This window comes from Loxodonta africana, chromosome 27, assembly GCF_030014295.1.
Source record: "Loxodonta africana isolate mLoxAfr1 chromosome 27, mLoxAfr1.hap2, whole genome shotgun sequence".
Taxonomy (NCBI): domain Eukaryota; kingdom Metazoa; phylum Chordata; class Mammalia; order Proboscidea; family Elephantidae; genus Loxodonta; species Loxodonta africana.
This window is the reverse complement of record NC_087368.1, coordinates 3,536,861-3,608,949: the sequence shown is the minus strand read 5'-3', so window position 1 is coordinate 3,608,949 and position 72,089 is coordinate 3,536,861. Positions and strand designations below refer to the sequence as shown.

Genomic DNA, 72,089 nt, shown 5'->3' with positions numbered 1-72,089 from the left:
GATGCCAGCCATACCTAGAAGCAGAGTCTTTGATGTGGTGAACAACTATGAAAATGTTCACTACAGATGATCTGGTAACCAGTAAGCCCTGTACTTACCTTGCCTATTGAATAATCTGCCCCTGATTAGCTAAATGCAACATCAGCCCATGGGTTCTTATCTCACAAACACTTGCTGATATCCCTAAAAAGAAGATGCTAGAATGATGCCCACTGTGTGGGTGGGGGGACTGGGGAGGCTCTAAGAAGCACAAAGACTTGTCTAGGGTTGCACATTGCTTAAGAGGGATGAGCTGTGTCTGAACCCAGCTCTGTCTGCTGCACCCAGGCCCTCCCCAGGTTCTGTGGGGGAAGGGGAGGGGGCTGTGTTAGTGTCACTGTGTACAGTTATGGAGATGGCCTGGGGAGAGGTGAGCAATCAGCAGCCCAGAGGAGACTTTGGGGAGGTCTCATCTGAGGTTGGGCCCAGGTCAGGGGACCCAGAACATGACCTCACTTCCTTGACACCAGAGTACATAGAACTTGGAACCCTGGTAACCAGGCACCCACATTGTAAACAAAGCCCCCTACCCAACTCACTTGAGTGGAAACGCTTGAACTGAGAACATGTTTTCTTGTTGTTTCTCATCCCCTGTTGAACCGAAGCTTGAGAAATCCAGGAGTTCGACCCTGTCCCGAAGGCTGAGACATGGTCTCATATCCCACCCTCGAAGGCTCTGGCCACTTTCCAAAAGGAACCCGAAGGTAACACAGGGTGGCCCAGAGCTGCCAGTCCAAGCCAGGCCACCACTGTGATCCCACCTGGGCAGCCTCACATCCCTCTCCCAGATCATACCAGCCCCCAGGCCATGCCAGCCCTTGTCCTCATGGGGTCCCTGGTAAACAGGGGCAGGGAGGAAATGTGGACAGAACTGATGAGACAGAAAGTTGTTGGATAAGGCAGGGTCCATTTGGGAGGGAGGAGGATGGGAATCAGAGAAGGAGGGCCATGTGATCTCGGGAGATTTGGGAGGGGAGAAGTGATGATGAGGATGATGAAAATGGTGCTGTTGCTTGAGGGCAACCCCAAGATCCAGCCCCACAGCCCCTCACCATCACTGGGTTCACGGGGCTGGGTCTGACCTGCAGTGGGGTGGTGGCTGGGCCTAGTCCATCAGGTTGGGTGCCTTGGAGACTGGGAGCTGGGGCATCAAGGCAGAGACCTCCTTCAAGTCCCTGCCCCAACCCCACTGATCACATAGAACTCTCTGGAACCTAAGCCTGCCCAGAGGTCCCAGTTCAGACCAGGGCTCTAGGGAGGGACTGTCAGGGTCACAGACTGAGTCAGCACTCTCACCTGGGACTGCTCTGAGATGCAGCTCGCCTGAGTGGGGCAGTCAAATCACAGTCCTAACTACTGGAATTGCCTGGGCCACTGCTGACCCTATGCTAGTCCGGCTTCTCGCAGATCCTGCTGCAAAACTCAAAGGTTGATTTTTCTATCCGTGGGCTTGGCCAGGGCTGGATGGTGCACCCCTAGGCCGACCCACTCATCACATGGTGACAGATGGGAAACTGGGAGCTCCTCCAAGGCTCAGGGGGCACAAGGGTCTGAAGGGGCAGAAAGCGAAGGAGGTGGCTTAGAGGGGCCCTTGATGCCTCCCAGGCCACTGCCACCACTGTCTCTCCAGAACCAGGTGCAGAAGATCCCCAAAGAAAAGGAGAATGGCATCACCCAGCCAGGGTCCAGGAAGGGCTGGTGTAGGCTCAGGGTAAGTGCAGGGGAGGGGTCTGGGTCCCTGGGTGGGACCCTAGATGACCAGAGGGTGCCTGGGGCCCAGACAGTGCCCTGGAGACCCCCAGTTCTCTCCCAGGAGTTTCCCGCTTGAGGGCCCCCAGTCCCCTCTCAATGAAATTGACCACCACCCTTTCCTGTCCTCCTACCCCCCTGCCACTGCCCTCCCTGCTCTGGCCAGCTACAAAGCCTCTTTTCCCATATTTGTAAGAATATCAGAAAGGAGTTTTTTATACTATCGTCCCTTCACATAAGCCCATGGGTCTTTTTGCATGTTGCTGCTGTTTTAGTGTTTAACTTCCAATCCCAGGGCCCTGGGCAGCAGTCGGCTGGGCTGTCCTTCCACACCTTCTCCCAGCCTCGCACATCGTCATGCTTAGCAGGCTTCTTCTACCCTAAAGTGCAGGGCTCAGGCTATGACACATCTTTTTCTGCCACTGCAAGCTCAAGAAACACATCATGTGACCCGTCCAGTTCAGGAGCTGTGTCCTTACCACAGAATGTTCCAGAAGGGAGGCCAGTCCCCACAGTGACATCTAGTGCAAGCTCACGCCTTGCCAGCTGGGGACAGTGCACAGAGCAAACACACCCATGAGACTGGCCCTGGACTGATTCCTTCTGCTGCCCTTTCAGCAGGGCTACAGGAATGCTTACATGTGTCCTCATACACAGACCCACTCAGGACAGACTCCCAGGAGTGGCATGCTGGGGGAAGGATGTGCACATTTCAAGTTAGGATCACTAAAGCCAGACTCCTTCCCAAAACAAAAGTCGCAGTCCCGTGGCCCAAAAGTCTTGACAATGGCTGTGTCCCTACATCGAGCCAGTTTTGGGTATTAGGGTTCTTTTCCGTTTTGCCAATCTGCTGTCAGGGTGCCCAATAGAACTGCAGGGTGGCTTTGAGGTGCTTTTTGGCCCTGAGAAGCCAAGCCCCTTCTCAGTCCTTCACTGGCCATTCAGTTTCACTCTTTCTGAGTCATTTGTTCAGATCCTGGATCCTGTGGGGGTCTTTCTCCCACCCAAGGATCCCCAGGTTCTCACCCTTGGCTGGATCTGGGTATTCCATAGCTTCAGGTTCTCAAAACCCCCTTTGATGTACAGAAAGAAATATCCGTGTCCTGCTTATCTCATGGGTGTGTTCGCTCTGTGCACTGTCCCCAGCCGGGAAGGAGTGAGCTTGCACTAGATGTTCCCCTCTGAGTCAAGAGCAGAGCAGGCCTTATGCAGCACAGAGGGAACATCACAGAGCCCTAGTGTTGGACAGTTCTGGGGGCTGACCAGGTGGCTTTGAGGAAACACTGGACATCGCCATGCCTCTGTTTTCTCATCACTGGAATGGGGTGTTTTGTGAGGACTCACTGGAACACTGCTCTTCCTCCAGGGAGATACCATGGTTACTTAGTTAACAAATTAACTTCAGGTTCCTAATGTTTGTAATCATCTCTCCACCTCCAAATGTGCTTGGAAAGCCCAGCCCTGTTTTCTGCTGAAGGCACTCATGTCCCACCTCCTGCCACAGGTCACTGAGGGAGAGGGAGTGCCTGGTCTGAGCTCTGTGCCCCTGACCCTCCTGGTGGTTCATGAGGCTGCCTCTGACAAAATGTCCCTCCTCTGTCCCACCCCAGTGTGTCTGTGGTTCTGACGAGGACTTGGATGAGGCCTGGGTGATGAAAACCTTCAAGGCAGGCTCACTGGAGAAGCTGGTGGAGCACCTGGTGCTCGCATTCCTAAAGGGTAACTTCTCCTACATCAGAATCTTCCTGGGAACCTATAGAACCTACGCCACCACCCAGCAGGTCCTAGACCAGCTGCTCCAAAGGTGAGCGCCCTGCCCTCCACAGCATAGTGGAGGCTCTGTCCCCTACCAGTTGTGAGTCTGGAGAATGTCACTTCACCACTCAGAGCCTGTTTGTTCCACTGAGAAGTGGGGTGATAAAGGACAAATCAGCTAGAATTACTGTCAGGACCCCGTGGGACAAGCCATGGAAAGTGTGTACCAGAGCCCAGCTCTTTGGTAAAGGGTGTTGGAGGGTCTGGGATGTTCACATTTATTATTTTCTTCTCCCCCATAAAGAAACTGTCTGCCTCAACCCTCACTCACTGTGTGCCCTTGAGCAAACTTATTTCCCATTTGTAAAGGGGAGGTTGAGATTCCATTTAGTGGGTCCTTGTCCTTGGTATTGCCAGAACAGGTATCTTGGAGGCTGGTAGAAGGGTCCCAGGACTCTCAGATACCTGGGAAGGTGCTGCTTGGGTTCACTCATTTACCAGTTGTCTATGAAGCCCCTACTGTTGCAGACACTGTTCTAGGCACTTAGCATTGTTCAGTAGACGAAGCAGGTAGGAAGCCCTGCCCTCCTGCACCTCCATTCTAGTCGGGGAGTCAGACAGGAACATTAGACATCTTAAGCAAGTAGTGTCCACAGTGCATTAGATGTGACACCCTCACACCACCTCTAGGTATGGATGTAACCACCCCTATTCTGCCCAGGATGCTGAACCCCAAGACCAGCTGAAAGGGTGAGTGGACTGTGGGTGGACAAAGAGGGGCTCCTGTCTATTCAGAAGGGTGGAGGCTGTACGGGGCCTGTGTCTGGATTGGGGCTGGGCAGACTGTGGACCCCACATATCTGGATTCCACTACAGGAATGAGTTTAGAACCACCTCCTGCAGGAGATAAGCAGTCATAGAGAGTTGGGGGTGGAACCGGGCATTCTGGGGAGCAGAGGGGAGGCTGGGGGCTCAGAGCGGCCCCTGAGAGAACCCATCCCCGCACAATCCCCTCACATTTCCATTTGCCCCCCCCATACTGGGGGCCCAAAATAGGAGGTGTCGGGTGGGAGGGAGAGAAACCCGCTCCTGAATCTCAATCCCCAGTTGTGGATGCTCAGCTGCTATGCGGGGCCTCTGTCCCAGGGGAAAACTGTCAATGGGAGAAGAGACGATCACATGTGTGCAGAGAATCAGGCAGCATGGTGGTGCACACTCTCCACAGAAGGGTACTGAGGGCCTGGGCATCTGGGGCAGGGGACAGCCTCCATGTGTCGCCCAGCATCAGATAATCCTGGAGCACGACTGTGTGCCAGGCTGTGAGATGAATATGCAGACACACATCTCCGTGCCCTTAGAGGGTTACTGCCCAGTGGGGAGAGGGCCAGGGGAGAGAAAGGGATGTAATTCAGGCTCCTCAAGGAGGGAGAGTTCTTTAGATCATTGATGGGGACCTCTCTGGGACGGAGGCTGTGTGGTAGCCCTCTGCTCAGTGACCAGGTCTGCTACTGCCAGGATAGCCAGGGGGTGTGATGCAGGGTGGTGCTGACCTTTGGAAGGACGGGCAGACACAGGGCCCTTTGCAGGGGTGCCCTGGGAGGGCAGTGCGTCAGGAAAAGCCAGGCCTCTGACCCTGCTCTTCACCACCCACCCCTAGTGCCATCTCTTTCATCCTGGGCACGTGGCTGAAGGAATACTCAGAGGATTTCGATCAGCCCCCAGACTTCCCCTGCCTAAAGCTCGTGGTGAAGTATGTGCAGGTGAACATGCCAGGCTCACATCTAGAGCACCGTGCCCAACTTCTGTTGGCCCAGCTGGATCAAATGGAGGTCACTGAGACAGAGCCAGAGGGTGAGGAGGACTGGGCATGCCTGCATGTGAGCTTGTGAGGGGGACATGGGAAGACCCTGAGAGGCTGGGGTTGACCTATAGTGCAGAGTAACCTCAGACCCTCCTCTGGTGGACCGTGGTCTGGGAAGACTTCCTGGGGTGGAAATCTTGGGAATGGGCTTCTCTTGATGGCAGTGAGATGTTTTTCATCATTGGAAAGGTATGAGGAAAGGCAGTCATATTGGTGAACATTTCTCCTCTTGCAGCTCCAGAGCCAAGGCCAGGGCCAGTTGTAAAAGTAGCTCAAGATCCACCTTTGTCCCGAGAACTGGCTCCTGCACCATGTTCTGGGGTATATTCTGCTCCTGTACTGGCACCGGAGCTCCATAGCACACCACCTATTACATCGCCAGCTCCAGAACCTGCACCAGATGGAGAGCCGGCTGGAGGGGTGGATTCCCATCCAGGGTCACCTCCAGAAGTGGCTCCCGGACCACTGGCTGATGTTAATCCTACTCCTGCTACAACACTGGAGCTCCATACCACCCCAGCTATTTCATCACCAGCACCTACACTGGCATCAGATGAAGAGCCAGCTGGAGGGTCAGAGTCTTATCCTGGGCCACCTTCAGAGCCAACTCCTGGACCACTGGCTACTGTCAGTCCTGCTCCTGCTCCAACACCAGAGCTCGATGTAGCCCAGGCCCTCCTCCAGCTCCATCACCAGCATCCGATGGACAACTGGATGGAGAGGTGGATTCCCACCCTGGACTACTTCCAGAACCGGAACCTGGACCACCAGCTGATGTCGATTCTGCTCCTGCTCCAACACAGAAGCTCCGTGGAGCACCAGCTCTTCCATGATGAGCTTCAGCTGTGGCAGCAGAGGGCTAGCCCCATGGAGGTTCGGATTCTTAACCTGGGACACCTGCAGAGCCAGAGAATGGACAACCTGGTGATGTGGATCCTGGTACTGAACGGACACCGAAGCTCAATAGAGCATCACCAGCTCCAGCACTGCTACCACACGGAGAGCTGGATTTTTACCCTGGGCGACTTCCAGAACACATTCAAGGAAAACTTCATGAGTTACATTCTGTCCTTGCAGGAACATTGGAGCTGGGTACATCAACAGGTCCTCCATCAGCAAGTTGAGCAGACAGAGAGCCTGCTGGAAGATCGGATTCTCTTCCTCGGCCAACACCATAATGGGCTCCTGGACCACCTGGTGAGGTTGATCATGCTCCTGGACTAACACTGGAGCTCCTTAGACCACCATCACGAGCTGATTCACTGACACCAGATGAAGAGCCAGCTGAAGGGTCAGAGTCTTATCCTGGGATACATCCAAAACCTGCTCCTATACCACCTACTGATGTTGAACCCACTCTTGCACCAAAACCAAAGCTTCACTGGCACAGGCCTTCCTTCTCCATTTTCATCATTGACACTAGATGAAGGGCCAGCTGGAGGGGTGGATTTCCATCCTGGGCCACTTGCAACTGGCTCCCAGATATTGATCCAGCTCCTGTTCCAACACTGGAGCCCCATACACCATTACATCCTCCATCTCCAGCACTGTCTGGGGCACCAGAGGCCTAACTAGTTGCCACATCTCCTCTACAGCAGCTCCTTATTGACAGCCAGGGAACATCTGCTCCAGAAGCAGACCCTTATTTCTCCTCACCTGAGTGGGTAGTTCTTGGTTTTGTTGTAGTATTTTCCCAGCTCAATTTATTCTGTATAGTTTATAGTATTTTAACTGGTAGGTTTCTCATTAAATAAAGTTTTGTTGTAATAGCTTGCAAGTGTGTAATATAGCGGTTTTATGTACTTTTTCACAATTTTATTCACCATCGCCAGTGTCTCCTTCAGAACATTTTCATCACCACTGTGATGGTTAATGTTATGTGTCAACTTGGGTAGGCCATGATTCTCAGGGGTCTGGCTGACATTATGTAATCACACTCCATTTTATGATCTGATGTGAGCAGCCAATCAGTTGGAAAAGGCATTTCCTTGGGAACATGGCCTTCAAATCTATACATTTCCTGGGGTATGGAGCCATTAATCTGGCCAATGTATTTTTCTCCATCCCTGTTTTGAAGGATCAACAGAAGCAGTTTGCCTTCAGCTGGCAAGGCCAGCAATACACCTTCACTGTCTTATCTCAAAGGTATATCAACTCCCTAGCCCTGTGTCATAATTTAATCCATAGGGACCTTTATCGCCCTTCCTTTCCACAGTATGTCACACTGGTCCATTAAACTGATGACATTATGCTGATTGGACATAGTAAGAAAAAAGTATCAATGACTCCGCAGTTATTGGTAGAATATTTGCCTGCTAGAAGGTTATTCCCCAAAAATTCAGTTGTCTTCCACCTCAGTGAACTTTCTAGGGCTCCAGTGGTGTGGGCATGTCAAGATGTTCCTTGTAAAGTGAAGGATAAGTTGATGTATCTGGCCCCTCCTACAACTAAAAAGGAGGCACAGCCCCTGCTGGACGTCTTTGTATTTGGAAGCAACATACCCCTCATTTGGGTGTGCTACTCCAGCCTATTTATCAAAGGGCTAGTTTTGAGTGGGCCCAGAACAAGAGAAGACCTTGCAAGAGGTTCAGACTGACGTGCAAGCTGTTCTGCCACTTGAGCCATATGATCCAGCTAATGAAATGATGTTTGAAGAGTCACTTGCAAATAATGATGTTATTTGGGGTCTTTGGCAGGCTCCTATTGGTGAATCACAGTGCAGGTCCTTAGGATTTGGGAGCAAAGCCCTGCCGTCCTACACAGTTAACTACTCTCCTTTTGCGAAACAGCTTTTGTCTTGTTACTGGGTCTTAGTAGAGACGGAACTGTTAACCATGGGCCACCAAATGACCATGTGTCCTGAGTTGCCCATCATGAATTGGGTGTTGTCTGACCCATAGAGCCATAAAGCTGGATGTGCACAACAGCACTCCATCCTTAAATGGAAGAGGTATGTACGATACAGGGCCTGAGCATGACCTGAACACTCAAGTAGTTTGTATAAGGAAATGGCCCAAATGCTCAGGGTCCCCACTCCTGTCATATTACCTGCCCTCTCCCAGGCTGCACCTATGGCCTCATTGGGAGAGCCTCATGATGAGTTGCCTGAGGAAGAGAAAACTCGTGCCTGGTGTATTGACGGTTCTGTGTGATATGCAGGCACCATTTGAATGTGCACAGTGGAACCAATGCAGCCCATTTCTGGGACTTCCCTGAAGGACAGTGGTGAAGGGATATCTTCCCAATGGCAGAACTTCAGGCAGTGTGCCTGGTTGTTCACTCTGCTTGGAAGGATAAATGACCAGATATGCAATTTTACACTGATTCATGGGCTGTGGTCAATGGTTTGGCTGGATCGGCAGGGACTTGGAAGGAACATGATTGAGGAATAGGAGTCAAGGAGGTACGGGAAAGTGGTTTGTGACAGACTTCTCCGAAGGAACCAAAGAACTCACATTAATGAGTGGGGGCTCCTTGTTCTTTGCCAGGGACCTCTGTTTCTACATTGGGCCTTTAGGGCAGACAAAAACCATTATTGCTTTAAGCACCATTGTGGATTGAAGTTATCATTGTTGGGTGTTTCATCCTGTGATCTGCTGAATTGGAATAATGAGGAGAGGCACAGTAATATGTGTAAGGCCTTTCCCACTTATTAGCTGTGAAATCTTCAGCAAAGTACTGCCCCTCTCTGACCCTTGGTTTCTTCAACTTTACAATGGGACTAATACTGTCTTCCTCACAGCACTATTGTTGAGGATTACATTGAAATATTGGTGAAGCACTCAGAATGATGCCTGGCACATAGTAGGCAATCAATAAATGGGAGTTAAAGCAAGAGATACAGGAAAGGTGGCCTGTGTGCAGGTTTAATCTGGGAGTGCAGGGTAAAGTTGATGGAAGGATTTCTTGTCACCCAGGGCATCAAACTCCTTACTATATAGTTGTCAGTTAGGTCCTTCCTGCCCAGGCCCCCTATCTTCAATGCCTGAAGAGGTCCATTTACTAGAGTCTTTCCTGGGACAAGTACAGGTTTGACAAGGAATGTCTGTACCCATACAATGAAATGGGAATTATATACAGCTTATTGTGGTTAGCAAAATTGTGTAGTGGGTAGACCACCAGTAGTTTTTCCTTCTTCTTCAAGAAATGAAGCTGCCAAGTCATATTTGAGCAGATCTTGAGATCCACTTTTGCTATGCAGATGTAGGCCAAGGGCTTTTATGCCATGAATAAGACATTTGTATTTTACTAGGAAAGCAGCTCCTCTTGTAGCATGCAGAAGTCTAAGGAAGATTTGCACAAGTTACACAAGAAACTGGGGGGTCTCCTGGGAGAGAAGGAATTGATTGTATCTTATCACAACCAACCATGGCCAACATCAGCACCAACCATCACTATTACCACCACCACTACCTCCACCACCATAACCATCACCATCTCCACCATACAACCCACCACCACCACTTCTACTACCACTGTCACCACCATCACCAACACCAATGCTACCATTTCCACCACCATCACACCACCAACCATAATCATCACCATCATCACCATCACCACTTCCATCATACAACCCACCACCATCATCACACCACTTACTGTCACCACCATCATCATGCTACCCACCACTGCCATCACCACCTCCCTTACACAAGTCATCACCACCATCCTTACCAGTACCACCATCACCATCACTCTTACCATCAATTTTACCGCCACCAGCAATGATGCCCCCTGTCACCAGAACCACCCCTGTTACTCTCAATATCAACATCATCAGCATCACCACCTCCATTACAAAACTTGTCACCGCTACCATTACCACCCTTACGTTCACCATTGTTCCTTCCCCCGTAATTCAGATCTCTAAGTCTGGAGAAATGAATTTTGGTCTAGGTCCATTGGCCCAAGACCCTAATATAAAGTTCTAAGAGAGAGAGAACACATGGACTTTCCTTGGCCCTAAAAGGGGAGAGACGAAGGGGAGTGATAGTTTTCTTTTTCTTTTTGAGGCTATGGATCTTGAGATCTACTTGCACCCTGATGTATATGAGGGAAAAATAACACACAACTGGTTTGGGGGAATTCGGACCCTCTAAGTCTGAGAAAACAGAGTGTTATCCTTTCTTAAAGAAAAGTTGGGTCCATTAATCTTAATTCAGCGAGATCATTAAGCAAAAAGACTCCCAAAACTACCCCAATCTCACCGCAATGGGACAGTCTATCACCTAAGGAAACAGAGGGATGAGATAATCGTGGTGAAGGTGAGCCTTGAAGGTGATTAGACACAAATGTTGGACTTTCAGATATTCCCAGAAAGTGGACAAGTCTTGAGGGTTTCTCTTTAGGGCCTGACTGAGACATATTAATCCTACCTCAAATAATAAAACGAGAGCAAGAGTGAGTCCAAAAAAAAAGAGTAAGTCAGAAAGTGAAAAATACAAGTCAGAGACAATTTCCATACTATGTGGTTCTGGCATTAATCTCCAAAGGGACTCCTCATCTGGGTGTGGCAAGGACTTCTCTGTCCTGGTCCAATCTTTTCTTCTATCATCAAGTTCTGCAGTCCTCACTGGTCCTCCTTTGTGTGCCACGGTGATCCCATCAAGCTTTCAGGGATTAGGAAAGGTGCTTTCTTAAATAAAAGTTCTTTGTCTGTTTTGGCTTTTACACTGAGATTGCAGAGGATTCAAATTCTTTTCCAGCCTAAAGGTACAGAGCTTTATCAGCTGTGTTCACATAGCTTTAAGGTCCCTGGGTGGCTGCAGAAGCAGCACGGGGATGGCGAGTGACCTCCTCTAACCTCACAAGGGGCAAAGAGAACCAAGATCAACGGCCCCAGCCTGGCCCCATGAGGTGGAGGCCAAGCACGCCTCCTCTCTCCAACATCTTCACCAATTCTGACACCAACTGTCCCTCGCACAGCACTTTCTACTTCTCTGTAGGGTTCGATAATTCATTGCAGTGGCCACACCGAACTCACAGGCCATATACATGATTATGGTTTTTTTTTTACGGAAATAACAGGTTACGATTCAGCCCCGGGACACTCAAGGATACAGTTCTTCCATTGGGCAGCCTCTTCCTAGCCATGCTCGCAGGTACAGTTCTCCCTGGCCCTAGGCCTCTGCCCAAAGGCACTCCCTGTCCATCAGCTGGAAAGCCCAATGCGCGGTCTCCCTGCTGCCAGGTCTCTGCTGCAGCTTCTCACTGCCTTTAGTGTTACAGTTCTCTCTCTCTCTGTCTCCTGGTTCCAGGAGCTTCTCGGCATAGGGATCCCAGGTCCAAAGACATGTTCTCCGCTCCTGGCTATTCTTCTTTGGTGGTGGTGGGATCCTCTCCTTCCTGCCTCTGGGGTGGCTCATTTCAAGCCCAACAGAATGGCAAACCTGACCAATCCCTTTGGTAGGCCACAATTACCATATCTGCACAGTCCCACCCAATCACTTGGGTGGGAGTTGCAAGACCATGGCTAGAAAGGCCACACAAAAGTCATCTATCACACTACAGTGGCGCAAACAGTTTACACTGGACTACGAACCAAAAGGTTGGGGATTTGAAACCATGCAGCAGTGCCACAGAAGAAAGGCCTGGCAATCTTCTTCCATAAAGATTACAGCCAAGTAAACCCTATGGAGCTTGATCCTACTCTGTAACAATTGGGATCGCCATGAGTAGAAATTGATTCAACTGCAACAGGTTTTGTTTTGGTTTTCATATAGCTTTAACTTTACCTTTTGCTATTAGGACATTAAGGGAATCATGCCTCCTTTTCCAAGTGGGTTGTGAAATACTGCTGCTGCCGGGTTCACTGGGAATGGCCGTGTACTGCCTGCACTGTTTGGCGTTCTGCCTCACTCTGGCTTCTGCACCCTCTGATCTGTGGCACCCTCTGATCTGTGCCGCCGGAGTATGAAGGGGTCTTAAAGCCTGTGCTGTTAATTGGGTGGGAAGGGATTTAAACAGCCTACAAAGCCCTCCCCTGTGTCATCATCAGCTCTGGGAGGACTTGGATGTTGCACTGGGAACCATTCCCCCCCCTACCCCCGACAGCTACAGCTGTCTGAGGTTTTTATTTTTATGTTTTGTTGTTTAACTATTTCCTGCCCACTTCTATGCAGGCTGCCTAGGCAGTTCTCCAGCCCACACACTGTCCAGCTCAGGTGGGACCCTGAATTCACCCTGGAACCAAGATAGAGCCAGAGAAACTGCCACCATGAGCACAGATTAGTGACACAAAGGTCCCCAGACAGACTTGTGTCCCTAAGGCCCCCAGCTGTCTGGGCCTGTTAGCTGAGCATGAGGAGTTTTTAAATTTTAAAACACTTCAGTCGCTAATATCAAAAGAGGCACTTTCTAAAACATATAAGGTATACACATGGCAAGGGAATCAAATTCTGAACATTGGGACTGAGGGTAGTAGTTTTTTTTTAATGTTATGAAGTTTAGCAAGAAACACTTTTGTGTTTATATAAATTTTGTATGCAGTAATACGGAAATTTGTATTTTGGGACAAAAACCTGAGATTCTTTGAAGGAAAAACACAAATAAGGACAGAAGAAATAATGCAGCAATGACAACACCCCTTAGCAGTTACTCAGCCCATGTGGTAAAATTAAGGGGGAAAATGTTCTAATTGTCCCAGTCTGGTTCCAGCTGAGTCCTTCTCAAAGGACTGAGATAAAGTGTATGTGTGGGTGGGTTAGAAAGAGAGACCAAAACCCTGTTGCCGTTGAGTCGATTCCGACTCATAGCGACCCTACAGGCAGAGTAGAACTGCCCCACAGGGTTTCCAAGGAGCGGCTGGTGGATTTGAACTGCCAACTCTTTGGTTAGCATCCGAGCTCTTAACCACTACATCACCAGGGCTTTAAGACAGAGAAAGAGAGAGAATGTAAATGTGAGTGTGCCAGCGTAAGTTGTGTTTGTAATCACGAGTGTAAATGTGAATGTGTGTGTGACTACGAATGTAAGTGTGTAATGTGTGTATTTGAATGTGAGTGTAAGCTGTGTGAGTGAACATGCATGTACAAGTTTGTGAATATGTGAATATAAGTACATGAATGTGTGTGTCTGAGTCCCGTAAGTATGAGAGTAGCTCTGTGTGAGTGTAAGTTGCTGAGTCAGAATCGACTCGACAGCACTGGGTTTGGTTTTGGTTTGGTGTGAATGTGAGTGTACAAGTCTGTGTGCAAGTGGGTGTGAGTGTGAATGTGTGTATGAGTGTAAGTTATGTGAGTGTGTGCATTTACTATGCATCCAAAGATGTAACTTTTAGGGATCTCAACTTTGAAATCTCCATTATTTCTGAGCACGAACACCCCCTTGTCCCCAGCGAGGTTAGCTTGGGACTTGGTAATGGCTCTAAGGAGCCCTGGTGGTGCAGTGGTTAAGTGCTCGGCTGCTAACTGAAAGGTTGGTGGTTTGAACCCACCAGCCGCTCCACAGGAGAAGGATGTGGCAGTCTGCTTCTGTAAAGACTGCAGCCTCGGAGGTACTACGGGGCAGTTCTACTCTGTCCTACGGGGTCACTGCGAATTGGAATCCACTCAACGGCAACAGGTTATAACGTCCATTCAGCCCTATTTGCCCAGGACAGAACTCATTTATGCCTGTTGTCCTGGCATAACTTTCATTTCTTTGCAGCCGTATTGATTTTTGGTTGAGGTATAACTCACATCAGTAAAGGACACAACTCTTAAGAATACAGCCTGATGATCACTCTGGGGAAGTCTCCCAGGGTTTCTCGTCAGCCCACCTGAAAGAGGGTGGATTTCATTGTCCACAAGCATTTTACTTCCCCTGTGGTCTTTGAGGAATACTTTATACATGCTGGAGAATCAAAGGAAATGTACTGCAGGTATTTGGAAACCAGGGAGGGTTTAAATTCCATTGCCTTGACTCGATGGGCTTTAAGGATGTGTCGATTCTAGAAGGTGGAAACGATTAGGAACCTTCATAGAAGTTACCATAATTCAAAGCATCTGAACTTCCCTTTACCCTGTCACCACCAGTTCAGCCTTACCCTGACAAACTTGACTTTGGTTAAAGGAATGAATCATCCCACTGGAAATCATATAGGAACTGTGGGAGAGAGTATGGGATTTGGAATCGGCCAGGCTTAGCTTTGCAGCTTGACTCTACCATTTGCTACCTCTGTGTCCTTGGGTAAGTTGCTTTAACTTCTCTGGGCCTCACTTTCCTAAACTATAAAAGGGGCAACAGGATTTACTTTGCACAGTTGGGGTCAGGATGACATTTAATGAATATATGGGGCCTGGCGCATGGGCACCAAGTAGATGATAGCTAATATTTAAGTCAGATGTAAGGATCAGAATAAAAGCAAAGTGTGGCAGATGATATTTTCCAAAATTGGCCACAGCACTATCTCCAGTCTCACTCATTCTTCCAGAATTTTGCTGATCCGTGTCAAGAGGCAGGGTCTATTTCCCCTCCGTGCGAACCTGGGCAAGACTTTGTGACTGCTTCAATAAACAAACAATGTGGCAGAAGCAATGTTACATGACTTCAGAGGCTACATCAAAAAGGACAATACAGCTTTTGCCTAGTCCTCTCTCTCTCTATCAAGATGCTTACCCTTGGAGCTCAGCCACCATGCTGTGAGGAAGCCCGTACTAGCCTACATAGAAAGACTACATGGAGAGGTCCACATGAAGAGGAACTGAGGCCCCCAGCCAATAGCCATTATCAACCATCAGACTTATGAAGGAACAAGCCTTCGGATGATCTCAGCTCTCACATACAAGACATCCCTGCTGTGCGCTGCTCAAATTCCTGACCCACAGGATCCGTGAGCATAATAAATGGTTGTATTAGCTATGAAGATTTGAGGTAATTTTTTAACGGGCATAGTAATTGGAATTCAGTGTAATCATGGTGTTTCAGATGGGGTTGACATTTCTCTCATACATCTGCATCAGGCTGTTTGCTTTCATTCATTCCAAAATCAAAGGTTAAGAGCCTGTTATACATATTTGTACTGTTGCTTATGTTTGTAACCCAGTATGGAGGTTCCTCTTCACAAAATTAATTGGTCATGTACTCAAACCTAATGTGGTCTTCTATATCCAAGCTCCTACAGCCCTGTGTATTATTTAACACTGCCCATTTACTAGCCCGTGGGAGGTGGAACTACAAAATAATGTAACCATTTGATAACCAAAGATGTGTGAAGTTGTATATCCACATTGCTGCTATCCCATCCAGACAGCAGCTGTGGAAGACTGAATCCTGTTCCTTTGTTTTCCATGCCACAAAGATGGAAACTTTCTCCAGTACTATGAATTCATTTGAGGAAGGAGAGAATTACAGTAAACTAGCAAGGCCTCAAGGAGCCCTGGCAGGTCAGTGGTTAAAGCACTCGGCTGCTAACCAAAATGTCGGTGGTTTGAACCCACCAGCCACTCCACGGGAGAAAGATGTGGCAGTCTAATTCCATAAAGACTTACAGTCTTGGAAACCCTATGGGAGACTTCTAGTCCATCCTACAGGGTTGCCATGAATCAAAGTCGACTCAGTCGCAGTGGGTTGGTTTGGTTAGCGAGACCTCAGGTCACAGCCAAGGAAAATTAGGCCAGAAAGCTAAGGCAGCAGCAACACCAATTTTGCAGACGGGTCCAAACCAGAGAATGGGATCCACAGGCAGATCATGTGCATGAGAACCACACTGTGGTCTAGAGCAGTGGTCACAGCAGAGCGTGTAATAGAGCAGCTAGAGCATGAGCTTTGGATCAAACGAAGCTGGGTTCACATCTGGTGTCTCCACATACTGGCTGTGTGACTTTGGGTAGGTTCCTCAATTTTGCCATCTGTAACATAGTACCTGCCTCTGGCAGAGGTGACTAACTGTTTTCCAAAGATACGCATTCCTCCTGTATAGTGTAGTTGTGGCTGGGAAGCAGCTGGCCCGCATCTAAAATTGCTGTGTGACTAGACCTGGTTAATGAAATACAAGCAGAGGTCACGTCTATCACTTCTATGCTGAGGTGGCTAAGTGCCCAGTGCACATTGCCCACACTAACTTCCCTTTTCCTGCTGAACCTGGAGGCCACGAGTTGAAGACGATGACATCACAAGGTAGAGTGACCCTGGATCCCTGCATCACTACTTGGAAGGAACCACTCAACCTAGAACAGGCACACTGCACTTTGTGCGAGTTACTATGTTAACACACTGAAAATTGAGGGTTGCTTGTTATAGCTGCTAGCCTACCCACACTCATACACTGTTAGATAATTGTTAACTGCGTAATTGTAGGTAATTATAAACAATTTTTTACCATCTGTCTTTCCCACTTGACTGGATGCTCCTTGAAAGCAAGGACTGGACCCTATTCACCCAGTGCCTTACACTGTGTCTGGTGCATGTGTTATGGACTGAATTGTGTCCCTCCAAAAAATGTGTCAACTTGGCTAGGCGGTGCTTCCCAGTATTGTGTGATTGTTCAGGGTTTTGTCATTTGATGTGATTTTCCTCTGTGTTGTAAATCCTAACTCTATGATGTTAATGAAGTGGGATTAGCAGAAGTTATTATGTTAATGAGGCAGGACTCAATCTAAAATATTAGAGAAACCAGATAACTGGGAGCTCCTAAAAATCAAACACCTATGCTCATCCAAAGACTTCACCAAAAGAGTAAAAAGACCACCTACACACTGAGAAAAAATTTTCAGCTATGACATCTCCGACCAGCCCCTGATCTCTAAAATCTATATGATTCTGTCAAAACTCAACCACAAAAAGACAAACAACCCAATCAAGAAGTGCGCAAAGGATATGAACACACACTTCACTAAAGAAGACATTCAGGTGGCTAACAGATACATGAGAAAATGCTCTCGATCATTAGCCATTAGAGAAATGCAAATTCAAACCACGATAAGATTCCATCTCACTCCAACAAGGCTGGCATTAATCCAAAAAACACAAAATAATAAACGTTGGAGAAGCTGTGGAGAGACTGGAACACTTACACACTGCTGGTGGGAATGTAATATGGTACAACCACTTTGGAAATCGATCTGGAATTTCCTTAAAAAGCTAGAAATACAACTACCATACGACCCAGAAATCCCACTCCTTGGAATATATCCTAGAGAAATAAGAGCCTTTACACGAACAGATATATGCACACCCATGTTTACTACAGCACTATTTATTACAATAGCAAAAAGCTGGAAGCAACCAAGGTGTCCATCAAAGGATGAATGGATAAATTGTGGTACATTCACACAATGGAATACTACGCATTGATAAAACAATGATGAATCTGTGAAACATTTCATAACATGGAGGAACCTGGAAGGCATTATGCTGAGTGAAATTAGTCAGTTGCAAAAGGACAAATATTGTATACGACCACTATTATAAGATTTTAAGAAATAGTATAAACTGAAAAGAACACATTCTTTGGTGGTTACGAGAGGGGGGAAGGAGGGAGGGTGGGAGAGGATTATTTCCTGATTAGTTAGTAGATAAGAACTACTTTAGGTGAAGGGAAGAACAGCACTCAATACAGGGGAGGTCAGCACAACTGGACTGGACCAAAAGCAAAGAAGTTTCCTGAATAAACTGAATACTGTGAAGGTCAGCGGAGCAGGGCCGGGGGTTTGGGGACTATGGCTTCGGGGGACATCTAAGTCAATTGACAAAATAAATTCTATTAAGAAAACATTCTGTCTTCCACTTTGAAGTGTGGCGTCTGGGGTCTTAAACGCTAGCAAGTAGCCATCTAAGATGCATCAATTGGTCTCAACCCACCTGGATCAAAGGAGAATGAAGATTACCAAGGACACAAGGTGATTACGAGCCCAAGAGACAGAAAGGGCCACATGAACTAGAGACTACATCATCCTGAGACCAGAAGAACTAGATGGTGCCTAACCACAACCGATGACTCCCCTGACAGGGAGCACAACACAGAACCCCTGAGGGAGCAGGAGAACAGTGGGATGCGGGCCCCAAATTCTCAGAAAAAGACCAGACTTAATGGTCTGACTAAGACTAGAAGAATCCTGGCTGTCATGGTCCCCAAACCTTCGGATGGCCCAGGACAGGAACCATTTCTGAAGCCATCTCAGCAGACATGGGTTGGACTGGACAATGGGTTGGAGAGAGATGCTGATAAGAAGTGTGCCACTTGCATCAGGTGGACACTTGAGACTATGTTGGCATCTCCTGTCTGGAGGGAAGATGGGAGGGTAGAGGGGGTTAGAAACTGGCAAAATGATCACGAAAGGAGAGACTGGAAGGAGGGAGCAGGCTAGCTCATTGGGGGGAGAGTAAGTGGGAGTGTGTAGTAAGGTGTATATAAGTTTACGTGTGAGAGACTGACTGGATTTTTAAACTTTCACTTAGAGCAAAATAAAAATTATAAAAAAAATATATATATATATATAAAGTCCACGTCCAGACCCCAGGAAAACAAGGCTGTGTGTTTGTAAACTCCCTGTGATTCTACCAGGGCACCAAGCCATCCTGTCAACCTCAGTGAATAAGACATTCATCCAAGGCATCACTGGGCACCTCCTTCCTCCTCCCTCTCGTTTTCCATTAGTGATATGCGTGCACTCCTCTCTGTAGCTGCTCAAACAGACCAGCCTCTCTTGGTCTCACATTCATGGCCTCTTTGTTGGTCCCAGCAGCCCCCAGGATATTGTCTGGGAATGGATGCTTTAATACCCAAGACCTTTCTACTTCTTCCCTCCAAAAGGGATTTTTCCCCCCTCCCAGAAAATATTTCAAGAAAACAATTCCATTTTCTTGTGTGGCTGAAGAGGTGCTGCTGCTGCTGAGGGGAAGAGCTCTCTGGATGTGATGGTGCTGAGAAGGACAAGAAGCTAACCTTGTTTTTCCTTCCCTATGCACATACTGGAAACCCTAGTGGCACAGTGGAGAAGAGCTTCATGCTGCTAACCAGAAGGTTGGTAGTTCGAACCTACCAGGTGCTCCTTGGAAGCTCTGTGGGGAGCTCTACTCTGTCTTAAAGGGTCGCTATGAGTTGAAATCGACTCAAGGGCAACAAGTTTAGTTTTTATGCACATCTAGAGTCCCTGGTGGGGCAAATGGATAATGTGCTGGGCTACTACCCAAAAGGTTGAAGGTTGGAGTCTACCCTGAGGCACCTCAGAAAAAGTCCAGGCGATCTAGTTCTAAAAAGTCAGCCTTTGAAGAAACCATGGAGCATAATTCTACCCTGACACACATCAGGTCACCATGAGTCTAAATCCAATTGGTAGGAACTGGTTTATGCACATGCTCATCCCCTCCCTGGAGCCACGGTAGCTCAGTGGTTAAGAGCTACAGCTGTTACCCAGAAGGTCGGCGGTTCAAATCCACCAGGCACTCCTTGGAAACCCTATGGAGTAGCTCTACTCTGTCCTATACAGTTGCTATGAGTCGGAATTGACTCAGTGCCAACGGGTTTGTCTGTTTTTGTTTTTAATCCCATCCCTGGAATCGAGATAGCAGTGCCCATGTGATGTCGACGGTGTGACCCGAGGTCTTTGGTAGGGAAGGGGCCTCTGCTCTCCAGCAACCAGTGTTGAGCTGGGCTGTGATGCTGCCTGTTTCTAATGGCTCCCAGGACCCCATTCCTGAGAGATGTTTCCCATCCCTTGGCCTCCCTGCTCTTGACAATCTGACTTGCCATTGTCCCTGTCCCCTTGAGTCTGGAATTGATATGTAAATAGATAGGTCGGTATTGCTGTGCTAAGCACCTTATAGTATTAAATCATTTAATCCTCACAAAAACTCTATGAACTAGATCCTGTTGTTAATTCTGTTGAGTTCCTGGCAGTTCCCTGTCCATACACTGCTGCAGACAGTTTGGAATTTTCTCCAGCAAAATTTTATTTGCATGTGATATTAATGATTATAAAGAAAAAAAAAAAAAAAAAAACCAGCTGCCACGGAGTCAACTCTGACTCATAGCGACTCTATAGGACATTAGTGGTTGGTGTATAAATTGGCATCATAGTCATATGAACTGGTCTTCCTTGTAAGAGTATGGATATTATCCTATCACTGACAGCACTGTACTTCAGGATAGGCCTTGAACAGTTCTTTTTGACAATGAACGTGACACCACTCCTCTTCAGTTTGTCATTTCTAGCAGGGTAGACCACATGATTGTCTGATTTAAAATGACCAACACAAGTCCATTTCATACTCACTAATGCCTAGAATATCAGTCTTTACGTGTTCTACTTCATTGTTGAAGACTTCCAGTTTTCCTAGATTTATACTATGTACTTTCCACATTCCGATTATTAATGGATGTTTGCAGTTGTTTCTTCTCATTTTGAGTCTTGCCACATCAGCGTACGAAGATCCGGAAAGCTTGACTCCGTCATAGTCATCAAGGTCTACTCTGCTTTACGGAGGCAGCTCCGCCCCAGTCGTCTTTTGAGTGCCTTCCAAAATGAGGGGCTTGTCTTCTAGCACTGTATCAGACAATGTTCCACTGCTATGCAGAAGGTTTTCATTGGCCAGTTTTTTAAAGAAGTCATCATGTCCTTCTTAACAGTCTATCTTAATCTGGAAGCTCCACTGAAATCTGTCCCCCATGGGCGACTCCACTGGTATTCGAAATATTGGTGGTAGCATAGCTTCCAGCATCACAGCAACATGAAAGCCACCACAGTACAAGCTGGCAAACAAGTGGTAGGACGACTGCCTAGATGAAAACAAAAAAAATTTTAAATATCACTGTGCTTATCTGAAAAGTTTTGTATAAAACACGGCAATGGCCTACGTGACTGCTCAACTTCCCTTCCAGATCTAGGATAATTCTTTAAAGTTTTGGCCCCTAATTCTAAATGTGTGGTGTTCACTCGACCCTGTTTGTCTGCTCCCCCTTCTGGTGGCCATTATACAAATAACAGGTCAAAAAGCAACTCCTAGGGCAACGGCTGCTCTCTCTTTCATCAGTACTTCATTCATTCCTATGAACATCACCTACTATACGCCAGACCTTACACTAGATGCCAGACATAAGAAACTAACAAGATAGAACACTGCAGTCAAGGGTCGTAGACAAACAAGTGAATAGATAATTACAAATTAGTGAAACAAGGGTCATGCAGAAGCATAGAGAGAATACTGGGAGTGTACGAAGGATACCTGGGCTGGCCTTGGCATTCGGTTAGGGCAAATGAGGGGAAGTGGAGAAGGTGGGGATTGAGAAGGACAGGTAGAGTTCCTAAATTCAAGTAGGAGTAGGAGATAAGAGAAGGCATTGGGAATTCAGGGAGTTGCCAGGATGCTCGTTCAATATGGCAGAAGTCAGAACACAGGTTTCAAGGGAGGAGAGCAACAGGTGGGGTCAGAGAGATTGGTTGGGGCCAGATCACAAAAGGCTTTTTATGTCACACTAGAGTTTGAGATTATATCCCCTAGGCTAGTGGTCCCCAAATTTTTTTGATCATGTTCCTCATCAATAAAAATATTTGTGTATACACCTCCAATATATATTTATTCATTTATACATTTTATACCTAGGCAGTGTAGTGTAATGGTTAAGAACTTGGTTTCTGGAGCCAGATGGACTATATTCCAAATCCTGGCTTTGCTACTTTTTAGGGACGTGACCCTGAGCAAACAAATTCTCTGTACCTCACCTTCCTCATCTGTAAACCATAAGTTTTATGTTAACTTGCTGTCAAGTCGATTCTGACGCCTAGCGGCCCTATAGGACAGGGTATGACTGCCCCATAGGGTTTCCAAAGAGTGGGTTGTGGATTCCAACCACCGATCTTTCGGTTGGCAGCGGAGCTCTCAGCCATTGCGCCACCCAGACTCTGAATATTATTGTATACATCCACTACTGAGTGCCATTATAAAGGGGGGGTGGAATTTATACTTTGTAAGGGCTCCACCGGAAACCCTGGTGGCATAGCGGTTAAGCGCTACAGCTGCTAACCAAAGGGTCGGCGGCTCGAATCCACCAGGCACTCCTTGGAAACTCTACGGGGCAGTTCTACTGTGTCCTGTAGGGTTGCTATGAGTCAGAATCAACTCGACGGCGCTGTGTTTGGTTTTGGGGTAGGGGCTCAACCTGACCCAGAAAATCTGTCTTAACAGAAACTCACTTCAAAATGTTAAGAATTATTGTCATCTTCAAAACTTGTAACTTGAAGAGCAGACCACTTCTAACCCCTCACCTACCTGACAATAAATAGCCTTGGCCTCTCCTGATTGTACTTATACCAGATTCATCAGTGCAGGTAATTCCTGCATTTAGCTCAAAGCAGTGACATGAAGCCTGGGGTGGGGCCTGAGAACCTTCTTTTATAACACGCTTCCAAGTAGCGCTGATGCTGCTGGTCCAACTACTACACTTTCACATTCTGAAAAGAAAATATAAATATCAAATAAACTACCTCTGAAAAATATTTTTTATTTTGCCAGCACAACTAGATGGTGCCCGGCTACCACTACCAAATACTCTGACAGGGATCACAAGAGAGGCTCCCAGACAGAGCTGGAGAAAAATGGAGAACAAAATTCTAACTCACAAAAAAACACCAGACTTACTGGTCTGACAGACTGGAGAAACCACAAGAGTATGGCCTCTTTTAACTCAGTACTGAATTCATTCCTGAGGTTTACCCTTCAGCCAAAGAGTAGATAGGTGCATAAAACGAGCAATAATACACTTAGCTCAACCGTGTATACCAGACTAAATGGGCCTACCAACCCAGGGGCAAGAACGAGAAGGCAGGAGGGCACAGGAAAGCTGGACGCATGGGAATGGGAAACCCGAGGTCAAAAAGGGGAGAGTGTTAACGTGTCTCAGGGCTGGCAACCAATGTCACAAAATAATATTAATTATTTAACGAGAAGCTAATTTGCTCTGTAAACCTTCATCTAAAGCACGATAAAAACAAATATTTTTATTTTACTTATTAGGACACAGCACAGTTTCGTTCTAAAAAATGTGTGTGTGTGTGTGTGTGTGTGTATATATATACATATAAAACCCTGGTGGCCTAGGCGTTAAGAATTCAGCTGCTAACCCAAAGGTCAGGGTCACAAGTCTGAATCCACCAGGCTCTCCTGGGAAACTCTATGGGGCAGTTCTACTCTGTCCTCTAGGGGCGCTGTGAGTTGGAATCGACTTGACGGCAACAGGTTTGGCTTTTTGTTGTTGTTGTTCACGTATATATGTATGGAAACCTTGATGGCGTAGTGGTTAAGAGTTTGGCTTCTGGCCAAAAGGTCGGCAGCTGAAATTCACTAGGCGCTCTCTGAAAACCCTATGGGGCAGTTCTACTCTGTCCTATAAGGTTGCCGTGAGTTGGAATCCACTCGTTGACAACGGGTTTGGTTTGGTTTGATATCTATATATGTGTGTGTGTCTGTGTGTGTTTTAGAAAAGGTAAATATGCTCAATTTTTTGACAATGTTGGTTTAGTCCTAAATTCAGATTATTCCAGTACTTGAAAAAGAACTTCAGCAACATGCACAGATACCAAATGGAAAAAGTGCTTTATGGACTTTGCCTAACAAGTTGTGATACTCATTTTTCAGCCTTATCCACCAGGTAGGCAAAGCTCTTTGTTGAAATTCAGCTAACGTTTTCCATGTTTCCTAAAGTCAATCGGTTATTCTTGCAAAATAATTTTCATATTGTTAACAAATTAGCTTATTTTACCTTTTTTTTTTTTTTTTAAATTTTTATTAAGCTTCAAGTGAACATTTACCATTCCAATCAGTCTGTCACATGTAGGTTTACATATATCTTACTCCCTTCTCCCACTTGCTCTCCCCCTATTGAGTCAGCCCTTACAGTCTCTCGTTTCGTGCCAATTTTACCTTCTTCCCTCTCTATCTTCCCATCCCCCCTCCAGTCAAGAGTTGCCAACACACTCTCCTGTGTCCACCTGATTTAATTAGCTCACTCTTCATCAGTATCTCTCTCCCCCCCACTGACCAGTCCTTTTCATGCCTGATGATTTGTCTTCGGGGATGGTTCCTGTCCTGTGCCATCAGAAGTTCTGGGGAGCATTGTCTCTGGGATTCCTCTAGTCGCAATCATACCATTAGGTGTGGTCTTTTAATGAGAATTTGGGGTCTGCATCCCATTGGTCTCCTGCTCCCTCAGGAGTTGTCTGTTGTGTTCCCTGACAGGGCAGACATCGATTGTGGCCAGGCACCAACTAGTTCTTCTGGTCTCAGGATATTGTAGGTCTCTGGTTCAAGTGGCCCTTTCTGTCTCTTGGGTTCTTAGTTGTCGTGTGACCTTGGTGTTCTTCCTTTGCCTTTGCTCCCGGTGGGTTGAGACCAATTAATGTATTTTAGATGGCTGCTTGTTGGCATTTAGGACCCCAGGTGCCACAATTCAAAGTGGGATGCAGAGTGTTTTCATAATAGAATTGTTTTGCCCATTGATTTAGAAGTCCGCTCAAACCAAGTTCCCCAGACCCCAGCCCCTGCTTCGCTATCCTTTGAAGCTTTCATTTTATCTCGGAAACCTCTTTACTTTTAATCCTGTCCAATTAGGCTGACCTTCCGTGTTTTGAGTGTTGTCTTTCCCTTCACCCAAAGCAGTTCCCATCTACAGATTGATCAATAAAAAGCCCTCTCCCTCCCTCCCTCCCTCCCCCCTTTGTAACCACAAAAGTAGGTGTTCTTTTCCGTTTTTTCTATTTCTCAAGATCTTATAATAGTGGTCTTATACAATATTTGTCCTTTTGCAACTGACTCATTTCGCTCAGCATAATGCCTTCCAGATTCCTCCATGTTATGAAGTGTTTCAGAGATTCGTCACTGTTCTTTATCGATGCGTAGTATTCCATTGTGTGAATATACCACAATTTATTTACCCATTCGTCCGTTGATGGACATCTTGTTTGCTTCCAGCTTTTTGCTATTGTAAACAGAGCTGCAATAAACATGGGTGTGCATATATCTGTTTGTGTGAAGGGTCTTGTATTTTTAGGGTATATTCCGAGGAGTGGGATTTCTGGGTTGTATGGTAGTTCTATTTCTAACTGTTTAAGATAACGCCAGATGGATTTCCAAAGTGGTTGTACCATTTTACAACCCCACCAGCAGTGTATGAGAGTTCCAGTCTCTCTGCAGCCTCTCCAACATTTATTATTTTGTGTTTTTTGAATTAATGCCAGTCTAGTTGGTGTCAGATGGAATCTCATCGTAGTTTTAATTTGCATTTCTCTAATGACTAATGATCGAGAGCATTTTCTCATGTATCTGTTGGCTGCCTGAATATCTTCCTTAGTGAAATGTGTGTTCATATCCTTTGCCCACTTCTTGATTGGGTTGTTTGTCTTTTTGTGGTTGAGTTTTGACAGAATCATGTAGATTTTAGAGATCAGGCGCTGGTCTGAGATGTCATAGCTGAATATTCTTTCCCAGTCTGTAGGTGGTCTTTTTACTCTTTTGGTGAAGTCTTTAGATGAGCATAGGTGTTTGATTTTTAGGAGCTCCCAGTTATCTGGTTTCTCTTCATCATTTTTGGCAATGTTTTGTATTCTGTTTATGCCCTGTATTAGGGCTCCTAGGGTAGATCCTATTTTTTCTTCCATGATTTTTATCGTTTTAGTCTTTAGGTCTTTGATCCACTTGGAGTTAGTTTTTGTGCATGGTGTGAGGTATGGGTCCTGTTTCATTCTTTTGCAAATGGATATCCAGGTATGCCAGCACCATTTGTTAAAAAGACTATTATTTCCCCAATTGACTGACACTGGTCCTTTGTCAAATATCAGCTGCTCATAAATGGATGGATTTATATCTGGATTCTCAATTCTGTTCCATTGGTCTATGTGCCTGTTGTTGTACCAGTACCAGGCTGTTTTGACTACTGTAGCTATATAATAGGTTCTGAAATCAGGTAGGGTGAGGCCTCCCACTTTCTTCTTCTTTTTCAGTAATGTTTTGCTTATCCGGGGGTTCTTTCCTTTCCATATGAAATTAGTGATTTGTTTCTCTATTCCCTTAAAGTATGACATTGGTATTTGGATTGGAAGTGCGTTGTATGTATAAATGGCTTTTGGTAGAATAGACATTTTTACTATGTTAAGTCTTCCTATCCATGAGCAGGGTATGTTTTTCCATTTAAGTGTGTCCTTTTGAATTTCTTGTAGCAGAGTTTTATAGTTTTCCTTGTATAGGTCTTTTACATCCTTGGTAAGATTTATTCCTAAGTATTTTATCTTCTTGGGGGCTACTGTGAATGGTATTGATTTGGTTATTTCCTCTTCGGTGTTCTTTTTGTTGATGTAGAGGAATCCAAGTGATTTTTGTATGTTTATTTTATATCCTGAGACTCTTCCAAACTCTTCTATTAGTTTCAGTAGTTTTCTGGAGGATTTCTTAGGGTTTTCCATGTATACGATCATGTCATCTGCAAATAGTGATAGCTTTACTTCCTCCTTACCAATCTGGATACCCTTTATTTCTTTGTCTAGCCTAATTGCTCTGGCTAGGACTTCAAGTACGATGTTGAATAAGAGTGGTGATAAAGGGCATCCTTGTCTGGTTCCCGTTCTCAAGGGAAATGCTTTCAGGTTCTCTCCATTTAGAGTGATATTGGCCGTCGGCTTTGCATATATGCCCTTTATTATGTTGAGGAATTTTCCTTCAATTCCTATTTTGGTGAGAGTTTTTATCATAAATGGGTGTTGGACTTTGTCAAATGCCTTTTCTGCATCAATTGATAAGATCATGTGGTTTTTGTCTGTTTTATTTATGTGATGGATTACATTAATGGTTTTTCTGATATTAAACCAGCCTTGCATACCTGGTATAAATCCCACTTGATCAGGGTGAATTATTTTTTTGATGTGTTGTTGGATTCTATTGGCTAGAATTTTATTAAGGATTTTTGCATCTATGTTCATGAGGGATATAGGTCTAAAATTTTCTTTTTTTGTAATGTCTTTACCTGGTTTTGGTATCAGGGAGATGGTAGCTTCATAGAATGAGTTGGGTAGTATTCCGTCTTTTTCTATACTTTGAAATATCTTCAATAGTAATGGTGTTAAGTCTTCCCTGAAGGTTTGGTAGAACTCTGCAGTGAAGCCATCTGGGCCAGGACTTTTTTTTGTTGGGAGTTTTTTGATTACCGTTTCAATCTCTTTTTTTGTTATGGGTCTATTTAGTTGTTCTACTTCTGAATGTGTTAGTTTAGGTAAGTAGTATTGTTCCAAGAATTTATCCATTTCTTCTAGGTTTTCAAATTTGTTAGAGTACAATTTTATGTAGTAATCTGATATGATTCTTTTGATTTCATTTGGTTCTGTTGTGATGTGGTCCTTCTCGTTTCTTATTCGGGTTATTTGTTTCCTTTCCTGTTTTTCTTTAGTCAGTCTAGCCAATGGTTTATCAATTTTGTTAATTTTTTCAAAGAACCAGCTTTTGGCTTTGTTAATTCTTTCAATTGTTTTTCTGTTCTCTAATTCATTTAGTTCAGCTCTAATTTTTATTATTTGTTTTCTTCGGGTGCCTGATGGATTCTTTTGTTGCTCACTTTCTATTTGCTCAAGTTGTCGGGACAGTTCTCTGATTTGGGCTCTTTCTTCTTTTTGTATGTGTGCATTTATCGATATAAATTGGCCTCTGAGCACTGCTTTTGCTGTGTCCCAGAGGTTTTGATAGGAAGTATTTTCATTCTCGTTGCTTTCTAAGAATTTCCTTATTCCCTCCTTGATGTCTTCTATAACCCAGTCTTTTTTCAGGAGGGTATTGTTCATTTTCCAAGTATTTGATTTCTTTTCCCTAGTTTTTCTGTTATTGATTTCTAGCTTCATTGCCTTGTGGTCTGAGAAGATGCTTTGTAATATTTCGATGTTTTGGATTCTGGAAAGATTTGTTTTATGCCCTAATATGTGGTCTATTCTAGAGAATGTTCCATGTGCGCTAGAAAAAAAAGTATATTTTGCAGCAGTTGGGTGGAGAGTTCTGTATAAGTCAATGAGGTCAAGTTGGTTGATTGTTGTAAGTAGGTCTTCCGTGTCTCTATTGAGCTTCTTACTGGATGTCCTGTCCTTCTCCGAAAGTGGTGTGTTGAAGTCTCCTACTATATATGTGGAGGTGTCTATCTCACTTTTCAATTCGGTTAAAATTTGATTTATGTATCTTGCAGCCCTGTCATTAGGTGCGTAAATATTTAATATGGTTATGTCTTCCTGATCAATTGTCCCTTTTATCATTATATAGTGTCCTTCTTTATCCTTTGTGGCAGATTTAAGTCTAAAGTCTATTTTGTCAGAAATTAATATTGCTACTCCTCTTCTTTTTTGCTTATTGTTTGCTTGATATATTTTTTTCCATCCTTTGAGTTTTAGTTTGTTTGTGTCTCTAAGTCTAAGGTGTGTCTCTTGTAGGCAGCATATAGATGGATCGTGTTTTTTTATCCAGTCCGTGACTCTCTGTCTCTTTATTGGTGCATTTAGTCCATTTACATTCAGCGTAATTATAGATAAATAAGTTTTTAGTGCTGTCATTTTGATGCCTTTTCATGTGTGTTGTTGGCCATTTCATTTTTCCACATGCTTTTTTGTGCTGAGACGTTTTTCTTAGTAGCTTGTGAGATCCTCATTTTCATAATGTTTAACTTTGTGTTTATTGAGTCGTTACGTTTTTCTTGGCTTTTTTCTTGAGTTATGGAATTGATATTCCTTTTTGTGGTTACCTTTTTATTTACCCCTATTTTTCTAAGTAAAAACCTAACTTGTATCCTTCTATTTCGCCTTGTATCACTCTCCATCTGGCAGTTCAATGCCTCCTATATTTAGTCCCTCTTTTTGATTATTTTGATCGTTTATCTATTGATTTCCATGATTTCCTGTTGTGTGTATGATTTTGTTTATTTATTTATTTTTTAGAATTAGTCTTAATTTGTTTGTTTTTGTGCTTTCCCTGTTTGAGTTGCGTTGATATCAGGACGTTCTGTTTTGTGACCTTGTATTGTGCTGGTAGCTGATATTATTGGTCATCCGACCAAACAATCTCCTTTAGCATTTCTTGCAGTCTTGGTTTAGTTTTTGCAAATTCTCTAAACTTGTGTTTATCTGTAAATATCTTAATTTCTCCTTCATATTTCAGAGAGAGTTTTGCTGGATATATGATCCTTGGTTGGCAGTTTTTCTCGTTTAGTGCTCTGTATATGTCGTCCCATTCCCTTCTTGCCTGCATGGTTTCTGCTGAGTAGTCTGAACTTATTCTTATTGATTCTCCCTTGAAGGAAACCTTTCTTTTCTCCCTGGCTGCTTTTAAAATTTTCTGTTTGTCTTTGGTTTTGGCAAGTTTGATGATGATATGTCTTGGTGTTTTTCTTTTTGGATCAATCTTAAATGGGGTTCGATGAGCATCTTGGATAGATATCCTTTCTTCTTTCATGATGTCAGGGAAGTTTTGTGTCAGGAGTTCTTCAACTATTTTCTCTGTGTTTTCTGTCCCCCCTCCCTGTTCTGGGACTCCAATTACTCGCAAGTTATCCTTCTTGATAGAGTCCCACATGATTCTTAGAGTTTCTTAATTTTTTTTAATTCTTTTATCTGATTTTTTTTCAGCTATGTTGGTGTTGTTTCCCTCGTCCTCCAGAAGTCCCAGTCTACATTCTAATTGCTCGAGTCTGCTCCTCTGACTTTCTATTGCGTTGTCAAATTCTGTAATTTTATTGTTAATCTTTTGGATTTCTACGTGCTGTCTCTCTATGGATTCTTGCAACTTGTTAATTTTTCCACTATGTTCTTGAATAATCTTTTTGAGTTCTTCAACAGTTTTATCAGTGTGTTCCTTGGCTTTTTCTGCATTTATCCTAATTTCATTTGTGATATCTTTAAGCATTCTGTAAATTAGTTTTTTATATTCTGTATCTGATAATTCCAGGATTGTATCTTCATTTGGGAAAGATTTTGATTCTTTTGTTTGGGGGGTTGGAGAAGCTGTCATGGTCTGTTTCTTTATGTGGTTTGATATGGACTGCTGTCTCCGAGCCATCACTGGGAAACTAGATTTTCCAAGTAGTCAGCTAAAAAAAAATGCAGTCAGATCCCTATCTGAATTCTCTCTCTGGCTCCGGGTATTCGGATGTTAATGGGGTCGCCTGGGGAGGGTGGGGGAGGGATCTGAGAGCTAGGAGTGTAGCACCACAGAATATAGAGCTGAACACCACGTTCACGCTCCACCCCCGTTCGCCAAAATCCGGGCTGGACGGGTCCCTGGCTAGGACACTGCTTTCCTTGTTCGGAAACCAGTCAATTCCTCCTGGGGACTTCCTCCGGTGCGCGGCACCGCTCGTGGGCACTGGGTGGGCGTTTCCCGCACGAACGGGTGGGCCCGCCCCCAGGGTCTATTCAGGCGATTATAATTAGGTCCCGCGGTCACGCCCCGCCTGTGCGCGCGCCCAAATCTCAGCGGGATGACTTCCGGGTTAAGACGCTGCTTTCCCTGTACGGGAACCAGTCACTTCCTCCCCGGGACTTCTCCTTCCAGAGCGCCACACCTCTCCCGCGAACTGGTTTGGGGTCACCTGCACGGCCAGGTGGGCCCGCCCCCTGGGTCAACTCAGGGCAATAAAAATGGACTCCGTGCTCACGCCCTGCTCGTGCGCGCGCCCAAGCCCCGGCAGGACGGCACCCCGTCTGGGACGCTACTTTCTGCGCTTCGGGACCAATCAGTTCCTCCGCACGGCCCGGTGGGCCCGCCCCCTGGGTCAATTCAGGGCAATAAAAATGGACTCCACGCTCACGCCCCGTTCGTGCGCGCGCCCAAGCCCCGGCAGGACGGCACCGCGTCTGGGACGCTACTTTCTGCGCTTCGGGACCAATCAGTTCCTCCCGGGGACTTCTCCTTCCGGTGTGCCACACCTCTCGCGCAAACTGGGAGGGCGTCACTCGGACGACCAGGTGGTCCCGCCCCCTGGGTCAATTCAGGGTAATAAAAATGGACCCCGCGCTCATGCCCCTCCCGCGTGCGCGCGCGCGTGCCCAGATCCCAGCAGAATGGCTGCCCGTCTGGGATGCTGCTTTCCCTGTTTTGAGACCAGACACTTCCGGGGATTTCTCCCTCTGGTGTGCCACGCCACACGCGCGGACTGGGTGTGCGTCCTCCCGCACGAATGTGTGGGCCCCGCCCTGGGGTCACTTTAGGGAAATATAGTTGACCCCCCACCCGCTCGCGCCCCGTCGGCTTCTCGCCTAACTCCCGGCGGGACGGCACCCCAGCTGGGACGCTGTTCTCCCCCCTCCCAGATCAGTCACTGCCTCCCGGGTGCTTCTCCCTCCGGCTGCGCCCCTACGCCACCTGCGCCAACCTGCTAGGCTTCCTCCCGGGATGGGTTCGGGGGGGAAGGGGTGGGCCCCCTTTCTGTGCCGTCTGCCCACCTGGGCTCTGCCCCCGATCGAGCTCCGAAGGTCACCTGCCTGGTGCGCTGGCTCCTAGTTCTGAAAACAGTCGCTGTCTGCCCGTATTTGTTCGTTTTCCGTCTCTAAGTCTGTGCTTGTTGTTCAGAGTTCGTAGATTGTTATGTATGTGATCGATTCCCTTGTTTTTCCGAGTCTTTGTTGCAAGAGGGATCCGCGGTAGCGTCCACCTAGTCCGCCATCTTGGCCCCCGCCGCCTTATTTTACCTTTTTATGAGGCTCAAATATCCTGTTTCCAAGTGTTTAAAGCATAGAAACGATTTTAACAGGTGGCCCGCTTACATAATATTCTGCCTCAAAATCACCTAACACTAGAGACATTTCCACTATCCCTTGTCAGTATAGTCTCTCCAAAGTATAATTTTTTTTATTGGGTTTTAAGTGAAAGTTTACAGCTTAAGTTAGTTTCTCATACAAAAACTTATAAACACATTGTTATGGGACCCCAGCTGCTCTCTATAATGACAGCACACTCTCCCTTTTCCACCCCAGATTTCCCGTGTCCATTCAACCAGCTCCTGTCCCTTTCTGCCTTCTCAGCTTGCCTACGGACAGTGTGAGTTTATTTTGAAAAGCTGTTACTCTCTCTCTTTCGTTTTGTTACAACATAACCTTTCCCCTGAAAAGACAAATGTAGTTATTTTCTCAAATATCCTTTAGGTGCATTACTGACATCGTTTTCAGCATGGAAAAGGTCAGCAAGTTTGGAACATTATTTATTTATAAAAGAAAAATAACACCCTTAAATCTAGTAACTCTTTTAAGCACATTGCCACAGGGAAGCTCCTTTTTCCCCCAGGTTGGTTATTTATTGTACAGATGGAGAACCACATGATGAGTTGACATGAGCTTCTCCAGGTGTGAAAACGTACTAGTTGAGGGTCAGACAGTTTAGAATATGTTGCTTTCACAGCTGGAGTTTTTTTCAGACCTTAAGTTGAAGTAGAGGAGAAGCAAAGCAATGCCCAGTACGTGACCAGCACACAATTCATTTTACTGGTGAGAGTAGAAGACTTGAGGTATGGTTTTAGTGCCAGTGAACTGAAATTGCACATCAGTTTCTGGAGCCGCCGTGATTTTCAATCTTGTCAAAGCCACGAACTCCGCATCCTGTCTCCTTCAACATATGCAGCCACCCGCAGCCCCAGAGAAACCCTTTTAACCTCATGTACTGTGATTGTGGAACACGTTTTCTTTCTCACTCATTTATTCTACTTCTAGGTATGGAGGTCTGACTGGCATTTCTCCTTTTGTTAAAATACATGTAAAACAAGCCCCCATTGATAATACACAGTTCACTACAGATAATACAGAAAATGTACATATTGTTCCTATTAGAGTGACTGACCCAGTGGTGTGCTGTTAAATGTTTAACGACCAGCTCTTTGTAAAGAAAAAAAGGTATTGATTTGCGGTGCCTGCTAATTCTCATGGTGTAAATACTCCCGCCACGGTGAATTTCAAGCTACCAACGTGATGTCATGATCACAGAGTTGGGGAGAGATGCACAGCAGCACAGCAATACAGCCCATATCCATCACCAAGATACAACAGATGGAAGTAATCTCAAGAGCAGACGTAATAGTAAAATGCAGTAAATCATAACTGGAAGCGATGCATTTTGAGGGCTGATTAACCTTTGCTTTTAAAATAATTTATTAAATTATAAGTTTACATATGTGATTTTTCAATAATGTTTGTTTACCAAGGAGTCCCTGGGTAGTGCAAACTGTTAACAAACTCAACTCCTAACCAAAAGTTTAGAGGTTCCAGTCTACCCAGAGGTGCCTCTCAAGAAAGGCCTGGTGATCTACCTCCAAAATGTCAGCGACTGAAAACCCTGCGGAGCACAGTTCTACTCTGACACACATGGGGTCGCCATGAGTTGGAGTCAACCCGGCTGGCAACTGGTAACTGGTGTTTATCAACAGACTCACGAAATTCCTGAAAAGTTAACAATATGCTCTTGAGAGCCAGTACAAGCCAACTCCAGCAGCACTTTGATCTTACCATGCTAAAGGAACAAGGCCTTGGGGAGGACCTTGAGTTAAAGCTCTTTTCCATCCGCTCAACACAGAAAAGCACCATACACAAGAGCTTCTTCCTGATTCTTGGTTTCTCCTCCTACCCGGCTCAGCCAGGGCAGTGGTGATGGAAGACAGTAGTCTTGTCACAAAATTTTTTGATATATATCCTTTTGGACTCTTTCATGTGTTTGTAGGCATGAGTGTGTGTATGTGTCTGAACAAAAACCAAACTCGTTGCCCTCAAGTTGATTCTGACTCAGCAATCCTATAGGACAGAGCACAACTGCCCCATAGGGTTTCCAAGGAGTACCTGGTGGATTCAAACTGCCAACCTTTTGGTCAGCAACCATTGCTCTTAACCACTGGGCTGCCAGGCCTTCCGTATGTGTCTAAGTGTACATATATGTATGACTGTGTAATAAATATGAGACATCAAGAATTTTTGAACAATTGAAGATATTGGGAAAGAATCAGACTAAGCTTGGTGCAAACCAATCTAAATGGACTGTATTAGTGTTGCACACTTTGTGGTTTTTAGGGCTCAATGATTTAAATGCCCTGGAGTTAGCCTATTGCGTGATTATCTTTATAGATAATTTAGGTGAGACTGCAATGAAAGACCTGGGACTTACATCCTTGTGTGCTGTGCTAGCATTACAGTAGACTTTAAGTTTCTGCATGCAGCATTACTGGATCCGACTTTAGGTTTATTCATTTATTTAGTCAGTTAGTTGGCAACTTGCCCTGCAAAAATGCTCCACTGTTTACCTTCTCATCAACAATACATGAAAGTCCCTCTTTTTTCACATCTACAGCAACACTCCATAATATTATTCTTCTTATCATTGTTTTTAAAACCTTTGCCAAACTTGGCAAGTGAAAAATATCGTTAGATATGCATTCTTTCATTATGAGGGAGGTTGAAAATTATTTCAGATCTTTGTTGGTGATTTGTATTTCTTTTTTTTTTTTGAAAAGTGCTTGTTCATACTCTTTTATTGGCTTGTTTATCTCTTTATTGATTTGAAAGAGCCCTGTACACTTCTAGAATATTAAGTTTTTGTCTATTATATAAAGCAAAGCCTCCCCCTCTAGTTGGTATTTGCATTTTAATTTTGTTTTGTTGTTGTTGTCATTTGCTATACAGAAATTTACATTTATGGGGTTAAATATATGAATAATTTCTATTACGGTTTTTCTGCTTTTGTCTCAAATTATGAAAATATTCTATGTTTTCTTCTATTATTCTTTAATCTTTTAATTTGTCTTTAATCCACCTATTTATTTTTAACAATGTGTGAAGTAGAGATTTAATTCTATTTTTTCCTAAAATACAACTAATTATCCAAAGACTATCCTTTTATTTTAATAATTCATACTTTCCCTATTTCTTTGAGACTTTTATAATATGATAAAACCGAAAAAAAAAAACCCGTTGCCGTAAAGTCAATTCCAATTCATAGCAACTGTATAAGACCAAGTAAAATTGCCCCATAGAGTTTCGAAGGAGCGCCTGGTGGATTCAAACCACCAACCTACTGGTTTGCAACTATAGTTCCTAACCACTATGCCACCACGGTTTCCTATAATATGCTAAGCTCATGTAAATAGGTAAAGATACAGACTTGTTATTCTGTTCTATTAATCTGTCTTTTCGTCCCTTCACTAGTATCACAGCCTCCTAATTAGAGACATTTTATGGCACAATTCATCACCCACTACCTTTGTCTTATTTCTTTTTGCTATTCTCATTTGTTTACTCACCAAAGTAGCTTTAGATTCACTTTGTCAACTGCTTTTGAAAATATGTAAAGGTATTCAGACCCTGTAATATGGGCCTGGTATAGGAATATACAAACAGACTAACTGAATAGAATAGGAAGTCTAGAACTGGACCCAAGTTGTATATGGGAACTTGGTATGTGGGGAGGGGAACATTTCAGATCTGTGGGAAGTGGATGGAGTTTTCAATAAGGAATCTTAAAACTGTCAGTTATAGATTTGGAAGAAAATGTAAGTTGGCTCTCAACCTCACACCATAATAACCTCACACAAGTGAATTAAATGCACGAGAAGAAAATATAGGATGATGCATTTAAGGTTGTGGGTTGAGGAGGAATTTCTTAGCATGATGCAAATCAGAGGTACTAAAAGGAGAATCTGACAGATTCTCTTACATAAAGTTAAAAGCTTTGTCATAACAACAACAACCAAAAAAAGAGAGAAAAACAGATGAAATGAAAACAGCTGTAATATACGTACTAGACAAAGGATGAGATATATTATGGAGTTTTTACAAATTAATAAAAAAGAACAAAACACAATTTTAAAATGATCAAAGGACATAAATAGTTGAATCATGAAAGAAGAAACACAAAATGGCCACAAAAACTATGAGAAGAAGCTCCATTCTGCTAGTGATCAAGAAAATGGGCAACACCAACAGGAAGCAGTATTTGCTTAAGAGATGGGCAAAATTTTAAAAAGATTGACAGCACCCAGTGTTGAAAAAAATATGAGAAAATGGTCTGTCTTGAGGAAATGTAAATAGGTGCAAGATTTCTGGAGACTAACTTGATGGCATCGATCGAATTGTTAACTGTATACACCCTATGACCCAGCAATAGCACTCTTAGGAATTGATCCTCCAGAAATGCTAGTGTAAATGTATAAAGATAAATGTATAACAATGTTTATTTTAGCAAAGGCACTGGAAACAACCCAAATATCCATTAACAGGGAGATGGATAAATGGATGATGGGGCAACCCTCCTTCAAATATTTGCCCTGGTTAAGAGGAATGGATAGTTGCGTATTAATAGCTTGGAAAGATGTCTAAGACATACTGATAAGTGAGAAAAATTGCAGCACACAATGAGAAAAATGATCCATTTAGGTTAACAAACAAACAAAAAAAAAGATGTGTGTGTGTGTGTGTAAGAGTATAATCCAATCTATAAGGAATGATTACTTCTGAAGGAAAGATTTTATGACACATTTGTGGTTTTTTTTATATACTGAGCTTTTGAAATTAAATATTCTCTTAAAAGACTAATTTGGCAAGTTCTGACAAAAATGTTAATAATTTGGGATTTACACTACATTTCTAGATTGGTTTGAGAATTGACATCTTTTCAATATTGACTTCTCAACTACAAATATAAAACGTCTCTCCATTTATTCAAGTCTTCTCTGTCTCTCAATACAGTTTGAAATTTTCCTTATGCTTGTCCTTTTTAAATTGGCTACTTGGTAATACACAGTTCTAGTTGCCATGGCAAACACGGAAACACCGGTGGCGTAGTAGCTAAGTGCTGCAGCTGCTAAGCAAAGGGTCGTCAGTTTGAATCTGCCAGGCACTCCTTGGAAATTCTATGGGGCAGTTCTACTCTGTCCTATAGGTCACTATCAGTTGCAACTGACTTGATGGCAACGGGCTTTTCCCCCCCCATGGTAAGTAGAATTGTTTTTCCCCATGATATTTTCAAATTGGTTATTGATATGATATGTAAAAGCAATTTTCATACCCAAAGAAATAAACACAGGAAGGATAAAGGCTGGAGAAGGGTAAGAAAGTTAGATGCGGGCGAGTGTTTCTGAGTGGCAGTTCTGGCCCTGTCCCCTCCGAATGTTGAAAGCCTGAAAAGAGGAAGTAGGGACTCAGGTTCTGGGGTCTGAAGGAAGCCCTACTTCTTACCAGGAGTTCTGAGAGGAAGGGAAATTTCCAAGCGTTCCATGTCAACATGGAATCACCACCTGGGATAGAAATGGTGGCAGGGTGGGTCTAGAAGAGAGAGGGCCCAGGTGGGTTTACAGATGACAGCTGAAAGGGCTGCCTAAAGAGCTCGCCTGGGCAGTTTTAGAGGCAGGGGCCTGCATCATAGGGCCAAAGTCATAGACAGAGCCCCAGGGGATCTGCCAGAGCTGGGATGAGGGCCACGACTCCCAAGGACCCCTAGGCACAGGTCAGGCCAAGAGACGGACCATGGATTTCACTAGTTGTAATCTTAGGCCACTGAAGAAGGAGGCCATTACCAAAGACCAAGCAGGACAAAGCTGCACAGTAAAGGCCAGCGCTGAGTCACACAAACCATAGGTAAGATGCCCCATCTCAGAGGCCATGAGATCATCTGAGTTTCTTAAGCCCAGGAGAAACCCAGGGGAATGGTTAAGGTCAACCCTGAAAGATGCTAAATTGTTTCACATTTTAACATCTCTGAAATGGGGGTGTGAGTTACGATCGATGGCCCCTTAAAATCTGATCATGGGCCCACTCGGGCAGGTCTGTCACTCTGAAGTGCTTATCTTGATCAGATATTCTATTGTGTGGGATCTCATGCCTGTGGACAACTTCTCCATAAGCCACTGAATAATGGTACTGCATGAGGCTCTGCCGGCATGAAAGACAAACTCAAAGCCAGAATAGGTTGTCTATTGCTGTGAAAACAATTTGCCATCAAGTGATCAATTGATCTCCTCAAAGATTAGTGCCATATCAGGGGCTCAGTTTTGGTCTCTGTTGCTGGCAGAATGGACATTCAGAGGGGACAGTAGTTATATCAGCTTTGTTAAATGGAAGTTCATGCAGTTGGATCTATGTGTAATATCCCTCTCTGTCACCATGGCCACTCCATTCACGGATCCATTCAATAATACATCACGCCAGCTCTGGAGGGTTAATGTTGGAGGCTGGTTAATGTCAACTAGCCAGGAATTTGGTCTACTTGGTGGTTCAATGCCTCTTCTGTGATGGATGCTTTCTGGTGGACATTAACATGTGATACAAAAATCTTCACACTTTATGCCTACTTCCATAGGTCCATCTGCCAGCCTCTACCCCATACCACCTTGTCTCCAATCTTCCAGTCATTTTCCTTCTAGGCCCATAGCCAGTCTGCCAAGTTATTGGCCCCTGCCCATGAGTACACATATTTTGTCATATTGGACCACTTCTCTTTCCACACAAAGTGAAAGACCAGGTACATGACTTGCAGCTCTGCCCATTGGGAAGATTTCCCCTCCCCACTTTCTTTCAAGGCCAACCCTGACTTTGGCTGTAATGTAGTAGGTGTCCATTTTAGGCTTGAACCCACACACTGAGCCAACTCAAATGTAAACCAAGCTAAGGCTTCTTCCTCTTTCTTCAGCTGCTCTTATGAAATCCCACATATGGCCATAGTTGTGAGCTTAGGGAGCGGTGCCAGTACAACCACATGTGTGACATGGGGGACTGAACTATCTGCTTATGCAGTTAACTTGTGCCCTCTGGTCCTGCTTGGGCTCAGTCCCAGATGTAGCATTTCCATCTTAAAATTAACTGCTGCCGGGCTCACCCAAATTTCTCACTTGGCAGAGCCAACTATTTCCTATGGGAAAATTAATTCCAATGTCAAAATCAGAACTTCAGCCAGTGGGAACCAGATTTTCTCCTTCCTTGTATCCTGCAATAATTATTGCATTTAGAAGGATGTCCTAGGGCCACAAGGTCCCAGAAAAAGCAGACACAATGGATATGGGGGATGGTTTGGCTGTGAGGTAGGGATTCATGGTGATGGGGTTCTGGAATTTGGGGAGTTAACTTCTATGGCAAGACAGAGTGGTTCCAAGGAAGAACAGGGCTGGAAGCAGAGAAATTCCTAAAGTGAGTGCTTGACTGAAGCGGGAGCGTTCATAAATAACGGAGATGCGTATATTAGGTGCTCATGGGATCAAGGCTCCTTGAATACCTCATTTATTTTTCAGAGAAGTGAGATGAAGCACAGGTGAAAGTGGGAACAAATCATCTATATTTGGTTATTTAATGAATTAAATAGGGTTATAACTAAATTCTTTGCTACTCCTCCCAATGAGAAATATTCCTTCCCTTTGAATATAGGCTGGCTCTGTGTCTTATTTTGACCAAAAGAATATAGTAGAAATACCACTGTTTTGCAACTTTCAAGCATAAACCCTAAGACCACCATGCTGAGAGGGAGCTCAAATGCCTGGAAAGAGGCCATGGTGAGAGCACTGAGGTGTCAGAGGTGTGCACAGAGCCAAGTTTCCAGCTAAGCCAGCCACCAACTGAATGCAGTCAAATGAATAATCCCAGCTGACATCACTTGGAACAAAAGACCACCCCACTGAATCCTGCCTGAAGTCCTGACCTACAGAATGGTGAGCAAATAAATGGTTGTTGTTTCAACCCACTAGGTTTTAGGGTAGTTTGTTACACATCAATAAATAACTGAAATAATACAGTGTTTAGAAATAGAGGGCCTTAAAGAAATTGCAATGTCAATGATGACTCATAAACCCCCTTAGATAAATTAGAAATGAAATCAGCAGTCTGAGTGGGAAGGAAGAGAGAGGGAATTCAGAGATGGACAATGACTCAGCAAAACTGTCTCTTAAAAGGAAAGTTATCTGGTATTCAGTTTCCCCAGGCTCTCTGTCAGAAAGGAGCTACCAGCTTTATTATTAGAGCAGTTCATCACATGATTAAGCTGATGTTTCTATATTCCTCCTCCTCAACCACACCTCTCTCTCCTCCTCCACTACCAGCAACAAAAATTCCTTGTTTCAAGTTTATTTTGCAAGTATCAACATATGTACATAAAATCATCCCAATAAGAGGATGATTTCCAAAAAAAATGAAAAAATCCACATTTTAGAGTTTTTTAATGGCTTTCTTGATCTTGATGAACAAGTAAAGCTAGCAAAGCCCAAGAGCAGCTCTCTCTAGAGAGAACTCCCTAGAACTTTCTCCTACAATTCCACTTGTCAATGACAGAGAAGCCAGGATTAGAAGGTCAGTGTGGGTTCTGACATGGGGGAAACCGATCTCTATTCCGGGTTGCCTCACTAACATTGGTGATTTTGAGCAGGACATTTAGCCTCTCTGCATCTCAGATTCTTCATCTTTAAAATGAAATGTAATTCACTGAACAAATGTTTATTCAGTTCCTACTCTACGCCACGGTGGCGTAGTGGTTAAGAGCTACCAATGATAACCAAAAGGTTTAGCCTTTCAAATCCACCAGGTGCTTCCTTGGAAACCCTGTGGGGTGGTTCTACCCTGTCCTATAGGGTCTCTGTGAGTTGGAATCGACTCGACGGCAATGGGTTTGTTTTTTTTTTTTTTTTTTTACTCTGTGCCCTGCACTGTTCTAGACATCTGAGATACATTGGTGAACAAAATAGACAAAAAAATACAGAAATCCTGCCCTCTTAGAGCTTATATTCTACTGAAAGATAAACAATAAACATAAAAAATATGTAAATTATATGGGATGATAAAAAAACCCCAAACCCAGTGCCGTCAAGTTGATATCGACTCATAGTGACCCTATAGGACAGAGTAGAACTGCCCCATAGAGTTTCCAAGGAGCACCTGGCGGATTTGAACTGCCGACCCTTTGGTTAGCAGCCATACCACTTAACCACTACACCACCAGGGTTTCCATGGGATGATAGAAGGTGATAAATTCTATGGTAAAAATAGAACAGGGTGAGGAGGGAGAATAATATAGGGGAAGAGAGCAGTTTGCCGTTTTAACTAGTACCATACATGTTATTGAGAAGGTGACATTTGCACAAAGACTTGAAGGAGATGAGGGAGTGAGCTGTGAGGATACCTGAGGGGAGAGTTCCAGAGAGAGGGAACAATAAGGGCAAAGTCCCGAGGTGGGAGTATGCCTGGTGAGTTTCAGGAACAGCAAGAAGATCACTGTGGCTCAGACGAAGTAAGTAAGGGAGAGACTACTAAGAAATCAGCTACGTGACCATTACTGAACATTTTGATCAAAGATACTATAGAAGAATCCTGATCAAAAGGGAGAAAATGCAGAACATAATTTCAAATTCTCATGGAATCCAGAATTTCTGGATCCATGGAGGCTGGATGAACCCCCAAATCTATTGCTCTAAGATAATCTTTAAACCTTAAACCAAAAATATCCCCTGACATCTTCTGAAAACCAAACAGTAATTTAGCTTAACTAGTAAAGAATGTCTGCCTAGAGCATTATGCTCTTTTAAGATGGATCTACATGGGATCAAACTGATAATAGCAACTCAAAAGACTGGATAGGAATATTAGAAACCAGCGAGTTGATGTTAATGGAGGAGGAACAACTCTGTAAAGGAGGGTGAGAATGGCTGCACAACTTGAAGAACGTAATCAATGACACTGAATTGTACATGTAGAAACTTGAATTGGTATATGTTTTTGCTATGTATATTCTCAACAACAGCAAAAAAAGTAAATTATTTTTCAAAAAGGTTACACACAAAAATAGCAACCATTATATGAAGCCTACAGGTAATCAGCAATCCTGGGTAACTGCAGTCTACAAAATATACCTCAACCAAAATCCCTGACATTAACACAAAAGAAATCAGCTACATGAGGGATTGGTGTAGTAGAGCGTCGATCATGCAGAGCCTTTAGCCACTGTAAGGCTTTGGCTTTACCTCTGATTGAAGTGGGGTCATTGGATGGTTCTGAGCAGAGGAGTGGCAGGTTCTAACGTGCCATTTAACAGGACCCCTCTGGTCTCCGAGTTCAGAACAGATTTGCCAGGGGCAAGGACAGAAGCAGGGAGTCTGCTGCAATAATCCAGGGGAGAAATGATGACCCACACCCTGACATTTTAATTTGCCTATTCTGGGGCTCCCTGGTGCCGTAGTGGTTAAGTGCTATGGCTGCTAACGAAAGGGTCGGCAGTTCAAGTCTGCCAGGTGCTCCCTGGAAACTCTATGGGGCAGTTCTAGTCTGTCCTATAGGGTTGTTAGGAGTCGGAATTGACTCGACGGCACTGGGTTTGGTTTTTCGGTTTTATGGTGGGGCTCCACTGAGAAAATGGCATGTAATACATGGTGGAAAGGATGGTGGGGGGGATGTAAATGATGGTTCTGTTCTCTTTGACACACCTACTCTGCACCGGGCTGGGCTGGAGACTGGACAGCTTCCGGCTGACCTCTCCTGGGGTTATGACTAACTGTGGTGGAGGAAGTGGAAGATGGAGGGAGATCTTTGTGTTTCTTTCCAAGTTTGTTAGGAACCGCCCGTCTGAGAGGAGTGGCTGGCCAGCCCCAGGAAAATCTGATCCTGGTGGGATATGTATTTTGGGGAAATAGGTCACTGCACACTCTTTGAACAGGAAACTTAGCCTGTGAACAATAGCTGGGTTTTAAAGACTGGAAATACCTCTTTGACTAGGAGGGGTAGCCTCCAGGTCCCACCAAGAGGGTTGGAGAGGAGCCTGCAGCCAGGACACGCAGCAGGACATGCAGGCTGGGATAAGGGTAAGTCCTCGTGAGCTTTTAATGTTCCATTGGCACTTCCCTTACACACACGATGCATGGAAAACCCAGTGCCTGCCACATTCAAGAGAATGTTCAATGAGTGTTACAAAGGAAACCATCCGGATGGATTTGGCAATTACCTGAGTTGTCCTGGTTACCTTGTGACTTGTCTCATTCTTCTCTACACATGATCACCTCCAAATAATTCCATCTCATCAAGGGTTTTCATTCATCGGGCTTTTGTCAACCAAAGCTTGGCTGTATTTTATACAGGTTGTCACCTTCAGGAATCCTAAGGAAATTTACATTTTAAAAGTGGTGTAAAATCATCACCCATTTATGATTTAAAAAAAAAAAAAACTCCCAGCAAACTAGGAATAGAGAAGGCTCGTCCTCCACTTAATAAAGAACACCTACAAAAACCTACAGCTGATGTCACACTTAATGGTGAGAAGCTAGATGATGTTCCCCTAAGATCAGAAACAAGGCAAATATGTTCCTGCTCCCCATTGCTATTCGACATCACACGGCAAGTCCTGCCTAACACAGAAAGACAAGGAAAGGAAATAAGTGCAAGAAACCAGTCTGAAAATTCCACATACCGTATGATTACAACTATATGACATTCTGGAAAAGGCAAAACTACAGAGACGGTGAAGAGATCAGTGGTTGATGGGATGGGGCGGAGGTGCTGAATACGTGGAATGCAGGGCATTTTTAGGGCAGTTAAACTATTCTGTATGATACTGTAATGGTGGATACATGACATTAAGCATTTGTCAAAATGCACAGGACTGAACAACACTAAGGGTGAACCCTAATGTGAGCTAAAGACTTTACTTAATAACAATGTATCAATATTCATTCATCAACGATAACATGTGTAACATACTAATGCAAGATGTTAATAATTGAAGAAACTGTGGTGGGGTAAAGGGGTGTACAGGATCTCTGTACTTTGCAGAATCTCAACTCTCAAAAATAGTCTATTAATTAAAAAGAAAGGTGGTCTATAGTATTCTCGATTGTTTCTTTTCTATATATGTGATCTCCTCCTTTTCTCTTTATCTCTATCTCAGACCACAAGGCACTGGCTATGTTTTTCAACCAACACTTCTTGGGTACCTCTTACGGAGCCCTGGTGGCTCCGTGGTTAAGCGTTTGGTTGCTAACCAAAAGATGGGCAGTTTGATTCTACCAGCTGCTCCTTGGAAACCCTGTGGGGCAGTTCTACTCTGTGCTATAGAGTTGCTATGAGTCAGAATCAACTCAATGACAATGGGTTTATGTTCCAAACACTTAGCTCAGATCTAGAGTTTCAGAGCTGAAGAATTCAAGGTCCCCATCCTTCAACTGTGTTTGTCCTAAGAAATCTCTGTTTTCTGCTCAGGACCTGCATAGACCCTAATGCACTTCAGAAAGGGCTGTGACCAATCTAGAGGACCCCAAAGAAGGAATAAATTTGCCTCTGAACTGGGTCTTGGAGAGTGAGATAAGGAGGGAAATATGCTCACGGCAGAGTAACTAATAGCTAAGAATAGCTAAAAATTACAATTGGCTCTCCAAAAATTGTGCATGTATACGTGTTATAGATTATAACTATTATAAATGTTATTGATAGAAAAGATACATAGAACATAATTTACTACTAATACATGATAAACTCGTTATTAATTCTTCATGAAATGCTTTCATTGATTTTTGCCATTGTATCCATAGCCAAATTAGGGCTGCAAGTGACAAATAAGTGTAGCTACAACATGGATAGGAGCCTTGGTGGCACAACGGTTAAGTGCTCAGCTGCTAACTGAAGGCTGGCAGTTAGAACCCACCCAGAAGCTCCATGGGAGAAAGACCTGGCAATCTGCTCCCGTAAAGATTACAGCCTAGAAAATCCTATGGGGCAGTTCTACCCTGTCACATGGGGTTGGGATGAGTAGGAGTATGAGACAAATCGACTCCATGACACCTACCAACAACAACATAAGACACGGATGTGCTGCTGACATTTTTGTTCACGTTAATGAGTAAGACAAAAGTGAAACAACAAAAATGTATGTGAGACTTCACTCCTTAGTCAATGACACGAGCAACTTCTTTGCTGAATCCAGCAATAGTTTTGAATACTGGAAAAATATATCCACAATTTTTTGTGGCATTCATAACGTAATGGCTACAGACATGACACACTTTTAAGTTTAATCATGTTCTTCACTTTTTTCCATCACTTTCTAAGGCAATCAACAAAGCAATAAATCAAGACCTGATTTGTAGGGTTTCTTGATTTCTGTGGCATAAATACTGACTAAAGGAACTTTGTTGCCATCGAGTCAATTCTGGCTCACGATGACTCTGTGTGTTACAGAGTACAACTGCCCCGTACGATTTTCTTGGCTGTAATCTTTATGGAAGCAGATTGCCAGGCTTTTCTTCTACAGCTCTGCTCTGTGGGTTCAAACCACCAAACCTTTAGGTTAGTAGATGATCACAAACTGTTTGCACCACTTAAATACCGCCATCATGGCCAATTCCAAGCCACCAGTACGACAGAGTTGCGCAGTAGCAAGGTATTTACAATATTCCCAACATACAGATACCACAGACATAAATAACTGCTACAGCGTAAGTAACAGTAAAATGTAGTCAAATAATTAAAAAGTGATGAGTTGTGAATATTTATCTTTCATTTTAATATAGTTTATATTATTTTTAATTATGTTAACATATTTTAATTTTTGATTAAGGCCCTGTTTAACAGTTTCTTGCAAAATTCCTGGAAAGCAAACAGCTGGCTCTCGTGAGCCTATACAAACCATCTCCAGCACGCACAGCGCTGCTTGTAGCACACAGAAGGAATTCATGAAATAACTGTTGCCTTTCTTTCCTTTATTAAAGAACACAAAATAGAAGTGGATTAGATAAAAAAAAAAAAAAAGGATTAGATACGATGGGTAAAAGAATGACCGGTACGAGTCCACAAAGAAAGGGCTGTCCAGAAGGCAGTGGTAACGTTGTCCCTCTGTCTGAGCACATTCCCTGTCATTTTCTTCTGGAAGTGTAAGGACTGCTCTGCTCTGTGAAGAGGAAAAGGCTCCGTGGAATGACCCACACGTGTCAGTCTCCTTCCTGGGCAGGCTCCAGGGCGATGGGCCTTCTGCAGGGCACATAATGCTCTGGCTTTGTGTCCAGACAAGCAGCTCAGCCACGCCCGACCTCGCACACTGTGTCAAGTGACACTCAGAGGTTGTCTTCAGCAGCTCAGACTTCGCAGCAGCCAGTGAGACCTGGGAATATTTCTGACTGTGCCACAAAGAGCGATTCTAAGGTGTCAACCAGGAAAACACTCCATCCTTCCGAAATTCATGTGACAAAGTCCACAGAGAGGAAGCTGCTAATACGGAAATAACAAAATCTGTATGTTCCCTGATAGCAGGTTAGGCTCTAAAACACACCACCTCACCATCTCTGTCAGCTGGTGCTTAACACCTCTTCAAGACACCTCCACCGAGCACCAAGGTGCTTGGTCTCAGGACACAAAGGACCAAAGTGTTCCAAGTGATGGTCCTAAGGGCTGTGTAAAATGTGACAGCACCTTTCACTTGGAACACTCGGCAAGCCTTACTTTGCCTACAGGCTGGAGAGTGGGCACGGGTAGAGAAAAACAGAGGGAGCTCAGAGGAAGGTATGCCTACAAGCTAAGGGACAGAATGACCAAGCCTAGTCATCAATTCCCACTCCCCGGATGAGTGTTTGCGCTCCTGCATAAACTGCTTTCTCAATGACCACAGGAAGATGGTGGGGAGGAGGGACTGTAACGAGCATCTATTACCTATTTATCTGACTTTAGTCCTTACTTTTCTGGATTTTGCATTTCCATTTTCTGAGAACCAAGCCACATGGTTATCGTGGCAGCAGGCTATGCAACAGTGTAGCTCCTTTAGCTACAAGTGATTGATTCTGGGATAGGCATCCATCCCAATGTAGGCTAATCAATCACAGGTAGATAGATAACTGTCGTCAAGTCGACTCCAACTCAGGGCAACCTTACATACAACAGAGCAAAACGATGCCTGGGACTGTGTCAGCCTCACAGTCACCAGCAGGTTCGAGTCTCCCATAGTAGCTATTCTGCCCGTCCATCTCACCTGAGGGTCTCCCTCACCCTTGCTGGCCCCCTACTTTACCAAACATGATGTCCTCCTCCAGCAATCGGTCCCTTCTGATGATGTGTCGGGAGCCCGGGTGGCACAGTGGTGCCCAAAACAAGTGAGTTGGATAAATATTCTGTTGTGATCCATAAAGTTTTCACTAATTTTTTGGAAGCAGATCATCAGGCCTTTCTTCCTAGTCTGTCTTAGTCTGGAAGCTCTGTTAAAACGTGTCCACAGGTGACCCTCCTGGCATTTGAAACACTGGTGGCATAGCTTCCCCCATCACAGCAACACACAAGTCACCAAGTACCACAAAGTGACAGACGGTGGTCATCAACCTGACCACTAGGAATTTGGGCTTTAGGCCTTGACTTTGGTCCCAGGGTTGGGTTTCCCTCCAGGCTGCTGAACCTGCTACATGTAAAACCTTGGTCCAATGGTGGCCGTGTTCCTCTGTGTAGACTAAGTAGGAGAAGAAACCAGTCATTACAAGAGAGAAAAGATAAGAAGACCCAGAGAGGAGCAGAGGCAAGCCACGGCGAGAAGTCATGAAGTCTTTCAAATCCATGGTTCCACTGGGATCCTGAGGCCCAAATCATTGCTGCCACTAGATTCCAGGAAAAATGTCCATATCAATGTTATAATCTCCTTTTTTGCTTGTGTTAGTCTGACCTGAGTTTTTGTTACCTCAAACCAAAATAGTCATAATTTATGAAAGCCCTGAAGAAGGGTTAAAATTAAGAGCTGGCTTTGCCAGAAAATGCTGTGGTGGCCAGCACGGTCATCTAGTCACTTAAGTGGGCCATCACATTACTTCCTGTTTGCCACTGGTTACCTTTGAGTGGCCATCAATGATACTACTAATAATAACACTTTTGGAGCCCTTACAAAGAGCCAAACACTGTATTAATTGGTATACATAATTATTTCATTTAGACTTCGTAACAATTCTATAAAGAAGGTATTGTTATTATTATCATCTCTATTTTACAGATAGGGAGCATTGAGCGTTTAAGCGTTCTGTGACTAAGTTTCTGTAACTCATAGATCCATTAGACTATCTGGGCAATTTCATCCCTGTGAACTCATATTTGTCACACTAAGCTTACTGATTTTTGTTTTACAAATATGGGCATTCTGCTTTTATTTATTGTGTCTTATCCTATTCCACGAAGAATTTGAGAAGCACCTCATTAAAATGCATACAATGCAATATAAAACAATAAATTTAACGGAATGTTCAATTGTGATAAAGATAAAATGAGAACAAGAAAAATACTGTAAATGTAGGAGATATGAAAGTATTGCAAAAGCCTGACAGACAGGGTTTAATGTGAAAATTATTTCTCACAGCATCGTTTGTAATAATAAAAAATTGGAAACTATATGTCCCACATAAAGAGACAGAATAAATTATAACACATCTAGTTGAAGAAATATACCATAAAACCAGGTTAAGGACACTGAAAAATGCCCATAACCTATTTTTTTTTTCATGAATAAAACAGAATGTGTGGTGTAACACCAATTCTGTAAACATTTAAGGGAGGTAGGAACAAATCTCAAACTACAAGTTCAATCCTACAAGAAACTACTTCTTTAATTTACTTTTTTATAACTTTCAAGTGGTAGAGCTCTAATCTCACCACTCCCCAGAGTTTTTTCTGGGTTCCATAGGAGCCAAGGCTTCAGGGTTCAAGTAAGTGTGCAGAAGAATTCTTCTCTGGGTATTGTCTTCTACCCATGTTGGTGTTGGCTGAGACATTCTCATTTCCACGCAATCTTTACTTCTGATCTGTGCAGGGCACTGTTGGACCATCCCAACAAGCCTCCCTTTCGCCTACACAAGATTCAGGTGAGTTTCTGTCTGCTTCTACAGTGAGAATCTTAAATAATACAGTTTCACTCACCTTTGTTATTCTCCAGGGTGCGGTACTTGGCTCATCATAGGAGCTACACAAGAAATGATTCTGTGATTGAATTTGACTTATTTAAATCACTAAGTGTGAATATCTAAGCATTTTTGACATCATGCATACCCTGCGTCAACATGTCTTGTTTGTTAGATGTAACACTGACAACATGATAATCTCGAACTGGAAGTACCTTGCAACAATCCTAGGCGCATTTATTCAAGAAAAATACCGAATCATTGTAAGAACCGCAAGCTTTGTGGCATTTTAACTTGACCTATTCCCATATCCCTCTCTCCAGCTCTATAGTTACCTTGAAAACCAACAGCCTCATAACCACAGCAGCTACGAAAACCAGCAGCCTAGTAGCCACCAGAGGGAGCAGAAAAGGTTTGAAGCTCCCCCAAAAGTCCTATCCCCCGAGAACTGTCACTATTTCACCAGTTTGGCAGTTCACTGAAAAAGCTTTATTCTCAGAGTTTCTCTTCATTGACTCACTCTGTGAGACCAGCCCTGTCCCCAGGGCATTTGTCAGAAATAATTAGTAGCGACTGCTTAACATCACAGCTGCCTAAAGTAGAAACACTGGTAGGGGTTAACAAGAGGCAGACCAAAAACATTAATTAAAAAAAGAAAAAGATTGAGAGTGAGATGTCCACGGGGACTTTATAAAGTCCAGACATGTTTCTGAGATTCCAGGAGGTCTCGTGCATATGCAGAGCTGTGCTGTGCCCAGGGAAGACCTGAGAAGACCCTATTTTCTCACAACTGCTGGCCTTGAGGCTCTGCACAAGAAGGAACTAAAGGGTAGGTAAAGCTGTAAAATGCCTGCCAAGGCATTGACGCCGTGCCTCACACACACTGAGCCCCTTGGAAAAGGCTGGGAGACTTGTTGATTTAAGGCATTTAAGGAAATCTCTGTCTCATCATTTGCTGACACTAAGAAACCCCAGTGCCATGGTGGTTAAGAGCTCAGGCTGCCAACCAAAAGGCTGGCTGTTCAAATCCACGAGCTGCTCCTTGGAGACCCTATAGAGCAGTTCTACTCTGTCCTATAGGGTTGCTCTGAGTCAGAATCCACTCGGCAGCAATGTGTTTATGGATAAGCTAACCAAGCAGAGACTTCAGTGGCCGCACACAACTAAGAATACAAGCTTTACAGAAGTAATCCAAGAAAGACACTAAACAAACAGCAACAACAACAAATCCTACAGAGGTGGGGAATACAATTTCGGTTTTCCACAGTATATTAAGTAAAAAATCCGGTCTTTAACAACAAATTATGAGACATGCAAAAAAATAAAAAAGTATACCTCAAACTGTTCCCGAGGCACCCATATTTTGGATTTACTAGACAAAAACATTAAATCAGCTATTACAAAGGAAATCATGTCCAAAAAGTCAAAGAAAATGTGAGATTAATGTCTCACCAAATAAAGAATATTGATAACGAGAAAGCAGTTATACTTTTAAAAAAGGAAGAAATTCTAGAGTTTTAAAGTACAATTGCTAAAAAAGAAACATTCATTAGAGGAGCTCCAGAGCAGATGTGAACTGGCAGAAAAAAAAAAAAAAGAATCAGCAAACCTGAAGACAAGACTATTAAGATTATCTGATTTGAGAAATAGAAAAAAAAAAAAAAAATGAATGAAGAAAAATGACCAGGGTCTCAGAGACTTCTGGGACACCATCAAGCTAACCAACATACACATCTTGGGAGTCACAGAGGAGAGAGAAAAAGGGACAGAAAGAATATTTAAAGAAAATCACTGAAAACTTCCAAAATATGATGAAAACATTTGACAATGAAAACCTCATGGATCACAACAGCATATCGCCCAGTATAGTGCTGGAGGATGAGCCCCCTAGCTTGGAAGGCACTCAAAATACACAGTGACCACAACAATGGACTTGAGCACACCAGCAATTGTGCAGATGGCACAAGACCAGGCAACATTTTTTCTGTTGCACATGGGGTCGCCATGAGTCAGAGTTGATGCTATAGCAACTAACAACTACAACAACAGTCATTAGTAAGCAAAACTACGCCATAAAATAAGATTGGACATGAATGCTCAGCACAGACCAGGTATTCCTTGCACAGCGCTTTGAAGATGAAAAGCATTGAGTATTTATGGGTAAGACCCTGTTCTAAAGCGTGTGCAATTCATGTTGGCCTGAGACAACAGATGAGGAGGGCTGTGTGGCTGAGGGCCCAGAAAATGTGCGGCTGCTCATGTGAGCTGCATGTGGAAATAGAAGTAGTGCCCAGGACTTGCTGCGGGAATGGTCCCAGGAGAGAAGTGTCCCAGCGCACTCAGCCACACGTAGTTACTATGGGAAAACCAAGAACATCTTTTTCCAGATGTCTCTGTTTGTCTCAAAATTTTCTTTTCTTTTTTTAAATACTGGGACTAGTCACAAGTTTTTGAATAGTGTCAATTTTGTCAACTGGTGGCTACCGAAGAGTAAGTCAGAATTTGCCAGCAAATACTGGTAGGACCACCAACTTCTTCCCTTCCCCTCCCTCCCTGTGAATTAGTCAAGTGACTTATCAGTTGTGAGTTTTCTACTTGACAGTTTTGCAACATCGTAGCTGATGGTTTCTATTTTTTTCCCTTAAAAACAGGGCTTAGTCAAAGTTAAAAACTTTTTTTGTGCACCAGGTACTTACTCCCTTAATATGCCTTTAAGCATTTGTCTGTCTTTCAGAATTTGACGGGCTTTCTTTTTAGAAGTTAATGAATGAACTTCAAAACAGTTTTACAACTTTCATGTCCTTCTTTGCATTTCTTTCTCATATGAATAAACACATACAGGAACACACCAACACGGAGTTGTAGATACTCAGTGTCCTGAGAGTGGAAACGTGCCACGCTAACTCTCTGCTTCTTCCTTCTCCCCACTTCCTCCGTTCCCAGCGACATAGACACTTATTTTGGCTACTCGGAAAAGCCCAAATGGGAACAAAGTTCTATTTAAAGAGACACACATCAACATGACCATAGGTACCTGAGACACTGAATTACTGGTCCATGTTTGTCATCCTCTTGTAATAAAATCATTCACAGTCCACTAACGGCTTCATGGAGAGTGGAAGACACCTGCCTCGCAACTTCTGGCTGGACACCTGATGTCAACAGAGGCCTGAAATGTGCTTGCGTGGCTGGGGTGCTCCCTTGTGCTCTGCTGATCCACCATGAGAAGAACATGCTCTAGGTAGCTGCTGACCCTTTGGCCTAGGCTCCAGAACAAGACATGCGGAGCAGACTTGAACCCAACCTGCAGCCTGAGGCCTGGGACAGAATGCCTAGCCCAGTTAATCTGCAGGAGACCCACAGAGCTGTGAGCAGCTCAATATCTGAAATAGAAATAAGAAGGGTGGGTGCTTATCATTGGGCCGGAGGCCAGGCTTGCAGCTGAAAAAGGGGCTGGTCAAGCCAAATAGCTTTGTCCAATATGGACATTAAAGGGGGGTGAGAGGGTGAGAGCCCCTTTACAGAAGCTGGAAGTCAGAGACAAACAGAGGCCTAAGCATCTAAGAATACAGAAGCAAGGAGCAATGGATCATCATGGGGGAATGGGAGATGGTCTGCAAACTTTCCAGCGAAAGGGGGAAATCCCCAAGAAGGGACTTTCCATGCTTCTCAAGAATGGCTCCCTGTCATGGACTGAATTGTATCCCCCCAAAATACAAGTATCAATTTGGCTAAGCCATGATTCCCAGTATTGTGTGATTGTCCACCATTTTGTCATCTGATGTGTTTTTCCTATGAGTTGTAAATCCTACCTCTATGATGTTAATGAGGTGGGATAGGAGACAGTTATGATAATGAGGCAAAACTCAATCTACAAGATTGGATTATGTTTTGAACCAATCTCTCTTGAGTTTTAAAAAGGAGAAGCAAGCAGAGAGAAAGGGGGCCTCACATCACCAAGAAAGTAGCGCCGGGGGCAGACCGTGTCCTTTGGATCTGAGCTTCCTGCGGAAAGAAGCTCCTAGTCCAAAGGAAGATTGATGACAAGGACCTTTCTTCCGAGCTGACAGACAGAAAGCCTTCTCCTGGAGCTGTTGCCCTGAATTTGGACTTCTAGCCACTAGACTGAGAAAATAAATTTCTCTTGGTTTAAAGCAGCACTAGATAACTAAGACACTCCCCCTAGAGGTATGCAACCTCTTCCCTAGGAGATGAGGGAGAGGACAGACGGTGGCAAAATTGATTAAAAAAAAAAAAGGTAAGTGCCAAGCTGAGGGTAGATGTTTAATACATTTTCTTTTCTTTCTTTTTTTAAACTTCCCTTTTTCTATGACTTTTTTGAGTGCTTAGGGATCTCTTTTTGACTCCTTAATGTTCAAGGGACGTTCTGTCTCTTTGACTCTCTGAGTCAACTAACATCAATATTGCCGAAGCCTAGACAGCCAGCTTCCTTCTTCTGCCCACACTGCGTTTCCTAAAAGGCTATCTGCAAAAAAAAAAAAGGGGGAATTCACCTGGGTTAATGAAAAGTTCTTAAAAAAAAAAAAAAAAAGCGTATTTATAATCTCTCCAGGTTAAAGTTGGCCAAAGAGTGGTACTAAATTTTAGGAACTGGTTTCTTTTTTCAACAAGGATGTTTGGGGAAAATTCAGGAGCTGAGGTAACCCATTGAGTTCTTCTCTCCTATCTGCCTTGCACTGGTTCCCCTAAGCAGGCTGGCACATCAAGTGAGGAATGGTAATGTTATCAATCAACTCTGGAAAATAAAAAGCCCTGGCAACCCCAGGAAGACCAAGGAGAAGAAGCACTGCTATCTCCAGGTTTAACTAATGGTGGAAAGAGGAGTCCAGCCCAGGGAGCCGCCTAGAGAGATTCTACAAGAGATAAAGTGCCAAAGGTCTGGTAGGCAACAAGCCATGGGCTCCTGCCTCACATGCTCACACATGTGGGATAACACACTCATCAGGGTTATCCTACCACAGGGGTGGAGGAGCTGAGGTATGTATGTTCATCAAATCCCATCAGTCCTTGGTTGACAGCTACCCTGAAGGGAGGGTGGTATGAGTCTTGGGCACTCTGGCCTGCAGTGTGGGCAGACAGAGAGAGACTTTCCACAGTTTCCAAGAGAGCCCTCAGGCAGAGAGGTTCGAGACTGGCAGTTGGAAGCAGGCCTGAGACACAACGAAGTGGTAAGGACCTAGGGATATGGGAGAGGTGCTTCTGTAGATTTTCATCCTTTCCCAAAGCAGCATCCTAATGGGTTGTTGAACCATGTTAGTGAGAAAATTAAAGTTGAGCTTGAATGACAAATGATCCAGGGACAAATATCACAAAAGCCAACAAATTTAAATAAAAACCAGAAAATACTCATTGCAAATACTTAATGCTCATTCCTCAGGAGCACTGCTGCCATAGAAGGTAAATTATTATCTCCGTGGTCAAGGCAACTCCATAGAGGACTGGGATCATTCATGTCAATAAATCTCACGTCGAAAGGCAAGTGCCAGTGATTCCAGGGTGAGGGCCCTTTCCTCTCTGGAGGCAAATTCAGAGCCTGCATTATGTCTGGGTGACTAAGGAGATTCGGGTTAATTACAGGAAGGTGGCCATCCTTAGCGTTTCTGGCATCCAGGGAAACGCTCTACTCACAAAATTAACTTCTGGAGTTGTGTTCAGGACCCTTTCCTCGGTCCTTGTAGTATCTTCTCATTCTCCCAGGACCAGGTCAAAGTTTACCACTTCCTGTTCATCAATCCTGCCAAGGGCACTTCATCTGGACACTCACTCAGAACACTGGTTTTCTCTGGCAGGTGATGCAAGCATGGCACCATGGGCAAGCAAGAGGCTATCCACAGAGTTCAGCTGAGATGCATGGTTCTTCACAACAGCCCTCCTGAAAATGAGGTGGGATAGATTAAAAAAAATAAAACCCCTACAATTCCCATCTCCTCTAAAATGTCTGCCCTGTAACTTACATTATTGTCTTATAACTTTTCTTAACTCTGGTATTATTATTCAAATGTACATGCATATATTTTGTTTCTATAAAGCCATTATCAGGTCCTTCAGAACAGTGACCATGACTTCTATGTTTTAGGGTACCCTATAGGTTATCCTTCCCTCTTGCATGCCAACAGAACCCTAAATTTTTTTTTTTTTCAGAACAGTGACCATGACTTCTATGTTTTAGGGTACCCTATAGGTTATCCTTCCCTCTTGCATGCCAACAGAACCCTAAATTTGTTCAGGTGGCAATGTGCCCAGTTTTGGACAGTGAGACCTACAGGTAAGTTGTCGTGAAGTATTCTGGGAAAGCTTTTGCCTTTCTGATAAAAAGAAGCAGTTGGCATTGCTGTTCCCGTTTTCTACTTCTTCTTCTTTTTTTTTTTTTTTCCTGCCTGAAATACAGATGTGATGGATGGAGCTGCAGCAATGGCCTTGCAACCACGAGGGGACATCCAAAAGAACTGCACAGATGCTGACCCTGACACTGTTGAATTCATGAACCAACACCAGTATCTGCCTACCTCCAAACTTCTTGTTAGCTGAAAAAATAAGTTCCTATTTATTTAAGCCCTTGCAAGTGGATTTTTCTATCATCTGTAGCCTCACAAACATGGTTGATAGAAGAAACAGTAGAAATAGTAGGAGCATGACCTGCACTCATTATGTTCATTTCTGCCTCCTAAATCACACACAAGTATGCCCACCTGGAACAACCTGTGTCTCATGTGAAGCCTGAACTAGAAATGGGTGTCTGGGAAATGAGGAAATATCTTTGACGTTCTTCCATTTAGCTTTCCCACTACAAAGGGGTTGGAATAGAGTTGAGTGATCCAGTTTGCAATACCTGCCATACCAACCATGATGGGCAGGGAAATCAGGGCCCCCATACAAAATCCCTAATTGATGCCTCTCCTATTAGTTGAGGAAAAAGTGGCCGCTGTAGCAGACAAACCCCAAAATCTCAATAGTTTAGCACAATAGAAGTTTATCATTCAATCCTGGGATGTCCAAAGTGGGTCTTGAATATTGTGGAAGGGGACTGGGGGGCACTTTGTTCCATGAGTCATTCCGGGACCCAGGCTGACTTCTTCAAGATTCAACCGGCAGACAGAAGACAAGACGGTGAGGAAGGCATGTCTGCTTCTTCAAAGCTTTGGCCTGGAAGAGGCATCCATCATTTATGCTCACATTCCACTGCTGAGAGCTCATCTTATCACCTCCACCTAGATGCAGGGGCAGGACATACAGTCCTTGGCTTGGCAGCAACTTCCCAGGGACAACTCTACGGAAGGAGAGAACAAATTTTGGGGGAACAGCTAGTTGTCTGCCACCAGCTAAACTTGCTATAATCACTGTGGCAGGTTTTGCCCCTAATTGCTGCATTAAAAAAAAAAAAAAAAAAACCCATTGCAGTTGAGTCGGTTCCAACTCAGAGAATTCTTAATAGATAAATAAAAGAATGACTGGGAGGATGAATACACCTCTTCGTATCTCAACTATTGTAAAAAGCCATTAAAATATTTTTAACGTCAATGTCTTTAAGGATCATTTTTCATAAGAATCATTTTTAATTGTTGCAAGTCTTTTGAAGCTAGGGAAATGTTTATTAATAACCTTGGATGTATATTTTTAAATCCAGTTTATGCCATCGGTAAATGATACTAAACAAGGGCTTCTTCTTGCATGCCGTCGATTTGATTATGACTCGTAACAACCCTACAGGACAGGGCAGAACTGCTCCATAGGGTTTCCAAGGCTGCAGTCTTTAAGAGGGCAGATTGTCAGGTCTTTTCTCCCACACAGCTACTGGTGGATCAAACTGAACCGCACTCAGCAGCCAAAAATTTAATGGCTACGGCAGCAGGCCCTCTTAAGAGTTTCTTAATCTAGGAAATCTGTGCATAGAATTCAAGAGGTGTATAAACTTGGAAGAGAAAACTCACATCTGCACTACCCTCTAACTGAAATTTAGCATTGTTGTTAGGTGCCGTCGAGTCAGTTCCAAAGAATAGCGACCCTATGCACAACAGAATGAAACACTGCCTGGTCCTGTGCCATTCTTACAATCGTTGTTATGCTTGGGCTCACTGTTGTAGCCACTCTATCAATCCACCTCATTGAGGGTCTTCCTCTTTTCCACTGACCCTGTACTTTGCCAAGCATGATGTCCTTCTCCAGGGACTGATCCCTCCTGACAACATGTCTGAAGTATGTTAAGACGCAGTCTCGCCATCCTTGCTTCCAAGGAGCAAGACAGATCTTGTTCGTTCTTTTGGCAGTCCATGGTATACTCAATATTCTTTGCCAACACTGCAATTCAAAGGCGTCAATTCTTCTTTGGTCTTCCTTATTCACCGTCCAGCTTTCACGTGCATATGATGCAATTGAAAATACCATGGCTTGAGTCAGGTGCACCTTAGTCTTCAAGGTGACATCTTTGCTCTTCAACACTTTAAAGAGGTCTTTTGCAGCAGATTTGCCCAATGCAACGCGTCTTTTGATTTCTTGACTGACACTTCATGGCTGTTGATTGTGGATCAAGTAAAATGAAATCCTTGATAACGTCAATCATTTCTCTGTTTATCATGATGTTGCTCACTAGTCCAGTTGTGAGGATTTTTGTTTTCTTTATGTTGAGGTGTAATCTGTACTGAAGGCTGTGGTCTTTGATCTTCATTAGTAAGTGCTTCAAGTCCTTTTCACTTTCAGCAAGCGAGGTTGTGTCATCTGCATAACGCAGGTTGTTAATGAGTCTTCCTCCAATCCTGATGTTCCGTTCTTCTTCATATAGTCCAGCTTCTCGGATTATTTGTTCAGCATACAAATTAAATAGGTATGGTGAAAGAATACACCCCTGATGCACACCTTTCTTGACTTTAAACCAATCAGTATCACCTTGTTCTGTCCGAACGGCTGCCTCTTGATCTATGTACAGATTACTGATGAGCACAATTAAGTGTTCTGGAATTCCTATTCTTCACGGTGTTATCCATAGTTTGTTATGATCTACACAGTCAAATGTCTTTACATAGTCAATAAAACACAGGTAAACATCCTTCTGGTATTCTCTGCTTTCAGCCAGGAACCATCTGACATCAGCAATGATATCCCTGGTTCCACGTCCTCTTCTGAAACCAGCCTGAATTTCTGCTAGTTCCCTGTCAATATACTGCTGCAGCCGTTTTTGAATGATCTTCAGCACGGCAATGGGTTTGTTTTTTTTTTTTTCTTTAGGTTAGAAAGAGATAATGATAATCTGTAACCAAATGCTCACCCAGGGAGAAAAACTAAATCTCTCCGACACAGCTAGACGATTTGCAGATGGGCTATATATACAAAACCAACAAAGATTTAGAGACACAAACAAACTAAAACTCAAAGGATGGGAAAAAATATATCAAGCAAACAACAATCAAAAAAGAGCAGGAGTAGCAACATTAATTTCTGACAAAATAGACTTTAAAGTTAAATCTACCACAAAGGATAAAGAAGGACACTACATAATGATAAAAGGGACAATAGACCAGGAAGATATAACCATATTAAATACTTATGCACCCAATGACAGGGCTGATCAATATACATAAAACAAACTCTATCAGCATTGAAAAGTGAGACAGACAGCTCCACAATAATAGTAGGAGACTGCAACACACCACTTTCAGTAAAGGACAGGACATCCAGAAAGAAGCTCAATAAAGACATGGAAGATCTAAACGCCACAATCAACCAACTTGACCTCGTAGACACATACAAAACACTCCACCCAACATCAACCACCTATACTTTCTTTTCTAGTGCACACGGAACATTCTCTAGAATAGACCACATATTAGGTCATAAAGCAAGCCTTAGCAGAATCCAAAACACTGAAATATTACAAAGCCTCTTCTCTGACCATAAGGCCATAAAAGTGGAAATCAATAACAGGAAAAGCAGGAAAAGAAATCAAACACTTGGAAACTAAACAATACCCTGCTCAAAAAAGACTGGATTATAGAAGACATTAAGGATGGAATAAAGAAATTCAGAGAATCCAGTGAGAATGAAAACACTTCCTATCAGAACTTTTGGGACACAGCAAAAGCGGTGCTCAGAGGCCAGCTTATATCAATAAATGGACACATTCAAAAAGAAGAAAGGGCCAAAATCAAAGAATTATCCCTACAACTTGAACAAATAGAAAGAGAGCAACAAAAGAAACCCACAGGCACCAGAAGAAAACAAATAATAAAAATGAGAGCTGAACTAAATGAAATAGAAAACAGAAAAACAATTGAAAGAATTAACAAGGCCAAAAGCTGGTTTTTTCAAAAGTGCTAACAAAATTGATAAATCATTGGCCAAACTGACAAAAGAAAAACAGGAGAGGAAGCAAAGAACCCAAATAAGAAATGAGAGGAGCAATATTACAACAGACCCAACTGAAATTAAAAGAATCATATCAGATTACTATGAAAAACTATATTCGAACAAATTTGAAAACCTAGAAGAAATGGATGACTTCCTAGAAACACACTACCTACCTAAACTAACACAAGCAGAGGTAGAACAACTAAATAGACTCATAACAAAAGAAGAGGTTATCAAAAAACTCTCAACACAAAAAAGCCCTGGTCCGGATGGCTTCACTGCAGAGTTCCACCAAACTTTCAGAGAAGAGTTAACACCACTACTACTAAAGGTATTTCAGAGCACAGAAAAGGACGGAATACTACCAAACTCATCGTATGAAGCCACCATATCCCTGATACCAAAACCAGGGAAAGACACCACAAGAAAAGAAAATTATAGACCTATATCCCTCATGAACACAGATGCAAAAATCTTCAACAAAATTCTAGCCAATAGAATTCAACAACATATCAAAAAAATAATTCACCATGACCAAGTGGGATGCATACCAGGTATGCAGGGATGGCTCAACATTAGAAAAACAATTAATGAAATCCACCACATAAATAAAACAAAAGACAAGAATCACATGATTTTATCAATTGATGCAGAAAAGGCATTTGACAAAGTTCAACACCCACTCATGATAAAAACTCTCAGCAAAACAGGACAAGAAGGAAAATTTCTCAACATAATAAAGTGTATTTATACAAAGCCAACAGCCAACATCACCCGAAATGGAGAGAGCCTGAAAACATTCCCACTGAGTTCGGGAACCAGACAAGGATGCCCTTTATCACCACTCTTATTCAACACTGTGCTGGAAGTCCTAGCCAGAGCAATTTGGCTAGATAAAGAAATAAAGGGCATCCAGACTGGCAAGAAAGAAGTCAAAGTACCTCTATTTGCAGATACTTTGTACAAGTGATCTTATACACAGAAAACCCTAAAGAATCCTCAAGAAAAGCACTGAAACTAATAGAAGAGTTCAGCAGAGTACCGGGATACAAGAGAAACATATAAAAATCAGTTGGATTCCTCTACACCAACAAAAAAAACACTGAAGAGGAAATCACCAAATCACTGCCATTTACAGTAGCCCCCAAGAAGATAAAATACTTAGGAATAAATCTTAGTAGAGATGTAAAAGACTTATACAAAGAAAACTACAGTACACTTCTGCAAGAAACCAAAAGAGACTTACATAAGTGGAAGAACATACCTTGCTCGTGGATAGGAAGACTTAACAGTATAAAAATGTCTATTCTACCAAAAGCGATCTATACATTAAATGCAATTCTGATCCAAATCCCAACGACATTCTTTAAGGAGATGGAGAAACAAATCACCAATTTCATATGGAAGGGAAAGAGGCCTCAAATAAATAAGGCATTACTGAAAAAGAAGAACAAAGTGGGAGGACTTACTTTACCTGATTTTAGAATCTATTATACCGCCACGGTAGTCTAAACAGCCTGGTACTGGTACAACAACAGATACATGTACCAATGGAACAGAATTGAGAATCCAGACATAAACCCAGCCACATGTGAACAGCTGATATTTGACATAGGCCCCCAAAACAGTTAAATGAGGAAAAGACAGTCTTTTTAACATATGGTACTGACATAACTGGATATCCATCTGCAAAAAAAAGGAAACAAGACCCATACATCACTCCATGCACAAAAAACTAACTCAAAATGGATCAAAGACCTAAATATAAAATCTAAAACAATAAAGATCATGGAAGAAAAAATAGGGACAACGTTAGGAGCCCTAATACATGGCATAAACAGTATAGAAAACATTACAAAGAATGTAGAAGAAAAACTACATAACTGGGAGCTCCTAAAAATCAAACACCTATGCTTATCCAAAGACTTCACCAAAAGAGTGAAAAGACTACCTACAGACTGGGAAAAAGTTTTTAGCTATGACATTTCAGATCAGCGCCTGATCTCTAAAATCTACATGATACTGCAAAAACTCAACTGCAAAAAGACAAATAACCCAATTACAAAATGGGTAAAAGATATGAATAGACACTTCACTAAAGAAGACATTCAGGTAGCTACCGGATATATAAGGAAATATTCTTGATCATTAGCCATTACAGAAATGCAGATCGAAACTACAATGAAATTTCATCTCACTCCAACAAGGCTGGCATTAATCCAAAAAACACAAAATAAGAAATGTTGGAGAGGCTGTGGAGAGATTGGAACACGTATACACTGCTGGTGGGAATATAAAATGGTACAACCACTTTGGAAATCGATTTGGAGCTTCTTTAAAAAGCTAGAAATAGAACTACCATATGATCCAGCAATCCCACTCCTTGGAATATATCCTAGAGAAATAAGAGCCTTTCCACGAACAGATATATGCACACCCATGTTTATCGCAGCACTGTTTACAATAGCAAAAAGAAGGAACCAACCACGGTGCCCATCAACAGATGAATGGATAAATAAATTATGGTATATTCACACAATGGAATACTACGCATCGATAAAGAACAGTGAGGAATCTGTGAAACATTTCATAACATGGAGGAACCTAGAAGGCATTATGCTAAGTGAAATCAGTCAGTTGCAAAAGGACAAATATTGTATAAGACCACTATTATAAGAACTTGAGAAATAGTTCAAAGGGAGAAGAAAACATTCTTTTGTGGTTATAAGAGGGGGGAGGGGGCATTCACTAATTAGATAGTAGATAAGAACTACTTTAGGTAAAGGGAAGGACAGCACTCAATACAGGGGACGTCAGCACAACTGGACCGGACCAAAAGCAAAGAAGTTTCCTGAATAAACTGAATGCTTTGAAGGTCAGCGGAGCAGGGCCGGGTGCTTGGGGACTATGGCTTTGGGGAACATCTAAGTCAATTGGCAAAATAAATTCTATTAAGAAAACATTCTGCCTTCCACTTTGTAGTGTGGCGTCGGGGGTCTTAAACGCTAGCAAGCAGCCATCTAAGATACATCAATTGGTCTCAACCCACGTGGATCAAAGGAGAATGAAGAACACCAAGGACACACGGCAATTACGAGCCCAAGAGACAGAAAGGGCCTCATGAACCAGCAGCTACACCATCCTGAGACCAGAAGAACTAGATGGTACCTGGCTACAACCGATGACTCACCTGACAGGGAACACAACAGAGAACCCCTGAGGGAGCAGGAGAGCAGTGGGATGCAGACCCCAAATTCTCATAAGACCAGGCTTAATGGTCTGACTGAGACTGGAAGGACCCCAGTGGTCATGGCCCCCAGACCTTCAGTTGGCCCAGGACAGGAACCATTCCTGAAGCCAACTCTTCAGACATGGATTGGACTGGACAATGGGTTGGAGAGGGATGCTGGTGAGAAGTAAGCTTCTTGGATCAGGTGGAGACTTGAGACTATGTTGACATCTCCTGCCTGGAGGGGAGATGAGAGGGTGGAGGGGGTTAGAAGCTGGCAAAATGGACACGAGAGCAGCCTGTTTCATTAGGGGGGGAGTAATTGGGAGTGTGTAGCAAGGTGTATGTGGTTTTTGTGTGAGACACTGACTTGATTTGTAAACTTTCACTTAAAGCACAATAAAAAAAATATTAAAAAAAAAAAAACAAACCAACAGGCCTACCCCATGGGCACCGCCACAGTCCAAGACGCAGACCCGAGAAGGGATTATAATACCCAAAGAAGCAGGTGGACAAGAGACCACATGTTAGTGTGCCTGGTTGAGAGGATGAAAGCCTACAGAATAAAACCAATTTCAATAAACTGGCCAGTATCGACCACGGGCCCCATGAAAACACCATTCTGTGGCCCTTTAATGTCTTTGATTCTTTTTTTACTATTTGGGCCCTGCCTCTTCAAAATACTCACTCTTTTTATATCCTCCAGGTTACAACAGTTTCAGTTGCAAATGGCTGGAATTCAGACATCAACAAATAATATAAGTCTTGAAAACCCTTTGGATCAAGCTGCCCAAAGCTTCACTCCTGGCTCCATGAAGTCGAGCTAAACACCCCCATTAGAGAACAAGTGCCACTCCTAGGGCCAGCTCTATGCCCCCAGTGACAGCAAGAAGTAGCTACAGAAGACAGACCACCCCCCCTTCAACAACCCCAAAGATTTGGAAGAATGGCACTTGAGGGGGGAAAGATTAAGGGGAAGGGTGAGAGCTTATGCTCCGGTAGAAGAAGTGACAGGGAGGGGTGACGTTCCTCAATAAGATAGTCCCTAACTTGATAAGGTCCCTGGCTTGGCTGTTAAATGTTAAGACGGAGAGAGAAGAGAAAAAGGGTATAAAACCCTAAGAAAACAACTATCAGGGCTCTCAGACTGTCCCTCTGAGCAGCCGCTAGATGCTCTCTGGTCAAGTGCACTTTTCGCTATTAACCCTCTTTTTTTTTTTTTTAACTAATAAAACCCCTTGCTTGCTTGACACTCTTTGTCTCAATGTTTGAATTCTTTCTTACACCGAAGACAAGAACCCAGGCTATTCTCTGGTAACAGGCTGAGCTCCAATCATTTATATCTCTAACAAGTCCCTAGGTAATGCTGATGCTACTAGGACCACACTTTGAGTAGCACTAGATTAAAAACTTCAACATATTCCAAAATGTGTGTCAACTTGACTAGGCCATGATTCCCAGTATTGTATGAGGATCCACCACTTTGTCATCTGATGTAATTTCCTATGTGTTGTAAATCCTACCTCTATCATCTTAATGAGGTGGGGTTAGGGGTATTTATGTTAATGAGGCAGGACTAAATCTACAAAATTAGTTTGGATTTTAAATCAATCTCTTTCAAGATATAAAAGAGAGAAATGAATACAGAGACATGGGGACCTCCTACCACCAAGAATGCAGAACCACAAGGGGGGCGCTTCCTTTGGACCCAAGGCCCCTGCACTGAGAAGCTCCTAGGATGGAAAGATTGCTGACAAGGACCAACTCTCAGAGCTCACACAGAGAAAAAGCCTCTCCCTGGAGCTAGCATCATGAATTTGGACTTCTAGCCTTCTAAGCTGTGAGAGAACAAATTTCTCTTTGTTAAAGCCATCCACTTGTGGCATTTCTGTTACAGCAGCACTAGATGACTAAGACACCAACCTATCTACCAAAACAGCTTCTCTCACTGTCCCCTTTCTGCTACACAGAAGTGCCCCTTCTAGTAAAAACACCTAGTACTGTAAATGCAGGGCAGACAGAATATAAATAACAAGGCTACCCGTCTAAGATGGCATCTCCACCTATTAGATCCAAGGTCTGTTCACATTTGTCATAAGCTTTGCAAGTGTATCTAACACTACAGAGACCAGAAAACACCGCAAGCGTGAACGCAAGCTTGCCAGGATGGTTTTCATCTAATTCCTGCACTGACCCTGCCTTAGAGTCAAGTTGGTGCTTTCTATTGAAATAACGTACATCACTCGGGTCTAGATCAGGATTACAGCCTTTTTCACCTTTTCAACACACAGTTCTGAAGAGTAATAAAAGAACACATGGATCATAGTAAAGCATTCATGAAAAGCCTATGTGAAGACAACGTTTTTCCATATTCCAAAAGAGAGGAGACAGAAACCTAAAGGCTCTAGAAGAAAGAGACTTTTCCAAAAGTCTCTGGTCTGCATTAATCACCGGCAACAACTCTTCTGGATCAGCAGTCATTTCAAAAGACACTTTGATTTGGGGGGTCACTTCTCTGTGTCCTCTGGTCCAATTATACATGAGTCACTTTCACATCACGAGATCGCCCCACCAAGTGCACTTTCCTGACTGCTCTTCTCAACAGCCTCCTTCCTGCCTCCTCCACCCTCCTCTTTCTTTCCTCTCCAAAAGAAAGCCTTCATCCAGAATACACTGTCACAATAAACTAGGACAGGATGCCTTCAAATAAACTCAGATGCCAGTACTGTTCACCATTTCCCACACCACTCAGCCTTTACCCTTCTCCAAATTCCCACTGCCCCTCACTTACTGCCATCACAAAGATTAAGAGTGATCTTTGGGTCTTGGAAATGTGGGGAGACAGGTATTGTTTCTGAGCACTTACACAACCCCCTAGTTGCCACGCAGTACTATGCACATTACTTCCTTACACTGTGTCTACAGGTAGTGAAACTGAGGCACGATGAGGTTAAATCATTAAAATACAATCCCAGAGAAACTCAGAGCAAGATTAAATTCCTATCTCCCACTGTAGTCACTCTCAGCTGGGGCTCTTTTGGTGCCCCTCCCCCCTCATGCAGACATCTGCCATGTCTGGAGACATTTTTGATTGTCACAATTCGGGAGGGGGGCAGTGCTACTGGCATCCAGTGAGCAGAGGCCAGTGATGCTGCTAAACATCCTACAACAACTCCCTCTCCCCCTCCCCCCCACAACAAACAAGAACTGTCTGGATCAAAATGTCAACTACATTGACCTAATCTCTAGGACTATGTTCTTTGGCCCCTAATTGATAGTTAAAGAATGGCTTACTGTACAATTTTATCATTCTACAGCATTTACACATGGCAGTCAAGTGCTATATCTGACATGTTATACTTTAAAAAAAAAAATGCTTTTTAGTTACTCTTAAAAAAAAAAAAAATTTTTTTTTTAAAACAGATGATACAGGGAGCCATAGAGGAACATGAGTAGAGCTCACAAAGCCCAACTCTTTTTCTTTATTGAGAAAACCTGGCAAAGACCAGCTCCTTTCCTTAGCAACCTCCATCCCCTGCGCTGTGGTCTGCCTGTGCCTGGCTGCTCACCTGGAGTCTTCAGTTGCTGACATGCTTTCGCAGCTGCCTTTTCTCTGCTTTGCTCATCCCCACACACATGCATCACTCCACAGCAGTAATGATGTACATTGATGGGAATCTCCAGAGATCTACAGCCCCTAGTTGTCTCTTTTGCTCAGTAAATTACATTCATTACCAAGCCATGTGAGGCATCTAAGGACATCAGCCTTTCTGGCTGCCCTCTGTCTGAGGCTGGGCAATGGGACATTATCTACTAAGGGCTCCAAATTACTATCATAAGCTGAAAACAACACTCCAACCAGTTTTTAAGCTGAATACAATTTTTCTTTTTTAATTTTTCACTCCCTGTCCCTCTTTCCTAACCATCCTTGGCTCTGCCTAGATTTCTATTAGTTGTAATTTTCTCTTCAAGGAGTCTACTTTCAGTTCAAGCTGGAGAAGCTGCAGAGCTCAAAAAGAGATGTGGTATCTTTTCTACTCCTTCTTCCAAGACTTCCACCTGGACTCTCAGAAGGGTATGCGAAACAGTGACTTTGTCCTTCTGGCCTCAAAACTCTTCAGCACAAATGAGAGCTCAAAGCCAGCCTTGGTCATAATGCTCCCAATGCCAATGCCTGATTCACTGTTGTTAGGTGCCATCAGATTCCCAGGTCTTTCTCCCAGCTGGTATGTGGGTTTGAACTGCCAACCTTATGGTTAGCAGCCAAGTGCTTAATCTTTGCGCCACCAGGGCTCCTTGCCTGATTCACTAGGAACTGTAAATAGATGAGTAAATGGACATGTGACTGCCACTGATGAAGGATAAAGTGGAACTGGCAGAACCACGTGCTTTGCTGATGCTATTATCCACCAAACCTGGAATCCTCAACTCTCTGGCACGCTGTTTCCTTTATAGAAAAAGTAATTAACAAAAGAACAGCTAAGGAAAGTGATCCACGGAGAAGGAGGATGGTGGTTGAGGGAATGTGAGCTGGCAGAGCTAACAACCTGATATGGTACATGAAAAAGGCAATCAGACCTGGTTCCATTCTCGACAACACACCTCAGGAAGGCCCAACAACCCTTCCCTGGTTCTAGGAAAATCATGTCTCATGTCAATAAATCCCTAATGATGCCTGAGATATTTCCACCCACATAACGAATTCCATCCTATCACCCAAAACCTAATGGTTTTCTCTTCACAATTATTCATAAGCATGGTGTCTATGAGTTGAATCAACAGAGGCTTTGGGAACCTTTCACAGGCAGGGTATCCCATTGCACTAACTCCAAGAGGCTGGAGAGACAAGAGTCCCTATGACCTGGCAAAGTCAGAGTAACAGTGGCAGCCACTGCCTTTGCCTTACCCTGAAGTAGACAGTGTGACAGCCTTCAAATACATCTTCACAATCCATCAGCTCTGCTGCTTTTCACCACTCACTCGCTTCTGCATGCTGGACCATGATCAATCAATCACCAACTGCCAGAGACAAAAAAAGGAATGAATGCATTAGGCCAACAGACCCACGACTTCAATTACTAAGTCACTGCTCGAGTGTATTTGTTAAAGTTGGCTAAGTGCTTAAGAAATAGACCCAAACACAGATAATGGCTCAAGCTCAAAATAAAAGTTTACTCCTAGCTCCTGTACACATACTGGACAGGTGAAAGGTCTGTCACTGAGGTGGGCCTCCTCAATGCAGTGATCCAGGGACCCAGGCTGACAACTGTCTTGCCATCTCTGAAACAATTTCTAAGGTTGCTCTGGGGTGAGGCGGGGCCAAGATGGTAGAGTAGTCTGATGCTTCCGGGATCCCTCTTACAACAAAGACCTGAAAAAAACAAGTGAAACGGTTATATATATCACAAGGTAGGATCCCTGAACACCAAAGGCAAAGTTCAGAAGTCAGACTGAGTGGCAGGGGGACGGAGAGATGGCTCAGAAGCTGCAAGGAGTTGCTAGACATGACTCGGCAGGAACCAGTGCCCCTCAGGCACAATCCCCCAGAGCAACTGCAGCAGGGCTGGTGGTGGCATTCAGGACGTGGTTTCCTCAGGGAGAGATAGCCAACCGCACAGTCTACTCACACCTCCCAAACCACAGAAGAACAGCTCTCTCGGCAAAAGCTAAGTACTTGCGTTTATTTTACCGTATCCCCAAGCCACCAAGCCAGCTTCAGTGGCCATTGATTTCCCTGGGCCTGAGATAGGTCCTGATGCACACCCTGAGCCATTCTCCCGGCCTTAGAGGAAAAGATAATCTGCCAGCTCCACTAACCTGGGGAGCTCAGGACAGAAGCGGCTCCTGTCCAGGCACAAATGGTCCGTGAACTTTGAATACCTTTAACCCCTGCATGGAGCTGTGTGGGCCCATTTCAGATTAGGCCCTTGTTGGTAGACTGCAACGGTGCATCTGCTTGAGATCTGACTTTAACAGTCTCAGCTGTGTGGTGGAGAAGTGGGTTTTTGATGTTTGACAACTCTTTGCCTATTAAACAGGGTCTTCACCTACCTACATCAGGGGCCTGAGGACTGGTGGCTCCACCCATGTCACCTAGCCACCCATGGCAGGGGTCCAAGGGTAAGTGATGCCTACCAGTCCTTACAACCAAAAGCATTGGGTGCCTGTGGTCCAGCTGCAGAACCCACCGAACTCTGTGTTCTAGGGAACAGGGACACACTTTCCTCACAGACACTCGGGGGACGGCTGGCAGCCCCCTGCCTTGTTCAGAGCATGACCCCCTTCTGCAACCAGATACCTGTGCCTACACCAATCTCCCCTTCCCCTCAAAGACCAAGGTTGTTCTGGGGACTTCACTCCTTTCAAGCCAGCTAGGAGTGGAAAACACAATGGAGGAGCTGCATGGGAGTTATCTTGTTGAGTTTGTCTCTCTTCCCTAGAAATGGATCTCAGTACCTCCCACTTCCACTCACATTATGCGGGCTAGAGCTATCCACACGGACTGCTGGGCAGCCAGGAATCTCTGTTGTACAAGGCCGACTCCAGCCCAACCAGGAAGACAGCATTACGTTTGTTGTTTTCGTTAGGTGCCGTCAATTCTGACTCACAGAGACCCTGTGTACAACAGAATGGAACAATGCTATCCTGGGCCATCCTCACAATCATTGCTGTGTTTGAGCCCACTGTTTCAGTCACTGTGTCAATCCATCTCATTGAGGGCTTTCTTCTTTTTTGGTGACCCTCTATTTTTCCAAGCATCATGGTCTTCAGGGGCTCAACCCTCCTGATCATATGTCCAAAGCATGTGAGATGAAGTTTTGCTATCCTCACTTCTAATGAGCATTCTGGCTGCATTAGGTTTACAGCAAGAAATTTGGGATAAGACACAAGCACAGTAACCTTGCCTTAGTTACTTAACAACTCTGAGTCTTGATTTCCTCACCTGTAAAATACCCTGCCTTCTTCTGAGGGTCATTGCTGTTATTGTTGTTAGGTACTGTTTGCATCCCTGCTTTCAATTCTTTGGGCCATATGCTTAGGATTGGAACTGCTGGCTCATATGATAGTTCTGCATTGAACTTTTTTGAGGAACCACCAAACTGTTTTCCACAGCGAGTATGGCATTTTGCATTCCCACCAGTAATGAACGAGGGTTCCATTTCTCCACATCCTTGCAAACACCTGTTATTTTCCTCTTTTTTTTTTATTATAGCCACTCTAGTGGGGGTGAGGTCGTATGTCTTTGTGGTTTTGATTTGCATCTTTTTTTAATGACTAACAATGTTGAGCTAGCACCAGCAGAATTTTAGGATTCGTCATCGGTAGTAAAAACAAGCTCATCAGTTCATTTGAAGAGAGACAGAAATAAACCTCCAATAAGCTGAGCATAGAATACGAACTGAAAGAGGAAGCAGGTGACTGGCATACTGGCACCAAAGGCAGTGTACTCTACCTGGGTCAGGGTCAAAGCTGAGGGCCTCATTATACACTGTAACCTCCCCTTCACTGGAAACAGCACCCATGTCCCTCAAACATCATGTCTACAAAATTCACCTCAAAGAACAGCCATCTAGTTATTTCAGAAAAGAGAATGGATGAAAGAACCATGGCTCGTGAGGTCAATAAAACCAATGTTCAAGTTTTGGGTTGTGAATACAATCTCAAAAGGACAGGATTTAAGAAAATCCATACTTATTAGAAAGTTCCAAGTTTTAGAAGAAACTGATTTCAGAATAACTTTGACATGCCTTCTGTGCCAGCCCTGAAGTATACTGACTAATTAACCAACATTATTTTTACTAATACTCTCATCCCTACCTTCAAGGTTTATAATTACTGGATATTGATCAGGTTTAAAAGTCACATGTATGTTTCCAGAATCCCACCCATGTGTGTAGACTAGGTTTACATGCAACGAATTAGAAACTATGAAGTTATGGGGAATTTTAATTGAATCATGATTTCAACTTCAGGTTCAATTAACCAACTTATGCAACCCAAAATTCAAAACCTGTATTATGATGCTTAATTGTTAGGTTACATCCCACCTTCTCCCCCACTACACACGCAAAAACACACACACACACACCCCTAGCAAAGTAACCACAACCATCCCTCAGTCTCCACAAAACCCATTATTTCAACCTTACGTAAACAATTTGGCTTTCACAATTATTTTCTTTGAGCTTCTCTTTGACTGAGATCTCACAAAGCCTCTCAAGATCCTGTAGACTAGAGGCTACACACTGCTAGTTTGCCAGCTCCATTATTTCACCTCCTCCAGGAATTCCCAGAGACAGCAGTGCCACCTGCTGGTAGGGAGGGCACAATCTGCTTTCTGGAAGCCTATGGGTGACAGGAATGGCAGCTTAGACTTCTGTCTTTAGGAGCCTTTCTTTTCTAGAGCACATCATAAGTATAAGCTACCATCTGAGATGTGTAACCTACACAGGAGCCTCCACTGTGACTTGCAGGTCGTCTGGAAGCCATGTAAAGCAAAGCCAGGCTGGCCAAGGATGAGGCACTTCTGCCTGGAAATGACTCCTCGATCTTGCAAATGCAAAAGCCTCACTGAATTCAACATTTCCTGGTTCTCCTTTTCCCCCACTGTTTCAGTATCAGATAACAGCACTCCCAGCCCCTACCTGTAGCTATGCTATCTAGCTCTACCTTACATCCTAAGGAAGGTGCTCAGACCCCTCCCAATGTGAAGGCTCTTACATGTACACAATGTGACACAGATCCTTCTCAAAGGACACTACTGCTTAGGCATGCTGGTCGGACTCTAATCTTTCATTCTCTCTCCATCCTCCCCGTGCCTAACCCAGGGGACAGAAACGACAGGAAGGAAATGATTTTGTTATTGTTTTGAAAGTAACACTAGTGAGCTTTCATTGATTCAGAGAGTAAACCCTTGTGCTATAGGTCACTGATACATGCTGCGTCCCTCAAGATGCACTCAGCCTGCCGATCTTCCTGGTTTCCCTTCCTTAACCTGATCAGTGTTTTTCAACCTTTTCACAGCCCCTTCCATAGGTGAACGTAAGAACTGCACGCCTTTTGTGTAGTTTTCACAGGCAATCCCCAGTTACAAACGTCTCACTAACATGCAATCTGTAGTTACAATCTAATCCCCATAAAGCCTATTTATATTAAAAATTTGAGGTATATACAATGGCTCGTAATAATAAACAGGTGCTACTTTGCAAAGAGCATTAAAACACTCTTATTATCACCATATTATCATGTTAAAGATATTTTAGTGTACCTGGGAATGATTCTTTAATGTTTTTTATGTCTACAAAAGGAACACTACGTGCTAAGAC

General features: G+C 43.8%; 1 long non-coding RNA gene across 2 annotated transcripts; it reads right to left on the bottom strand.

Moving 5' to 3' along the window:
* Positions 1 to 20,333: 20,333 nt before the first annotated feature.
* On the bottom strand, positions 20,334 to 55,763 carry LOC135228729 (uncharacterized). 2 transcript variants are annotated; one of them, XR_010319519.1, is made up of 4 exons: positions 54,825 to 55,763; positions 52,210 to 52,558; positions 43,274 to 46,524; positions 20,334 to 21,104 (listed from the first exon to the last, which is right to left on the bottom strand). It is a non-coding gene; the product is annotated as an uncharacterized LOC135228729 (long non-coding RNA). The 2 variants fall into 2 exon arrangements; XR_010319520.1 differs by having other exon boundaries at positions 43,274 to 43,425.
* Between the last annotated feature and the right edge of the window lie 16,326 nt (positions 55,764 to 72,089).